Below are 65,890 nucleotides of genomic sequence, written 5' to 3' on the forward strand. Positions count from 1 at the left end.
TATAAACTGGGTCAAACTAGCAGCAATCCATTGCTTTTCTAAAGGATTCACTCTCAATATTCTTTATATTGAAAAAGCCTTTGTACCTTTAAGATGATATACAAAATCTAATTTACACAAAAGCTTTTCAAGAGTTTATATTTTGAGTCAAGCACTGTTGTATTAGTCTGTTTTCACATTACTATAAATAAATACCCGAGACTGGGTAATTTATAAAACAAAGAGGTTTAATTGACTCACAATTCCACATGGCTGGGGAGGCCTCAGGAAACTTACAATCATGGCAAAAGGCGAAAGGAAAGCAAGGATCTTCTCACATGGTGGCAGGAGAGAGAAGAGTGGGGAGTGACGGGGAAGAGCCCCTTATAAAACCATCAAATCTCATGAGAACTCATTCACTATCATGAGAACAGCATGGGGGAAACCGACCCTATGATCCAATCACCTCCCACTAGGTCTCTCCCTAGACACGTGGGGATTATGGGGATAGCAATTCAAGATGAGATTTGGGTAGGGACACGACCAAACCATATCCATAATTGTCAGTGTTGTTTTGAAATCCTTGCTTAGTAGGGCTTGAGTACAGATGTCAAAAAAGGAAAAAGAAAACCCTATATCTATAGTTTTAAAATATGGTATTTTGGCACTATAGGCATTACAAGAAAATGAGAAGTTTACCAAAATTATCGGTTTGGGAGGAACGCATTCTTATGGATTCAGGTATGGCTGCCATATTTCATTTCTGTACACATTGATATATGGACAGGCTGTCTCCTGAGCCTGAAGGTGAGTTGGAGGCTTCATACAAATATTCATCAAGTTGCAGACAAATGGAAAGAACAAAGGGAGGTGTGTCTCTTTGTCTTGTTTTCTTTTAAAGCTACCATTTTATTGGGTGCTTATTATGGGTGAATGATTTGCAAAGTGCTTTATAGATATTATCTCATTTCACCTTTGCATGAAACTTATGAACTAAAACTAATTGTGTTCATCTTGCCCATGAGAAAACTCAGGCTCTGGGAGGTGAAATCATTTGTCCAGGGTCACACAGTTAATCAGCAGTTTTTGATTCAAAACAGGCTTTTGCAGAGTCATAGCTAACATTCACTGGGCTCTTGCTGTGAACTCAGACATGGTTCTAAATACTTTACTTGTATTAAATCCATTTAATCCTTACAACAGTTCTATGTGGTAGGTTCTAACCTCCTTCTCATTCCACAGATGAGGAAATGAAGGCATCAGGAGGTTACATGACTTGCCTAAGGGCACAAAGTTAAAAAAATGAGAGACATGGGATAAAAAAACCTTGGTCCTCTGGCTCCACAATGTTCTCTCCTAACCATTGTGTCTTAGAGGCTCTCTCTAAAATTCTGCCTCACGATTTTTCCACGTCCACTGCATTGCCTAATTGTCTTTTCTACTTCATTTTTACTGTGACACTTCTCATAGCTGACATACTGGATACTTGCTTGATTATGTTTGTTTGTTTCTCCTTTTTGTTTGTCTCCTCACACTAGATTATAAGCTCCAAGAGGGCAGAGATCTCTTTCTTGTTTACTGATGTTTTCTTGGAATAGTTATACTTCCTGGCACATCTATGAACTATGGCACATCTATGATACATGTAGAATAGCGCCTGGACCACAGCAGGCAGTGAAAAGATCAATGGGAGAATGATGGAATCATGGGCATATCTGTAAGCTTATTAGAACTGACGGCTACTCAGGATCCATCCTGCTTGCAGTGGTGATTTTGAATCCAATTTAGTAGAATGGTAGCTATATAAAACAAATTGCTGTGGGTCAAGGAGCGAATGAGAAGTCAAGAAGTAATTCAGATGAGAGGAGGAAAGATATAGGATGTAGCTGGAAGAGGCATCTGTGGTGAGGAAATATATCTATGGGTGAAAAGGTTTACAGCCTAAGAGGAAGGAGCAAGTGGAGAGGAAGATCTGAGTGGAGGTGATTGATGGCTTAGCAAAGAGAGAGAGGAACTGGGCTAAGAGCTGTAGTGGAAGGGCCAACCTTGCAAAAAAGGAGAGCTGTTGTTGTTTCTGAAACAGGGCAAAGGGAGGCAATGATTGACCATTATGAAGAGAGATCTGAAGGAAAGAGAAATTGAGAGCTCCTATTGCATGCCCTTGATCATCCCAGGATGATAACAAGGTGAAGCCCTCTACAGATGATGTTGAGGAAAATTCTGCTTTAAAAAAATGATGTCAGATAAAATGATGTTTTGCTAGGACTGAAACAGGGAACAGGGGACTGAACTTCGCCTCATTTAAGACATAAATTTCTTATAGGCAATAAGTAACAATGACAGGAAATCAAGACCAGGCTGCAATTAGTGTGAAATTGCTCTCTGTGAAACTATTAGTAAAAGGAGATTGTGGATGATGAAGGGATACTGGCTTAAGCTGTTTTCATGGACTCCACTTTTACAGAAACAGAGCAATTGCTTCATGTCTTAGTGTTCCCACAGGATCAACCAAAGATTCATGCCAGTGGACAAAACAGATAGCTTTCCTCGCAAAATGATGTGATCCCTGGATTTCTCAGTCTGAGGGGACACCGTGATTCCTGGTTACTGGTGGCAGTCTGTTGCTTCACTTAGATCTCTGGCTACCTTGATCTAGTCAATGTGAGACCTGCTTTCAGCTTATTCCTTGAAACTTGCTTATGCCCCTTTCTTTCTCTTCCCAATATCCTCTAACGCATGAATCTTCTCTCTTTTTTATTTTAATGATAATTATTTTCATTCTCCAGAAATCCTCCTACTCAGGAACTCATTCTTTGTATTGGTTATCTGTTGCTGAGTAACAAAATTATCCCCAGATGCAGTGGTTTAAAACAAAAACATTATTTGTGCTGTGTCAGGAGTTTGAGAGCAGGTTTGCTGGTGCCTCTGGCTCATGGGTACTCATAATACTGCAACGGTTTTGGCTTGGGCTACCATCTCCTCTGAAGACTCTAATGGGGGAAGACCAAGTCCCAAGAGGCCTCGCCCATATGGAAGCTCACAACTTAGTAACTGGCTTCGCTTAGAGTGAGCAAGTGAAGGCGAGCGAAATGGAAGTCAGGGTATTTTTGTAACCGAATCTCGGAGTGACATCTCATCACTTTTGCCATGTTCTACTCATTTGAAGCAAGTCCTAGGCCCAGCCCACACTCAAGTGGAGGGAAAGGTATGGATGTTAGGAGGGGAAAATCTTCAGGACCACCTTGGAAACTGCCTACCATATTCACATTCATTGCTTCCCCCATCCTATGCTAGCAGTTTATTTTCCTGCAAGTAGTGAATAAAAGGAACCATGCCCAGGTACCTTCTTGAACCCAATTGCCGTAGTCATTCTGTATAGATGGGATGGACTCTCCCCTCCCTTGCTCCCAAATTTGTTTTACATGCTGAAACTGATGCCACTACACATATACCAAGAGGATAATGAGCTGGCTCCCAAGTTGGTCCAAAAACAGCTTGAGAGAGCAAGGAAAGAAGACTGGCATGGAGTTTTATGTTGGTTAAGATCTGGGGCTGAGAGGAGGGTTTCTATGTGGGGCCTGGGGCTTGCGTTCTTGCCTGTTAGAGTCAATGAAGAGCATGTATAGGCTTTCTCATCAACTTTTCCAGACCTGCGGCTAAAAGGGAAAGGGAAGTCATGGAGCCTGAAAGCTGTTAACAGTCAAACATCAAAAATGGAGTCAGACTCTACATTACATTGTTAAACTTGAAATTTGGTGGATACAATTGAGTGTTGAGATTCTGAAGTCTGACTCTGCAGTGGATCTGATGCCTGCTTATTTTGTGTGTGTACTCACCCATACATGGAAACGCATGGCTGAAAAGACTACCACACCCTCAGTGAGGACTGACTTTAAATAAATGTGGCTGATCTCACTTACATGTGGAATCTAAACAAACTGAACCTAGAGAAGCAGAGAGTAGAATGTTGGTTACCAGGGGCTGCAGAGAGAGGAGGATTGGGGAGATATTGGTCAAGGAATAAGAAATTTCAGCGAGGAGGAATAAGTTCACCTGTTGGTGAACATTATGGGATTTGTTCTAATTTAGGGCCATTGTTAATTAACCTTCTATGTGTAAGTCTATATAGGACATATGATTTATTTTTTTCTTGGGTAAATACTTAGGAGTGGAAAGACTTAGACATATGTTAAGTATCTATCTAACTTTTTAAGAAATTGCTAAACTATTTTCTAAAATGTGGTTGTACCATTTTGCATTCCCATCAATGGCGAATAGAATTTTCACTTGCTCCATAACTTTACCAACTATTAAATATGGTAAAACTTTGAATTTTAGCCATTTTACAAGTTACATGTTGTGGCATTTCATTGTGTTTTTTTTTTCATTGTGTTTTTTTTTTTTAACTTCAACTTATCTTTTAGATTGAAGAGGTACATGTTCAGGTTTGTTACACGGGTATATTGTATGATGCTGAGGTGTGGGGTATGAATGATGCCCTCACCCAGGCAGTGAGCACAGTGGCCAACACGTAGTTTTTCAGCACTTGGCCCCCTTCCCTTTCTCCCCTCCCTGGTAGTCCCCAGTGTCTATTGTTCCCATCTTCATGTCCATGCTTGCCCAGTGTTTAGCTCCCACTTAGAAGTGAGAACATGCAGTATTTGGTTTTCTTAACAGTGACTCTTGAAGAGCAAAAATTTATGATATCGATGAAGTCCTATTGTTGATATTTTTTCTTTTAGAGTACACGCTTTTGGTATTCAAGGAATCTTTGCCAAACCCAAGGTCTTTAAAACTTCTCCTTTGTTTTGTTTTCGAGTTGTACAGTTTTAGCTTGTATACTTAGATATATGACCTGTTTTAAGTTAGTTTTTGTGTATGGTGTGAGGTAATGGTTAAGATTCATTTTTTCTATATATCTAGCCAATTACTCCAGCACCATTAATTAAAAAGTGTATTCTTTCCTTCACTGAACTGTTCTGGCACCTTTGTCAAAAATCAATTGACCATTTATGTGTTGGTCTATTTCTGGACTCACTATTCTATCATCTTGATTTATTTATCTCTCCTGATGCCAAAAATGACATTGCATTGACTATTATGACCTTATAATAAACCTTGAAACCAAATAGTATAACTCCTTCAACTTTGGTATTCTTTTTCAAGTTATTTTAGTTTACAGGTTGAACATTCCTAAAATGGAGATTCAATATTCAAAATGCTCCAAAAATCTGAAAGTTTTTGGGTACCAACATGATGCCACATCAGTGCCTGAGATAGTGACACCTTTGCTTTCTGATGGTTCAATGCACACAAACTTTGTTTCATGCACAAAATTATTTAAAATATTGTATAAAATTACCTTCACACTATGTGTATAAGGTATATGTGAAGCATAAATGAATTTTGTGTTTAAGACTTGAGTGCCATCCTCATGATATTTCATTCTGTTATGCAAGTATCCCCAAATCTGAAAATATCCAAACTTCAAAACATTTCTGGACCCAAGCATTTTGAATAAGGGATATTTAACTTATACCTGGTTCTTTGCAGTTCCATAGCTTGCTGGGCTTTTGACTGGTATTCCATTAAACCTATAGATCTTCCAGCGCTTTGGGAGGCAAGGCGGGCGGATCGATTGATGTCTGGAGTTCAAGACCAGCCTAGCCAACATAGTGAAACCCTGTCTCTACTAAAAATACAAAAATTAGCTGGGCGTGGTGGCAGGTGCCTGTAATCCCAGCTACTCGTGAGGCTGAGGGAGGAGAATCGCTTGAACCGGGGAAACAGAGGTTGCAGTGAGCCGAGGGTGGGCCACTATCCTCCAGCCTGGGTGACAAAGTGAGACTGCGTCTCAAAAATAATAATAATAATAAAATAAAAAATAATAAACCTATAGATCAGCTTGGAGATACTGACATTTTAACAGTGAGGAGTTCTTTGTCTTGCAACCTTGCTAAAGCATTTAAAAATATATGTCCTAGAATTTTTTACTTAAATAGTCAATGTTGCCTCTGAATATAGCTGTAGGGTTTTTGCAGATGCCCTTTACTAGGCTGAGAAAATTTCCTTCTTAGTTTGCTGATAATTTTGATCAGAAATTGATTTTTTATTTTGTCAAATAAATGCTTTTTATGCATCTATTGAGATAATCATATGCTTTTTAGAATTTTAGTGTGTTAAAATGGTAAACGACATTGCTTAATCTTCAATATTTAAACAACCTTGAATTCCTGGGATAAACCCCACTTGGTAACGGTGTATTATACTTTTTTATATTGTTGGATTCAATTTGCTAAGATTCTGTTGAGGATTTTTGCAACTATGTTTATGAGTTATTGGTGTGTAGTTTCCTTTTTGGTTAATGTTTCCTCTATGATTTTTCTCCTGTTGATTTCACTTTTTAAAAATTTATCTTTATTATTTCCTTTCCTATGCTTACATTGGGTTTAACTGGCTCGTCTCTTCCTGGTTTCTAAAAGTGAACGTTTAGGTCATTGATCAGACATACATGCTTCAGTACTATAAATGCCATTCTATGTTCTTCTTTAGCTGAATTTCATAGATTTTAGTAATTTGCGTTTTTAGTTTTACCAGTTTAAAACAATTTATAATTTCCCTTTTCTTCTTTGATCCTTGGATTGTTTAAAAGACTGTTATTTAGAGTTGAAAGTTTTTAGCACACCTTTTTGTTAATTTTTAATTTCATTTCATTGTGATTAGAGGATATACTTCATTTGCTTTTAACCCTTTTAATTTTTTTGAATCTTGTTTTGTGGCCCAGCATATAGTCTGTCCTGTTAAATGTTTTGTGTACATTTGTAAAGAAAGTGTATTCTGTTGTTGTTGGTAGGAGAGTTTGTAAATGCCATTTAAGTCAAGTTGATTAATAGTCTTGTTCAGGTTGTTCATATCCTTACTGATTGTCCACTTTTTCTCACAATTTTTATAAAAGGGACAATGAAATATCCAACTCTAATTATAAATTTGCCTATTTCTTTTTTCTCCTTCCTTCCTTCCTTCCTTCCTTCCTTCCTTCCTTCCTTCCTTCCTTCCTTTCCTCCCTTTCTTCCTTTCCTTCCTTTCTTCCTTCCTTTCTCTCTCTCTCTTTCCTTCCTTCCTTCCTCCCTTCCTCCCTTTCTCCCTTTCTCTCTTTCTCTCTTTCTTTGTTTCTTTCTCACTCTGTCACCCAGGCTGGAACGCAGTGCTGTGATCACGGCTCACTGCAACCTCTGCCTCCCAGGTTCGAGTGATTCTCCTGCTTCAGCCTCCTCAGTAGCTGGGACTACAGGTGCCCATCACCACACCTGGTTAATTTTTGTATTTTTAGTAGAGAAGGAACTTCACCAGGTTTGTTAGGCTGGTCTTGAACTCCTGGCCTCAAGTCATCTGCCTGCCTTGGTCTCCCAACATGCTGAGATTACAGGTGTGATCCACTGCACTCGCCTGAATTTGCCTATTTCTTTTTGAGCCCTATCAGATTTACTTCTTATATTTTTAAGTTTTGTTATTAGGTGCATAAATATTTAGGATTTTATATCTTCTTGATGAATTGACCCATTTATCATTATGAAATGATCCTGGTAATGTCCCTGGTAATATTCTTTGCTCTTAAATCCACATTGTCTGCTTCTAATATCGTCACTCCAGTTTTCTTTTTTTGTAAGATGGAGTTTTGCTCTTGTTGCCCAGGCTGGAGTGCAGTGGCACAATCTCGGCTCACTGCAACCTCCACCTCCTGGGTTCAAGCGATTCTCCTGCCTTAGCATCCTGAGTAGCTGGGATTATAGGTGTGCACCACCATGCCCAGCTAATTTTGTATATTTAGTAGAGATGGTGTTTCTCCATGTTGATCAAGCTGGTCTCGAACTCCTGACCTCAGGTGATCTGCCCACCTCCGCCTACCAAAATGCTGGGATTACAGGCATGAGTCACCGCGCCCCGCCCCAGTTGTCTTTTAGTGTTTGCATGTTATGTCTCTTTCCATTCTTTTATTTTTAATCTACTTGTATCTTTACAGTAAAAATGGACTTCTGTATGTTGCAAGAAATTTGGCTTGCAGTGTTTCTTATTGGAATTCTCTTGTTATTTTTATCTTGATTTCTTTCTGCATAGTCTGTCTTTATTCTTTGGCTGCTTGTAAGATTTTTCTATCAGTGAGTAATTTTTAACAGTTTACTATGATGTACCTCAGTGCAGGATTCTTCATGTTGATTGTATTGGGGGCTTGTTAGCTTCTTTATATATTTTTGGTCAAATTTGGGGAAATTTTGGCCACTATTTTCTTAAAATTTTTTTTTTGTCTCCCTCCACATTTTTCAGGGACTCTATTTATATAGTAGGCTGCCTGAATTTTCCCCAGAGCTCATTGTGCTCTGTTCAACTTTAAAAAATGTTTTTTTCTCTGTGTGTTTCATTTTGGATCGTTTCTATAGCTATGTTTTCAAGTTCACTGATTTTTTTTGCAGGGTCTAATAGTCCGTTAATCCCATCTAGTACGTTTTAAATTTCAATTATTGTATTTTTTTTTTTATTTTCAGAAGTTCAATTTTGATCTTTTAAAAAAGATTTTATGGCCAGGTGTGGTGGCTCACGCCTGTAATCCCAGCACTTTGGGAGGCCGAGGCGGGTGGATCACGAGGTCAGGAGATCGAGACCATCCTAGCTAACATGGTGAAACCGAGTCTCTACTAAAAAAATAGAAACAATTAGCCAGGCGTGGTGGCAGGTGCCTGTAGTCCCAGCTACTCAGGAGTCTGAGGCAGGAGAATGGCGTGAACCTGGGAGGTGGAGCTTGCAGTGAGCCGAGGTCAAGCCACCGCACTCCAGCCTGGGCAACAGAGTGAGACTCCATCTCAAAAAAAAAAATAAAAAAAAAAAGATTTTACAGCATGGCTACTGAAGTAAATTAAAATTATATATATATATATATATATATATATTTATTTATTTATATACAAAGATTTTACTTGTCTTTAACTTGATTGAACTTAACATGTTCAAACTTTATCTTGTTGAACATATAGGATATAGTTATAATAACTGTTGTATTATCTTTGTCCACTAATTCTACAATCTGTGTCATTTCTGGCACATTATGTATTGCACCTTCCTCCTTTTAGGCATGTCTAGAATTTTTGTACTGGTTCACTGAGCAAAACCTATGAATTTAACCTTCTTGGATATTTTCATATTCCTGTATTGAGCTTCTTTTATGGGGTGTAGTTACATTCCTTAGAAACCATTTGCTTCCTTCAAGTCTTGCTTTTGAGCTTTGTTAGGCAGATGCAGAACAATCTTTAGTCTCAGACTAACTTTTCCCTCGGTAATGAGCTTTGTTAGGCGGATACAGAACAATCTTCAGTCTCAGACTAACTTTTCCCTACTACTGAGGCCATATCTTTTTTTTTCTTTTTTGAGATGGGGTCTTGCTCTGTCGCCCAAGCTGGAGTGCAGTGGTGTCATCTCGGCTTATTGCAATCTCCGCCTCTTGGGTTCAAGCAATTCTGCTGAGGCAATAATCTTCTGAGGACTCTACCCAATCTCCCCTGATTACAAGATTCACCACTATGGATGATGGAACACAAATTCTTCCCATGTTCGTGTGATCTCTCGGTATTGACCCCCTGTTCTCTTTGAGTGATGCTTTCCCAGTGCTCACATGCATGCACTGATTAGTATTCAGCTGAAGACTCAAGGTGGACCCTCTTCAAAAAGCTGAAGTTTTTTTTTTTTTACGCTTCTCCTCTTGAAGTTGACCCTCTGAATTCTAGTCATCTTGACCTTGTTGGACTCCCAGCTTCATCCCCTCAACTCAGGAAGACTGTCAGGCTCTGCTTTGGTTTCTCCTTTCTTCACTGCAACCTGGAAGTTGTCTCTAGGCGGTAAGCTTGGGCATCAGGGAGCTCATCTCTTTTCCTTCTCTTGGGCACTGCCGTCCTAAGCTGCCTGATGATCAATGTCTAAAACCCACTGTATCATATGTTTTGTTTGTTTTTTTAGCTTTGTGCAGGAAGATAAACCCAATCCCTAAGCTCCATATTGACTGAAAGAAGATATCTCTCAGAGATGTTTTAAAATGTGTGTTTCTCTATTATGTGTGAGATTAAGAACCCGGTATTATATTTAAGGGCTATTTTTATTTCTTTTGCCTTTCTTTATGTTCTTTGTTTTTTCCTTTTTGTCTCATTGAATTGTTGGTCATTTTCTTCTTCATTTCTAGAAGCTCGTAATATATTATAGAAATTAGTTCCCTTTTTTGGGTAAATTTTCCAGTCTCTAATTTGTGTTTTTACTTTGCTTATGTAATTTCTACTTTATGTATGTTGCTTCAATTTTTATGTAGTCAAATTTGTCGATATTTCCTTTTACTGAGCTTGGGTTTTTGTAGCAAAGGTTTTATATTTGACCTTTATTGAAATAGTACACTATTACTCTAAGTAGATTGTGATATGTTAAAGACGCATACTGTCCTCAGAGCTGTAATTCTTTGTTTGTTGAGAATATATTTGATTTTTACCAATAGACTAAAATTATTTGGAATAAAGGCTGGTGAATAAGGTGAGACAACAAATTGAGTAATAATACTTTTGAGTAAATCGTGAAGTTTTTTTTGTGGTTGAGAGACTGATTTTTATATCAAGAGCATGCATTTGTTCTGAAGTTGGTTCCAAAGTGGAATTTTATTTTATTTATTTTAATTTTTTGAGACAGGGTCTCCTTCTGTCACCCAGGATGGAGTGCAGTGGTGTGATCTTGGCTCACCACAGCCTCCGCCTCCCAGGTTGAAGTGATTCTCATGCCTCAGCCTCCTGAGTAGCTGGGATTACAGGTACTCACCACCACATCTGGCTAAATTTTTTTTTTTTTTTTGGATTTTTAGTAGAGACAAGGTTTCACCATTGGCTAGGCTGGTCTTAAACTCCTAGCCTCAAGTCATCTGCTCGCCTTGGCCTCTCAAGGTGCTGGGATTACAGGCCCAGCCTAAAGTGGAATTTTAGAAATGTGTGACTGGATAATAGGTTTAAACATTCCTTCCCTCCTGTTATTCCTCTTTTCCCTTTCCCACATTTAAGCAGGTGGTCTGTCCTATACTTAATTGCCTTGGAGGACATATGTGGCAGAGCTATCAAGGGGAGATTGAGGGCTCCGGATCGGAATGGCTGTACGGTACCTGTATGAAGAAAGGCACTAGGCAGATGTAAAGAAAAATGTCTGTGTCCCAAAGAACACAGAACCATTGCACTGAAAGTAACTCTAAGAGAAGGACAGGGGACAACACAATGGTACCCTCTATGCACAACCGGCCTGTAGGCCCTTCATGAATAATGTGTGACTAGGGAAGACTCTGAAATTCAGACAAATTCCTATAGCTGGTGGGGAAGACACCAAGAATGACCGGCATGAGGTTTTGAATTAGCTTGATTGTAGGCAGTCTTGAACTTGAAATTAAGTCAGTTTATAGAAAATAAAGACATCTTAATATTTAGATGAGATCCACCCTCTTTACAAATATTTTGACCAGTGGTTAACAAATTTGTTGCTCTCCAAAGTAAGAAATTTGAAGAGTTACATCATTGCCTCTCTGTTGGGAGAGGCAATCAACTGAATTAGTTTCTATTACTTTATAATAGGGCTTTTAATGTGAAGCCCACAGACTTCAGCCAGGTGAGGTGGCTCACACCTGTAATCTCAACATTTTGGGAAGCTGAGACAGGGGGATTGCTTGAGGCCAGGAGTTTGAGACCAGCTTGGACAACATAGTGAAGCCCTATCTCTATAAAACTTTTTTTCTTTTTTAAATTACCTGGATGTGGTGGTGTGTGCCTGTAGTCCCAGCTACTCAGGAGGTTAAGGCAAGAGGATTGCTTGAACCCAATAACTTGAAGTTACAGTGAGCTATGATCGCTCCACTGCACTCCATCCTGGGCATCAGAGCAAGACCTTGTCTCTAGGAAAAAACAAACAAATAAAACTGAAGTCCACAGAATCCTATGGGATCTTTGAGCTTGAAAGCAAAAAGATTGCATCTTTACTAACTTCAATCTGAAATGTAGCACTTCCTTCAATTATAAATGTAGACAACAAATCACAAGAGTATTAATTAATAATACCTGTGACTTTGTCAACAATAAGAAAGCATACACATTTTTGTATCACAGTATAATTACTGCAGCTATATGCAAATATCATTTATTTTAATTACTATTCATTGCTACTTCAAAATTATGGTAGCTTTTAAGCTTAGTACCAGTTATTGTTATTTAATTCATTAATAAGAAGCACTATTACAATTTTATCACAAACACATTTTTATTTTGTTTTGTTTTTTGAGACAGAGTCTTTCTTGCTCTGTCACCCAGGATGAAGTGCAGTGATGTGATCTTGGCTCACTACAACCTCTGCCTCTCTGGCTCAAGCAATTCTCCTGCCTCAGCCTCCCGAGTAGCTGGGATTACAAGCACACACGACTATGCCAGGCTAATTGTTTCTATTTTTTTGTAGAGATGGGGTTTCACCATGTTGGCCAGACTGGTCTTAAACTCCTGGCCTCAAGTGATCCACCTGCCTCAGCCTCCCAAAGTGCTGGGATTACAGGCATGAGCCACCACACCCAGCCACAAATATGTTTTTAAAATCTTTTGGCAACTGTATTTCAGTATAATGAGTTTTCTTTGTAATCAGATATTTTGTTTTGTTCATATATAAACATTATTCTGACAAGAATTGGCTTTGGGAGACAGCTAAAGGGATAAAATAGACTAGGAGCCCTTATTTTAGTTATGCTTCGTATAATTCCTAGCTGGAGTCACCTCAAAAAGAGAAGAGGTAGCAAAAAGCAGTTCCTAGCTTTTCATTTCCAGCTCCTCCCCAGCTGGAAATTTGAGGATGTAACCTAACTCCGAGAGAGTCCGAACTTCTGCACTCATTGCAGGCTCAGTACACTGTAGGAAACCAGCAGTTTATACATTGGATGTAATAGCTTCCACCAGGAGCAGGGCTCACCAGGTTGTTGGGGCTGAAACTACTCTGCAAGGCTTAGCTGATGACAGATTTGCCTCTCTTCTTTCCTTGTCTGCTGGTGCCAAGATGACTTTCCACATCAATGAAACAGCTTTAAATCTGACATTCTGAGCTTGCAGCCTCGTTTCATTTAATCAGCACCAATTTCATCCTCTGTTTTGGAATCCATTGCATTCAGGGCACAGGGCCTGTGTCATCTCACTCGCCTCTAACACTGCCTCTGCCCTCCCCATACTCCTTCTCCTCTGTCCACACTCCCTCCAGCTGTGGCAGAGATGATGCCAGGATACTGGAGGATTCCAGCATCCAAGCCTTCAGGACCCTGCTGAGACAAGCTATCAGCTTGCACTATTTGAGAAAAAGAGAGTGGAAACAAAATTGAGCCAAAAGCAAAGGCCATGTGGAGTTATGTCTCTGATCCTGTCATTCTTTGACCACAAAACTCGCTGACCCAGAACTCTCTTTTTCTAAGATTAACTCAATGACAAAACTTTTCAGTCTCTGTTACCTGAGAACATATTTACTGCACACATCTCATTTTCTGGTTTAACTGTAGTAATGAAAATGAACATTTTACAGTTTATAAAGTGCTTTCTTTTTTTGTTGTTGATCAGAGCAGTAGTTTTAATTGTAGTATTTTTGATACATTAGTGAAATATTTTATAGTAATAAAAATTTATACTTAGAAGCAAAAGAAGTATGTTGTCAATCCCAAGGTAACTCTCTTTAAATGTGGACATATAAAATTCCAACTGTATGTAGAAGAGCCTCTGGTTAAATCTAAGTTGTAAGAAGTCACACTAATTAAGAGAACAGATGTAAAAATAATGAAATCCTGCCATTTTCAGCAACATGGATGAGCCTGGAGAACATTATGTTAAAAATAAGCCAGGCACCAAAAGACAGGTATTGCATGTTCTCACTCATGTGGGAGCTAAGAAATTTGATATCATGGAGGCAGAGAGCGTAATGACAGCTACCTGAGTCTGGGAAGGATGTGTGTGTGTGGAGGGCTGGGATGGGGGATAAAGAGAGGTTGACTAATGGCTACAAACATACAGTTAGCTAGAGGGAATAAGTTCTAATGATGGATAGGACAGTAGGGTGACTATGGTTAACAACAATGTATTGTGTATTTCAAAAGGGATAGAAAAGAATATTTGGGGATATGATAGAAGTGATAAATGTTTGAGGTGGTGCATATCCTAAATACCCGGGTTTGATCATTACCCATTATATGCATGCATCCATATATCATGTGTACCCCATAAATAGGTAATGCTATTATCATATATTAATTTTTAAAAGCCACGTTGGTATGGTCTAAGAGTAGAGGATCAGTGTTGACGGAACGGTCAAAACTTATCATTGTACCATGCTTGTCACTTAGATCACCCTCCAGCCTGGCCCCTGAAATGCATACCTGAATGATAGGGAGATACGCTGAAAGAGTGTTCCATTAAAATGCCTGTCAAACTCAAGGATGGCAAATTTCTATACTTGAGGGTCTGTGGACCCTCGTGAGCATATTACCATCCAGTGGCTTCTGCAGCAACAGGAAACCATGCCTGGGCAGAGACCAGCAAGCTTCATCAGCAATGGCCATTCCTTAGAATAGGCACGGCAGGGGTACCAGCTTCACAGGAGCAGGGCCCCTTTGCAGCAGAGTCTTCACCTCAGCAAGCGGAGCTCAAGGAAAATGAGGGGTGCTGCATGGAATCCAAGAGTGCCGAGTTCATAAGTACACATGAGGTTGACTTTGGGAATCCCGTACAGAGCTGAAAGAGTTATGAGCATGATAAAGTGCTTTCTTAGTTATGATTTCATTTGATTCTTATAGCAATTGTGGACATCAAGTTTTCTTGCTCCCATTTGACAAATGAGATATGTGAGCCCAGAAGGGTTCAAGGCTAGCTCTATAAATGCACTAGAATGAGGAGCTAACCTAGGATTCCTGCCTCCAGAGGCAATGCTAGTTCCACAGCCCTGTACTTCCTGCTATAGGAAAAGGAAAATGTGCTAACACATGAGACCTCAGTTTGCTGGCTTGTCTGCTCTTTGTGCATGTTGGTTTTGTTTCTCTCAATGTTTTATAAGAATTCGTATGAGTTTCCAACATTTAAAAATTTGTAAATTTCACATCAAAATCTATAATCCTGGCTGGGAGCAGTGGCTCACGCTTGCAATCCCAGCACTTTGGTAGGCCAAGGCATGTGGATCACCTGAGGTCAGGAGTTCAAGACCAGCCTGACCAACATGGTGAAACCCCTTCTCTACTAAAAATACAAAATTAGCTGGGCGTGATGATGCATGCCTTTAATCCCAGCTACTTGGGAGGCTGAGGCAGGAGAATCGCTTGAACCCCGGAGGTGGAGGTTGCAGTGAGCCCAGATCGTTTCATTGCACTCCAGCCTGGGCAACAACAGCGAAACTCCATCTCAAAAATAGAACAAAAATATCACAAACCAAAATCTATATTCCTGATCTTTCCCCCTTCAAATGAATTAAAAGATATGGCCATACAGGACCCACATTACCCCAAGGCAACCAATAGCTTGGTCTGGGTGGTGGTGCTCCTTTTAGATGGCATGTGAATTTTCCAGATACTGTGGAGTCCACCACTAACTACTGTCCTAATATTATGACTATTGGTTATCATTTATTATTGTCTTTGTGCTGTTGTTTTTCATATAGTGGATTTAAAAGAGGAAGGAAAACAGTTCTGGAACTCACTTCCATCTCAAAAGTGGAGAAACAAAATATGAACCTAGATAACTTTTTGTTTATTTTTAGACTGAATTGCATGGGTCCATTGTAATCATTTGGGAAGCTTTGAAAAAATACAGATATCTGGGCTACACAACAGACCCATTGTATCAGAATCTGCAGGAGTGAGCCCTAGGAATCTGTAATTTTTAAAACTCCCCAGATTATTCTTATTGGGAAACCGCTGATTTAACTCTTAGGATCCCTTTTTTGGGATGTGCTCTGAAGGAAAGGAGATGTCACTTTCTCCGAGGTTCTTTTAACAACCCTGTGCTAGGAAACCCAGGTAAGCCAGAAATTGATTGTTAGCTGAAGGCAGCCAGGTAGAAACAACCCATTTGGAGTTTGTAATACATGGAACATCAGTTGATTCACTGGTTTGGCCTATAAGGTCACCAACAAAAAAGGCATCAGGAGATCATATTAGTGCTGATTCCTACCCCTTGGCTCATCACAGAACAATATCCTGATTCATGCTGAAAGGAACTGCTGTGGTTTGAATGTGTTCCCCAAAATTCATGTGTTGGAAGCAATCCTTAATGCAGCAGTGTTGGGAGGGGCCTAATGGGAGGTGTTTAGGTAATGAGGGCTCTGCTCTCATGAATGGATTAATGCCAACTATCAAAGGGCTTCTGGGAGTGAGTTTGACTCGTGCTACCCCCTGCCATGTGAGGACACAGTATATCTCCCTCCCAGAGGATGACAGCAATAAGGCTCCCTCTTAAAACCCAAGATTGAACCTTCCAGTGCCTGGAGCTTGGACTTCCCAGCCTCTGAAACTGTGAGAAATAAATTTATCATCTTTGTAAATTACCCAGTCTGTGGTATTCTGTTAGAGTAGCACCAGATGGACTAAGACAGAGACCTAAAATCATTCAGCATTTCTGAGAAGTTACTTCCCTTCCCTGTCTCCAGTTTCTAAATAGGAAAAATATTAATAAAAGTGTAAGAAGAAACAGAGACTAAATCAGGGCTTGAACGCTGGTTTCCTAAGTACTAAATATGATTCTTCCAATATGGACTTCATTTCATAGAACTGGACTTTTTCTCTGAGAATTTTTTAAAAACCAGATCAGGATGGCCTAGGTTGAAGATAAACATATATACCTCAAGGCAAAAATGAAAAATTGGGACTTTCTTGTAATTGATTTGCTACCAGTTTTCTTACACCAAAGACAAATTTGTTAGAATGCTGAATAACCTGTTGTCTGGGCCAACTATTTATGAGAATCAGAGACGTGTTTTCTTTCAGGCTTTTTAGAACAACAATGATGGTAGTAGTAGTTGTAGATACCTTTTATTGATCACTAATTCTGTAGCAAGAACTCCTCTCTTCACTTCTTATACATTATCTTATTCACTCTTTACAACAACCCTCTGCAGTATTTACTTCCATATTTTACATATGAGAAGTTGGAATTGAAGCTCTGAAAATAAAGTAACTGTTCAGTATTTATTGGGCAGCTACATGGCACAGAGTACGTAAGTGGCAAAGTTTAAAATTTGAATCTCACCTTCTGATTCTCAAACCCATGCGACGGTTGCTTCTCAGGGCTCTGTTTTGTCTTTCCTTTTGGTCCCATGCTGGCCTCCATTCTGCCTTTGGTTCTAATAACATTTCTTTTCTTTTCTATTTGTCGTCGTCGTCGTTGTTGTTGTTGTTGTTGTTTTTGTTGTTGTGGAGACAGTGTCTCATGCCATTGCCCAGGCTGCAGTGCAGTGGCATGATCTTGCCTCACTGCAACCTCCGCCTCCTGGGTTCAAACAATTCCCCTGCTTCAGCCTCCTGAGTAGCTGAGACTACAGGCATGCACCACCATGCCTGGCTAATTTTTGTATTTTTAGTAGATTTTTTACCATATTGGCCAGGCTGGTCTCAAACTCCTGACCTCAAGTGATCCTCCTGCCGCAGCCTCCCAGAGTGCTGGGATTACAGATTTTAGCCACGGTGCCTGACCCTAATAACATTTCTTAAGATTAATTTCTCTACTTTATTTGATAAATATCCTGTCCAGAACAGGTCTCCAGAGGCTGGAGCCAGTCAGTGCGTGGGTAGGGTGCACAGGGGCGGGTGGAGGGTAGAACAGGAAGGGCTAAGCTCTGGATGGTGGAGGGTAGAACAGGAAGGGCTAAGCTCTGGATGGTGGAGGGTAGAACAGGAAGGGCTAAGCTCTGGATGGTGGAGGGTAGAACAGGAAGGGCTAAGCTCTGGATGCCGGGGCACCTCCAGGAACAGCCACAGGGAGGTTGTTGCACTGAGGCAGGAGTGCTGGACACATCTCCACAATGTCAGGATTTACCTCTTGAGGAGAGGTGAGACAGGGTCATCACATCATAAATCTAGTGGGTCATGAGTCAAGCAACACTTCCCTATAACTCAGAAACAGACCATAGGCTGAGTGAATTGAGTGAAGGGATAAAGGTAGGAAATACCAAAATATAATGAAAATTATCAGCACATTTAGAAGTTAATTTTTAAAGCATTTCCACATACATGATTTCATTGGATGCCCAATTAATTCCAGTAGCATAGCAGAGATTCTGTATTTAGAGTGGGTCAGATACTGTTGACAGCTACCATGAGTCATCCTCCCTTTAGCCTCTCAGGAGCCCTTTCATCCCTAATCAAAGGACTGCAAAAAAACCCCACAGATGCTAGGCCAATTCCTGAACATAGTTCAGTGGAATACTTACATTATGTGTGCATCATTATAGAAATGGTTTCTGGGTGATAGCAAGAGTGTTGCTTTTGTAAAACCTGGGGTGGCCCTTGGTGGACGAATGTGCGGGTATTGAGATCCTGGGAGACACTGGCAAACAAATGTAAAAGTTGCAGAAAAAAAAAACCATTGAGGTGGTATGAGAAAACAAGTTAGGCAGCTGAAAAGGATTTAGTTTTACGCCAAAGGAACAGAATGTTGGAACATAATTACCCGAGCGCACACGTTACAGTATGATCCTTGGGGAAAGCTGCGTGTAATCTAGCTTCTGTATGTGAGGATAAGCCTGTATCATTTTAATGGAATTTTGATAGAATACCAAAATTTAAAAGTAACAGGGCTGTGCTTCCTTCAAGAAGTAATTCTCTTCACAACCCATTTTTCATTTCAGTGTGCAGTGGGGTGGCTCACTCATTGCTCTTTCTCTTTCTTTTTCATGATCATCCTAAGTATATATATATATATATATTTTTTTTTTTCCAAAAAACAACCACTGACAACCCCAGAGCCATTGTTCCGAGCTCTTACTTCTGTGAGTGTTTCGGGTAATACTGTTCTTGGCATTCCATGTCATCTTTCTTATCCTTTCATTTACTTTCTTGGCTGCCAAAAGTCTCCCTTTATCTGTCTCCCCTCTCTGCTGTCTGAGAGGTAATTTTTCATCCTGTCTGTTTCCTTATCCCAATGGTCCATTCATTTCCTTCAGGCTGCTTTTCCTTGCTCCTCCATGCCCTCTTCATGACAGCACTTTCTCTAGTGAAGTTTTCTTTTCTTTTTTTTTTTTTTATTATACTTTAAGTTCTAGGGTACATGTGCATAACGTGCAGGTTTGTTACATATGTATACTTGTGCCATGTTGGGGTGCTGCACCCATCAACTCGTCAGCACCCATCAACTTGTCATTTACATCAGGTATAACTCCCAATGCAATCCCTCCCCCCTCCCCCCTCCCCATGATAGGCCCCGGTGTGTGATGTTCCCCTTCCCGAGTCCAAGTGATCTCATTGTTCAGTTGAGTGAGAACATGCGGTGTTTGGTTTTCTGTTCTTGTGATAGTTTGCTAAGAATGATGGTTTCCAGCTGCGTCCATGTCCCTACAAAGGACACAAACTCATCCTTTTTTATGGCTGCATAGTATTCCATGGTTTTAAATCATTCAGGAGCTGACGGTTGAAGATGGTGATTGGGCTGGAATGAGAGGATGAGCTGATTTAATAGCTATTACAGGGTTTCAAATCAGTAAGGGCTCTTGGCTGCATGTGATGAAAACTTAGCTCAAGTTAGCTTAAGGAAAAAGGAATGTATTGGGTCACTCATCAGAAAAGGGTATTTTGGTAAAGCAGAATGGAAGAAATTACTGTAGGAACCAGGACCTCTTAAACTAGAACCAGAATTAAATGCCCCTGGGTCACTGCCTCCAATTTCTCCTCCCTGTTTTGCTGATTTGTTTCACTCTGTGGACAAGATTTCTCTATATGCTGGGAAATATGGCGGCTGACTCTTAGCTCCAGATTCATATCCTCCAGCAGACAGAGGGTTCCCTCTACCCTACCCCAACCTATCACTCCCAGGGAAAGCATCTGATTGGTTCTGCTTGGTCGTGTGTTCTCTTCCTGGACTAGCCTCTGGGGCTTAGCCAGACTCAAGTCAGGAGGTAGGATGGAAAAGACTAGGATAGGGCACTGTGACTGACAACCCCACTAGAATCACTGTGTGGAGACAAGTGGTTCTTCAAAGGAAAGGATGCTAGGGAGACAAAAACAATGCATAAACCCTGCAGAAATAAAACAATGCATTTTCAAATAATTTGTTTTCTTGCAACAGTGTACAGGGAAGAAGTATTTTTTTTTCTGGGGTTACCCTGAATTATTATAATTTTAAAAATTGCTTTGAGGAGAATTATAGTACAGAGGGCTCCCAAATAGTTTAAAACAACGACATCATGTTGGATTATTTTTTCAAATGTCCACAATAATAATCCCCTTCCCCGAATCCACACTGCTTGAGTACCACCCTCTCATGCTGAGTCTGGGCTTAGAAATTTGATTTGTGGCCGGGTGTGACTCACACCTGTAATCCTAGCACTTTGGGAGGCTCAGGTGGGCAGATCACTCGAGGTCAGGAGTTTGAGATCGGCCTGGCCAACATGGCTCTACTAAAAATATAAAAATTAGCCGAACATGGTGGTGTGCACCTGTAATCCCAGCTACTCAGGAAGCTGAGGCAGGAGAATCACTTGAACCTGGGAGGGGGAGGTTGCAGTGAGCCAAGATTGTGCCACTGCTCTCAGCCTGGGCAACAGAGTGAGACTCCATCTCAAAAAAAAAAAAAATTGATTTGCTTTGGCTATTTAGGCTATTTAGACAATAAGAAACACGATGAAAAGCTGAGCTTTGAACCATGTTTGTGCACTGGGGTTTGTCCTCACTTGCTGCTCTTAACAACCTTGTTAAGCCTGCTAGATTGTATGTGGCACCTTGTCTAGTTATTTACATCCATCAACCTTGAACACAGTCACCAAATACCAGACACGTGAGGGAGACTATGGACCACCAGCTGACCACAAATACAAGAGTGAGTGCTTGAATGTTTTCTTATAAGCATGTAGCAAGTTGTCTGCTAAATTTAAGGAAGCCGAGGGAGGGAGTATGAGCAGAAGATTTGGGGAAAGTCTTTTAAATTAATCATTAAAAGTACAGGCACTTGTGAAGGAATTCACCAGTAGTATCAATTAGTGCTGAAGGTAGAAACCAATCTATAATTGGTTAGCATAATCCTGTGTGTGTGAGACAATGAGAGGGTTTCCCTGTCATCATTGATCATGAAGTTTTACCACACATCTTAGGAAGGCATAGAGGGATAGAAGAGGAGAATCAGACTATAGGATCCCCTGCTGGTTGGAATTTGTACAAGCATCTATTTGATGCCAAAGATAAAACGATGCTACACAAGAGTGCTTGCTCACTTACCTAAACACCCATTGCCGTCTTTGCCAGATGTTGTGGTAAGGAAGAACTTAGTTCAGCTGAATAGACCCTAGGAGAAAAATGTGAGAATGAACTCCCCATAAAAGGGCAGTGCTCTCAAGAGCTTGGGAACAGGGGACTTCAAATGGAGTTGTTCTTTGAGAGTTAAATTATACAATCAGCACATAATGGACACAATGTAACTCTACAGAAGACGGAGAATGGTTCCTTAACCAAAGTAAGCTTCAACTATCACCAGGTTGATGACAACAATATGTTTGAAGAAAACAAATAGATCAGTTTTTCAGGGGAATTACTTCATTCTGAAAGATAACACCGGCAGTGGAAAATCAGTGGCCAAACAGTCTGGAATACTTTGGTCACTATGACAGGTACATCTGCATTCTAAGATGATGTCATTAAAATATTTAGCTCATCAGATACTGTCCCTGTTCAAATCCATGCTCACCAGGCAACATTCTACACACAGTTTGCTATATGTATAAGCTGTAGAATAATTATTTATCTAAAACAAATACCATATATCTTCTATGCTTTAGGGATTTTTGTTTAGGTCTTGAAGATACAGGGGTGAATTAATAAAACAAAACCTCCAATCCTCATGAAGTTTACATTTATCATTTATTCTAATGGAGATCCATGCATGTATGAGCACACACACACATGCATGCACACACACACACACATGCATACACACTACATAGTACTTTAATTGTGGGCCATGGAGAAAACTAAAGCAGAGGAGAGGTATTGGAATTGCTAGGAGTGTTTCCGTTTTTGTTATGGTGGTCAGGCAAACCCTCTTTGAGAAGGTCAATTTAAACAAAGACTTGAAGAAGGCAAGGAAATGAGCCATGTAGCCATCTGAGGGAAGACTGTTCTGGGCAAAGTAAGTAGCCAGTAGAAATAATGTTGAAGTGGGATGGATTTGGCTTGTTCTAGACGTAACAAGGAGGCTTGTTCTAGACATAACAAGGAGTGGAGTGAGCAGGGGGGAATGTGGTAGAAAATGCTATCGGAGAGATAATGGTGTGGGGTGGGGGAGAAGGAATTACTACAGGAACCAGGACCTACAGAAGTTGCATGGGACCTTTATTGTCCACTGTAATGACTGTCGTTTACTCCAAGAGAGATGGGAAGCCACTGGGAGGTTTTGAACAGAGGGGTGATGTGATCTGACAAACATAGTCACTGTGACTTCTGTGTTGAGAAGAGTTTGAGGGAGGGGAGTATGCTAGTGCAAAGGAACCCCAGTTGGGAGGTGACTGCAATGATCTAGGGAAAGAGAGGATGGTGACTTGAATTTGGATAGTAGCGATAAAAGTGGTAAAAAGTGGTTGAATTCTAGCTATTTTTTGAAGCTAGAGCAGTGGGATTTGTCGGAGGGCATGAAGTGGTGTGTGTGAGAGAAACTAATGAGTCAAGGGCTATTCCAAGGTTGTGGGTCTGAGCAACTGACAGGACAGTTCCACTAATTATTATGATGAAGAAGCAGAAGAGCTCATTTGTGGGTGACGGTCAGGAGGTCAGCTCTGGCGATGGTAAATTTGTGATGGCTGTTAGATGTCCCAGGGGAGATATCAATCAGTCAGCCAAGAGTTCAAGAGAAAAGTCACAGCTGGAAGGAGACATCAAGTGAAGAGTCATCAGCACGTAGATGGTATTTGAAGTCCTGAGAGTGGAAGAAATTGTCATGGGAATGTAAAGATGGAAAAGAGAAGTCATGGACTAAGCCTTGCAGTATTTCAGTATTAAGAGCTGGGAGATGAAGAGGAATCAACAAAGGAATTTAAGAAGGAATTTAAGAATGAGCTTCCAGTGAAGCAGGAAAAACAAACATCAAAGAGATTAAGAGTGAGATATTGCAGAAGTCAGGTCAAGAATTAGTCCCGGGGATGAACTAGTGATCAACTGCATTAACTGTGAGAACGTGCTGATTAGTCAGGTCAACAAAATCATTGTGAGCCATGTGACAACCATATTTTTTATTATAAACTAATAACTTGAATGTATTCATTTATGTTTTAGAGACAGGGTCTTGCTCTGTCTTCCAGGTCGGAGTGCAATGGCGTCATTGTGGCTCACTGAAGCCATAAACTCCCTGGCTCAAGCAATTCTCCCACCTCAGCCTTCCGAGTAGCTGGGACACAGGCGTGTGCCACCCAGCCTGGCCATTTTTTATTTTTATTTTTATTTTTTGTAGTGAAGGGAATCCCACTATGTTTCCCAGGCTGGTCTTGAACTTTTGGTCTCAAGCGATCCTCCCACCTCAGCCTCCCAAAGTGCTGTGATTTACAGGTATGAGCCATCATGCCCACCCTCAACATGTCTTAAATACTGGCAAGGATCAAAAGACAATCTACAAATGTGTCCCAGGCCACTAGACTTGGTGTTCTGCATTTTGGGACGGGCAAAGATTGAGAGCAAACAGAATCTCAAGCTGTTTCTCCCTTTCCTGGCTACTTACCTAGAAGCCCAGGTAACAGACAGACTTTCTCTTGCTTCCAGAAAGGCCCAGCCCTGGTTTTCCCCACTCTGTGGAGGGAAACAGCTCAGCAAGCTTGTCCACACCCTGAACCATCACTCATCCTGTCCCTTTAAACTAGAACTCTGCTTCCCACTCTCCTTTCCTAACTCTTGTGCATCCTTCAAGGCTCAGTATTTGTCACTTCGTCCAGAAATGTTTCCTGACTCCCCAGTCCGAGTCCCTAATACCTGCTGCATAACCCAATCCTGGCATCTATAAAATTGTTTCAATTGCATTCTTATTAATCTGTGTTCCCTATGATACTGTGATAGGGCAGGAATTGTGTCTTGGATATCACTGATCTCCAATCGGTGAGCCATCATGCCTGGTCAATAAATTGGATTTCTGATTTAAGTCTCCTATGATCTGGATACTTACTCCAAGTTGGAGCATTTAGAGCAAAGAATCTGCTTTGAGTTTCCCTATCCAATTGGGTAAGCCCCAGGCCAGGTGCTCATGCTTGTAATCTCAGCACTTTGGGCCACTGAGATGAGAGATTTGCTCGAGCCCAGGAGGTTGAGGCTACAGTGAGCTGTGATCGCACCACTGCGCTATAGCCTGGATGACAGAGCGAGACCCTGCCTGAAAAAAAAAAAAAAACAAATTGGGCAAGCCTCAGAGTCTGAACCACGGTAAATTTCTGTTACTTTGTGAGGCTGTTTGGCGACCACTGTGCTTGTACAATAGCTTTAGTGACAGTTAAGCTTTGTCACAAGGAGGGTCTACTTTGAAATTCAGTCTGCACATCTGCCTGTAACCAGCCTGCCCTGTCAGAGCTCATCGATTAGCTGCCATGAAGAGGCATCCCAAATGAGTTGGGTCTTTCATGGATTGGTTCTGAAGTCATTCCTACATACCAGAGTGGATGGTGCAATGGAAGCCGTGGCTCTTATCACAGATTCGGATTTGTGTAGTAGAAAAAAAGACTTGTCTGGGAACCAGGAAATTGTGCTTCTAGTTCCAGCATAATCACTTCACTCAATCTATAGTTACTAAATTTCTTGAGGCCTGGATACGCTAGGTTATGTAGCAATAATGAATTAACATTGACCTCTCAGTGGCTTCACACAACAAAGGCTTATCTCTTGGTCCTCATGTGTATCTATTCCAGGTCTACGAAAAGGCTCTGTTCCCTCCAGTCACTCAGGGACCCAGCCTGATGGAGGTTCCATCACCTAGTAGTTTCTGTGGCATTTCTCCCTCCTTAGCCACCAGTGGTCCAGGAAAGAGAAAGATGGAGGAGATGTGCACATGGGCTCTCACAGCCTTAATTCAGAGCTGTGCTTCACTTCTTCTCAGAGCCCATTGGCCAGAACTAGTCACAGGACCTTGCCTAACTTTAGTTGAGCTGCGAAATATGGAGGAACAAATGGAATCTTCAGTGACAATTATAGTCTAGGCCATATTGAGTTTCCGCATCTGTTGATAAAGTTATAATAATAATATGGTTTACTTCACAGAGATGTTGGGAAGATGAATGCATGTGACATGATTAACATAGTGCTGGCTCATAGAAAGTATTTCACAAATTCTAGCCATAATAAATATATTATTATTATTAAGTGGGCAATAAGTTATAGCATTATTATCACTATATAATTCTTCTAAAAGCAAAAGTGACTGTGCCTAAGCTCTTAACCATTTGTCACTTTTGGGCCATCCTGAAGGCATTCTGCTGTACACTGTGCTCACGGATCAAGAAAAGGGAGACTGACAAAAGATTCTAGGAAAGCTTATCGTTGAAGTGGCTGCCCTTCTCCATTCTACCTTTGGTCCTACCCCTTCTGCCAATCCTGGCCATGAATGCCCCTGTCAGCAACCCAGGGAAGAGTCTGAGGACATTGGAAGCCTCCAGCTCTTTCTTCTCCTACATGATTTTCCAGGGCTAAGTGTTCCCCTGCTGCTGTCAGTGTGAGACACTCCTGTGGTCTCCAGAGTCATGATGGGCCCACTCAGGTTTCCTGGCAGTAAGGCTCATATGCAAACAGAGCTGGAACCAGAAGGAATTATAAAAATGGTCCCACTCCACAAGCACACTCTTGTCTGGAAATATTTTTCAGCTTTCTATTCTGTTTGGTGGTTTGTGGAGGTGAAAAAGAAAAATAAACAAAAACGAAAACAAACCTACAGGATCTGATTAAAAGCCAAAAAGGCTGTTGTAGGAGAGGTCACACTTCTTGTAAACATACAAATGCACAGCAGACTATCTGAAGGTAAGGTGGTCTTTGAGCCTAATAATTTGTAGCAAATTTAGCCAAGCTGCTTAGCCTAAGAGTGATTTCTGTCCTCTGACTGCTACCTTGGCTTAGATTCCTTAATTTGGTCTTCCAAATCAGTGTCATGCCTTTCTACCTCCATGCCTTTGCCTGTGCTATTCTTTCTTCCTGGAACATCCTTTCTTCCTGTCCCTTGCACGCCACCTGTTGAATAAATCCCACTAATTCTTCAAGGTGTAGTTTAAATGCCACTCACTGTTTCCTTCTAATCTTTGAAGGTGTAATCACAAGGATTATGTCTTTGTATGCTGTTAGCACCTAGCATGGTGTCTGGTGTTCAGTAATGTTGAGTTGAAATCCCCCTCTTTTCTTCATTAATTTTATCCTTTAGTGTTTCAAGAAATTTGGGGAAAGCTGCTTCTGTCTCAGAGTCCCTTCAAGAAAAGCCTTAAGTGCTGAAATTCCCTGAGACGTTTAAGCTTGTAACACTTGCAGTGGTTCCCCCAAGAAATCAACCTGAACTATCTTGTATCCTTTTACCTTCCTGAAATTGACTTTCAAATGAAGGCATAACGTTATCTTCATCTCATCTGAGGACTCTTCTTCCCAAGGAAGCTACCTTGTTATTATAGCAACTACTTTTGTGGAGCTTTCCAGATTGCAAAGTATATGTGCATACATTATCTTGTTTAGCACTCATTGTGATCCTGGGGCTTGGTTGAGCAGAGGATGACATTTCATACACAACTCCTACAATCTAGGGAATCTGGCAGTCTCTGTTATTTCAGCAGAGTCAATCTAAACAAATTTTGGATGGCTTGGGGGAAAGAAACTCAGAATTTACCAGCTGCTATAACCCTCCAAGCAGCATGAAGAAAATGACACTGTTGTTTTCTGGAAACCAAGGTTTCATACCCAAGAATTATTGTAGGGATTTGGAATCCCAAATCAAGTATTCTCCTGTATTTTACCACATATTTAAACTCTGAGGTGCTCGCTTCCAAACTGGTCAATGTAGCAACTGAATCGGGGGCCATTAGCCTTTTGTTCTGACCCAACCACCTCCACTAGGTGAGCTCTGAACCAATTTCAAAAGGACACACCCCATAGGAGCCTTTTGATTGGTGAGGTAGGGGATAGCTTGGTGGCCCTGGAAGAAATGGGTAACTAATGTTCCAAGAGCAAACCTTTGACTCGTGGGAGATGGAAGGTGGCAGATAAATTATTCTCCCTTCTGTATTTTTTTTTTTTTTTTTGCGTGGGCCGGTGGTGGAGGGGGCGGACGTAGTCTAGCTCTGTCATCCCAGCTGGAGTGCAGTGGCGCGATCTCGGTTCACTGCAACCTCCACCTCCCGGGTTCAAGCGATTCCCCTGCCGCGGCTCCCCAAGCAGCTGGGATTACAGGCACGTGCCACCATGCCTGGCTAATTTTTTTGTATTTTTAGTAGAAATGGGGTTTCACTCTGTTGTCCAGGCTGATCTCGAACTCCTGACCTCAGTCAACCCGCCAGCCTTGGCCTCCCAAAGTGCTGGGATTACAGGTGTGAGCCACCGTGCCCAGCCCCTTTTTTGTTTTCTAAGCAAAATAACACACACTTACCAAAGCTTACAGGAACTGTATGTTTAGAAACTGTAAGAATTCATATTCTATTCTCAAAACCAATTTTCACAGAAATTGACTTCATAGGAGTTATTTTCATCCTTTACCATGGTCATGCTGAAGCCAATAAGACTGACTGCGCCCTAACTCAGAGTCACACACTGGATTAGGTAGTTCTAGAATTATAGACAAGTCTTCCAAAGATCCATAGTCAGCTAGTCAAGAGAAGTAGACAGGCAAAGTATGATATATCGTGAAAAGTTTTATCAGTTATGAATAAAATATCGTGGAAATAGAGGATGGGGGAATGGTTTCTCTGGGGGAATTGAAAGGTTTACTTCTTTGGAGATGTCCTTTCTTGAACTTACCAAAAACTTATCAAAACTTAACAGCAACTGTGTGTTTTGTTCCCATCAGTACACTTAGTTCTAGCATCATTCCTTGCTCAGAGTAAAGCACTCAGGAAGTATTTTGGCCTGAAAAACAGCTAACATATAGCAGCGACCACTGGCCAGGCACTATGCTAAGTGCTTTTTGCTTTCTTTGCATTGTGTTATTTAATCCTTACAGGAGCCTTACGAGCTTCCTCAGGAGAGAACCAAGGGTTAAAAAAGTTAAGATGGTCACCACAGTTTCTAGTTAGAGGCAGACCTAATACTGAACTCAACCTCTCTTGCATTCCAACCCATGTTCTCAACCACTGGACCAAACTCTCGGTCAGTTAGAGAAGCTGTGTTGCTGTTTTGATGATCATTGCTGGTGTGATTACTGGCCACCCATTGGTGCCCTTAACTCATTTTCATAGCACATAGCAGACTGTCACAGTTGGAGTAATTAGAACAGGACCTGAGAACCCCTTTCGCCAGATGCCTTCTAGAAATAACAATGTACCGGTTTGCTCAAGTTGGAGAGCTTCATTCTCTCCTTGAATTGCATGAGAATTTCCCCCTGACAGCTGTTGGCCAACTGAGAGCTAATTAGTCCTAGAGCATAAGTAACAGCTGATCATGGAGGGCACTTCCTGCCCCGAGCTGCAGCTCCAGACGCTGGCCGAGCATTTGAGATGGCAGCTCCCAGGTAAGGCTGAATTCTGGTATCTGAAAATGATCCGAGAATTGTCTGCTTGAGAACCACTGGAGTGCTTGTTAAAAATGCTGATTCCCTGGCTAAATGTCAAGCCTACAGGTTTATAATCTTCCATCTGACTCTTGAGCTAACATCTGAGAATCCCTGCATTGTTTGGCTTTGGAAGATATGAGGAAATGAGACTTTTGTCTTTAGGTTTACATTTTTCAAGTCCTGCTTTTCAGAAGATATTCCCATTAGGTTGGGAATGTTATACAACAGTTGTCACACAGTTAGCAGGGCAAACATGAAGCATAAAGTCAGGTGAGGATGCTGCCTGTGGGCCTGGAACATCAAATAGGGCCTTAAAACAATTGGAGAGCATTCTTTAAAAGGAAGCAGCCAGCCTGTGGCCTTTGAAGCGGTGACAGGAAAGAGCCCAGAAAGCCTTGCTTCTTTAAGTGGCACAACTTGCTTTCCTTGTGGTCCTCAAAGTCAGCTCAACAGAAGCCACAAACCTGAGGTTTATGAGCTGGATCTGTCTGCCAAGGTGTGTGTGGCCTTCATGGTATTCAAACAGTTTTAAATCATGTATCACATTTTAAAATCAGAAGTGAGAAGAACCTGGACCTCTGGCCTTTCCTGAGGCAATGCTCTGTCTCCTTTTCTCAACTAGCGATTAGTAACATTTGAGCAGATGCTGTACTCAGCTCAAAGGGGATCCCTGCCCCATTTCATCCAGTTCAGCACTGTTCCTCCTCACCCTCCACTGCTGTTCACCTGGCTGCTTCACTCATTTCCACGACCTGCCTGGCCACCTGAGCGTTTGCACGCATGACCTGGAGCACAGCTGGGAGGACAGCACGGTGAATACAGAAAGCCGGGCAGATGGCTCTTAGGGCACAGTCTTGAAATAAAAACCTTCCTGTCCTTTTTCAAAGTCCGTTTGCTGACTTGCCAGTTGACTCTAATGTGTTTAGAGGTAACAGTCTGAATTTTGAGTAACTGGAGCTGTTGAAGTAATCTCTGCAAGTCTTCAATAGTGTGAGCAAAGGAATGGTTATTTGAAATGTAGGAACACTGAATCACCAGGTCGAGAGGACATGGAAGGTGAAGGAGCCACTCACCAAAGATGAAGCATTAGGAAGGTCTAAAGTAGTAAAGTAGAATTAATTCAGTTTTAGAGAAATTAAAGTGTATGTGGTTCCTGCAAGTAGAGATGTTCACCTCACGACGTACTCTAGAATTAGAAGTTTACAACCTATGTGCACCTAAGCGGCATGCGCCTAAGCAGCCTGAATGAAAGCCAATGTTATCTTCATCATACAAATGTTAGTTGTTTTCCAAACTGCTTTTAATTAGCTCATACGGTTTTCACAAGTCTTGGAAATCGGTGGGACTTGACTTTCATTTTTAGACCCAGATACAGAATGAAGCATCTGAAGTTTCAGGTTCTATAATCAAATTAGGATTATAGCCTGGGGCCTAGGCCTCTGGCCCATTGCTCTTCCCACTATACCACTCTGGTAACTCCAAGTTTCAGGACAGTCATGAGACTGGATTCCACTGTCTACAACCTAGGCCTTTGAATTCCAAGTCAAACACTCATAGTTCTGCTCTAAACATCATTTCACTTTACTATGCGAAGCCATCTTTTACATTTTAGCAAAAGCTTTTTATCATCTGAGAATCTTTTCTTTCTGAACTTCCCCCAGGTACTGTGGCATGCTGTATTCTAGGCTCTCAGCACTTTCACATTAATCATAACTCTTTACTAGAGGTATCTATGGCAGTGAGCCCCAAATTCAAGCTGCTTTGGGTTTCAGGATAATTGGTGCTTAGTCAAATCTGATTTTTTTCTATTAAAAACAGCAACATATTTACACTCAAATCGGGGTTTAAACCATAAAATCTCAGTGCTTTAAAGCTCACAGTGGGGTCCGGGGGACTGGGGGGGCAGGGGCAGCAGGACTAGTCAGAGGCTAGAATCTAAAAGTGGGTACATGTCAGGTTACTGAAAGTCCTGGTTTTCAGTTAGGCTTCTGAGACTGCCCTAGGGTATTTCTAGCACCTGCCTACCCACCTAGCTTGTTTGGAGCACCAAGGATGTACACCCACAGCATGTCAGTTTGTATGTACTTAGCAGTTACAGAGATGTATTTATGTCCCAAAGCTTCCTCTGTACCAGCCATTTGCTGGTTTCATTTTTATTCTTAATACCTTCACACATAACAATTATACATTTATTAAAATTTCAGATCACATAGTTCTGTTAACAAAGAAGGTTGGAGACAAGCTAGTCTGTCTTCCATTTGTAGTCTAAGACCTCTTTTGAAAAATTCATTTGGTTTATATGGACAATTATTCTAGATAAAGCAAATAAATGAGGTGTTGGGCTATAGTAACTTTTTCAGCCAACTTTCCCCTTGGGGACCACCACCAACTGAATAACAAATACTCAAAAAAGTACAGCTTATAACACAACTTTTATTAGAAAAGTTATACATAACATAGCATCAACTATTTTCAAGAACAATATTAAACCCGATAAGCAACAAAAACCAGACTAACAAAATGTGGAACAAGAAACTAATGACCTTTCTAAAATCAAACATTCAATTATCTACAATGTCTTTTTACAAACGGGGAAAACTCCTTGGTTTACAGGCACGTCATATTGAATATAAAGCTGCAAAAGCAATTTTATACAATTACCACTCTCAAGAAACTGAATCATTAAAACAGTAATTACGAGTTCACAAATTTAAAACATTTCACATAATTTTAAATTATTGGGTATACACTGAAGTCTGAGTTTCAAAAGTGATGTTTTTGCCACAAAAGTTCCAACACTTAAGCTGTAACTTTCAGTGTTAACTTTGCCCTAAAAAGTTAAGACATATTCTGATAATCATAATAGTCACATGATTTCTGATGCTATCTGGTCTGTTAATAATAAAGTCTTTATTTGGATGTATTTTTCTTCAATTAAATTACAGGAAACTGGATATAAGATTTCGTTGCAATGCTATTAAAGGTCCAAACACAGGAGTGTGCAACACTGGAAAAGGAGATCAGTACTAAAACTTATAATAAATACCAGAGAAGCCATTAGTTTTTACAGCATTGTCTGCTTAAAAGCTAAGTTGACCAGGTGCATAATTTCCCATCAGTCTGTCCTTGTAGTAGGCAGGGCAATTTCTGTTTTCATGATCTGAACACTCAAAGATATCCAAACACCTTTTAAAAACTTTGATTTATAGCTCCTAGAAAGTTATGTTTTTTTAATAGTCACTCTAATCAGGCCTAGCTTTGCTCATTTTGGAGCCTCACTAAAGTAACAGATTTCAGGATAGCCAAGTTCATCAGAAAGACTCAAATGGAATGATTTACAAAATAGAACACTTAAACCAAGTCAGTCCTATCTTTTTGTAGCTGAAGGTTATCAGTCACAACACAATTTGACGTACACCTCTGCTCATTAGGGAATTACACTTAAAACGGATCTCAAGAGGACGACCTTTGTTGTTTCAGATACCATCCCTAAGGAGAGTGGTTAACAGGAAGATTGCCAGTGTTACTGATGGAAAGGCGTTGTTTTTTTTCTTGTCAAAGACTCACACCATAGTTTTAACTAAACTGTCAGGCATTTTCCCAGACAGGTTTTCCTTTTCAATGCAGTAATGAAGACCTAAGATAAAAATCATGACTTTTGACTGCCGCTGAACAATTACATGCACCAATATTGCACACATCTATTCTGAACTGTTAAAATCATCTTCTGAGTCCTTGGGGTGCAGTTTTCTCCATCAGAACACAAACACAACCCATCTAATCAGTTTCCCTCAAAGATGAAATTGACAAATTTAATGTACTGGAAAAAAATGAAGAAAGAAAAAGGCAAAGACTTTGTACAGACAAAAATCTAAGTTTTTCTCAAAGGGTTCTGTGTCCCCTACACATGGGGGCAATTCGTAAGCACTAGTGAATCAAACACTAGCTATAATGTTTCTAGCTCCTCATATAATGTGGAACCTTGGTCCAGGTGTTGCAACGATGTCACTGTACGGTTCTTCCTGTGTCAGCTCAATAGCTTGCTGCTTTTTAAGAACCAAGAAGCTGTAGAACTTTGCGGCCGCTTGTTTTCTGTTCGTGTTTCGACATAACTCAAGCAAACTGATAGATTCAGCTCCAGTTTTAGCAAGAGCACGCTGAAATAAAACCAAAAAAGGATAACTTAAAGTAACCTGTAATATAAAGTAGTAGTTCAGTGAGGATGCTGACAGTTTGAATATCTGTCCCCTCCAAATCTCATGCTGAAACGTGATTCCCCAGTGTTAGAGATGGAGCCCAGTGAGGTGTGTGTGTCACAGGGTGGGGGTGGGGATGGGGGTGGTGGTTGATCCCTTATGAATGGTTCCCCGCAGCAATCAGTGAATTTTTGCTCATTAGTTAACAAGAGAGCTGGCTGTTTAAAGGAGCCTTAGCCATCTCTCTCGCCATGTGACACACCTGCTCCCCCTCTGCCTTCCACCACGACTACAAGCTTTCTGAGGCCTCACCAGAAGCAGATGCTGGTGCTTTGCTTCTTGTACAGTCTGCAGAACTGTGAGCCAAGTAAACTCCATTTCTTTATAAATTACCCAGACTCAGGTATTCCTTTAGAGCAACACAAAACAGACTAACACAGATGCTAATTTTGGTTACTGGAAAAAACAAACTATATATTCTGCTCAGGACAAAGACTGCACTTTTTAAAACAGTATATGATTCTCATGTTTATCAAGAGGGTAAAAGGCCAAAGTATGTTATGGTACATCTAAAATCTAAATGAGAAAGTCCAAGAAACCAGCAAAATTGTTCTGACATGTATTATTAAAATAATCAATTTATTTAGACAGCTAATGTAATATAATAGTAAAATCTAGCACTTACAGTTTTTAAAGTAAAAAAAAAAATTAAATGTCAACTGTCCTATTTTAAGAAACCTTGAGCAACTTGCTTGGCATTCTGCAGATGTTCAAGGTATCTTGTCTGTGTCTAGGACATTAAAGCACAAGGAAAAGTGACATCTGATGTTACACAATGACCCAATAAATGTAATGATCCATCACATTAAATTTACTCAATGAAAAACAAAAAGGTGCAGGCATACAAAGGAGTTGTGTAATATGTCACCATGGTTCTGCTTTTCAGGCTTACTCTTGGCCTAACAGTTTATGTGTTTAATTAAAACATTTAAAAATAATGTAGTTTTGGGAAAAGTTTCACAAAGTATGCTTTCTGTTTCCAGCATGTAACTTTTTTGTTTTGGGGAACAATGCCAAAACCCTTTGATAAAGCATTTTCCTCTAAGACAACAGCAGCAATACCTGAAGACCATGAAGCATCTGCTGAGTCCTTTTGTTCCATCTTCTTTCTTCCTGATCTTGATCACCCCCTGATGCATCTTCATCCTGAATGAAAATGACCCCCAAAAAGCTGACAAAACAAGTCCAATGCAAAATGAAGTACTCCTGTATCTCCTAAAAGCTCCTCAATTACCTTGAGATTGTGTATTTTGAACTAACAGGAAACTGTACTTAATGCTGCTGAGCAATCACTTAGCATCTAGAGTATAAACTGAAGAGTTTTTCTTAAATTACAAGGCAAAGTCCTCTGTTTATATGCAAGCAAACATTTGGCTATAAGTATGCTTCTATACTGCACTATAAGGATGCTGTCTACACACACTATGTGGTCTGTGGACGCTGCTGATCATGGAGCTTTTGGTTACTGGCCCCTCTTCAAGAACCTAAGGATAAAAATCAACTGTACCACTAAATATAATGTCTATTTCAACTAAATATACATACACAAATATTGCAACATGATTTTCCAGATGACTTACATTCTGGCAGACTCCTAATCTCATTGTGGAGCAGTACCAAAGAGCCTGAAGACTAGCTAAGTTGAGGATTTATTATTGGTCTATATGGTGTTTTAAAATATATAATAACCCTTATTATATATTTATTATATATATATTATATATATAATAACCCTTATATTTCACTTGAGCAACATAGTTCTCAGCCACGTGCTGCCTAAATGACTTTTAAAGTCCAAGGTGGGTGCAAGGCAGCAGGTGTGATGTTCCCAGGCTATGCTGAAACTATATACAGAAACCGCAAGTATTTTAATACTTATTCACAACTAAGTCTGAGATAATGGCATACCCTCACACATAGGAATAGCTCTGAAGCTAATTTTGGTTGTAAAATAAGGTATTCATATTAAAGATATGCACTATTATTAGAATTAAGAACAGATGTTAATGAAAATTTATCCAATCCATAACCTTTTTTGGTCCTGAAGAAATTTAAACAGCTTCAATGCTACCTAAACGATACCTTATTTTAAATTAAAAGGTTTAAGTAACATATCTGACAGAATATCAAACAGAGGAATAAATTCTAAGTCTTAACAACCTCAATGATCCAGAAATAAGGAAGAAGAAAGGAGGAGGAGGAGGGAGGGAGGGAGGGAGGGAGGGAGGAAGGAAGGGAAGGGGACGGAAGGGAGGAAGGGGGGAGGGAGGGAGGAAGGAAGGAAAGGAAGAGGGAGGGAAGAAGGGAAGAAGGGAGGAAGGAGGGAGGGAGGGAGGAAGGGAGGAGGAGGAGGAGGAGGAGAAGGAGAAGGAGAAGAAGAAGGAGAAGGAGAAGGAGAAGAAGGAGAAGGAGAAGGAGGACGACCTTCAACAGCATAAACACGCTCCAGGAAAAAGAAATTGATTCCTAAAACACCTCTTACTTTGTAAAAAGAAAGTCATTCAAGCCTTCACTCAGTCTAGGTTTTTAGCAAAGTTATGCTTTACCCTGGGGTCCAACTAAAGGAAAAACAAAAAACAAAACCCAGACAAGCGCAAAATGTATGCTTATCTGATTTCCAGGCCACCACAGATACAGAAGAGGTTATAGCAGAAGGAGGCAACAGCAGTTAAGAATCGACCACTGACCACAAGATAGTAAAAGCAGCTACAAGCAGTCTAGAAGTCAGGCAAGAAATCAGCATAAGGGCAATTCCATGCCCTTCAAAAGCCCACAAGGGAGCCAATGAGTTACAGCACAGCATAAAATTGGATGTTCCTAACGATGATCGATACCACTACGAATTTGGTAAAATTTTGCTTATATCCTTTTTTTAATATAACTCTGATGCTCAACATCAATTAAGTTAGCCCCAATATGAAAAACAAAAAAGTTGGTTGGAGGTTTTTGCTAAATCTGGAATGAAAATGATTAATTAGTTTACCTCTTCCTCTTCATCATCTTCTTTTTCCTTCTCTTTCTCCTTCTCTTTTTCTGGCAGGAGTTCTAACTCTGGTATTAGCTGACAGATATTTGGAGGTTCTTCTGGGGGAAGCTCTACAGGTGGTATTTCCATCTGCTCTACCTGCTGAGGCTTAAAGCAATACAAATAAGACAATTTAAGATGTATGTTTTTAAAGTAGCTTATTTTAAATATGCAAATACACAGTCGCTGAAGTTTTCTAGTCGAAAATACTGAGATTATATCTCCATACTTCCCCACAAGCAACAATTTATTATAGTATATATTTTTTTTTGATTTTTTATAAAACTACATTGAAGTAGCTTACAAAAGAAACTGACTGTTACCTTAAACCACGTTTCATTTTCATACTTACTTTTTAGGAGTCAAATGCTTTTTAACTACTAAAGCTTCTGTAAGGTTATTATATTGTAACTTAAAAATCATAAGCTTTCACTCTGAGAGTCTTGAATGTCTCACGGCAGCAAATAATAGAAGTGAGGACAATTGCTTTTCTGGGTCCACTTCCTATATTTATTTTCTCTCAGGCTTAATATAAAGAGTTAAGAACATTAAAACCAAAGTCTTTAAGAAACCAAAGAATTACCAGAAGGAGGGTGGTTATGAAAGTCACCTACTCATTACTGTGTTCCTAGTCCTGAGCTCATACAGAAAAATGCTCTTATTGACAACTGTTACCACCAGAGGGCACAGAAAACTAGTTCTTAAAATTGGCAGAGTATTCTTGATGGAGGCTGGACAAGAAGCCTAAAGTTATCAAAAAGCCTCCCTTTGCTCAAATTCGTTTATTCTATAGACTTAAGATTGGAAAGCCCTAAATCAAACCCTACTATTTCCTCGTTCATAATTGCTTAGCTTTCCTATCCTAGCTGAACTTAATGGTAGTCAAAGTTTGAATGAAGCAGACAGATAATGCTTTACATTTTCTCAGGTATTTGACAAGTTTATTCTGATTACTTAATAAGATGACCTAAAACTGCCTAGTACTGAAGGTATGCAGGAATGTTTGCCAAATAATAAATCAGAACCAACTTCAGAGTCAAGGATGCTCACTCTGGAGCACTCTAAAGCAATACTATTCAAAAAGAGTCAGAAAGACTGCAGAGACTCCCAGAACATTCTCCCATTAGGAGTGGACTGTCTACATCCTGTTGCTCTTCTTCCTCGGGACTCATTCCTTACCATTTTCTGTCAAAACCAAGATACTTTAAAAGGCCTCCCTAAATACCACTTGCTACTGACTGTATGAATACCTTCAAATGACTTAATGGATAGATCTGCTTACTTACAGGTATCACAGGCTCTGGGTCAATTTGTCCAGCTTTTCGCTTAACTCCCTGAGGCGGTGGTGGAGGCATAGCTGACTCGTCTATGTTTGTTCTGCTGGCCTCCATCACTGACTCCTGGAGGCGGCTTGGCTCTTCTATAATGGGCTCATCTGCAATTGGTCATATGAAGAGAAAACATAGGTCATACAGTTTTGAACATTATAGAACCATTTATTTTTTAAACTAGTACACTAAGACATATGTAGTGTTTTCGTTAATGAAGAAGGCCAGATAAAATTTTAGTTCCATATAGGTTTAGTCAATTTTTAGCAATATACGTAAAGGGGATCTTAAAAGGACAAGTCCTACCCCCAGTACAATGTAGGACAATTCTTTAGCAGACTATCTCCCCTGCCAGTTCTGAACCTTAAACCTCTGGAAAGACAGGAAGCTTCATACTTAAATTAGGCAATCAGGTCCAACGCATTTCCCTGGCCAAACATTTGAGTGTATCTTTGATTCCTCATTTCTTTCAGTCTGACAGTATAAAGGTAAATGTTAAGCCAAATACTCATGTGAACTTCATCAAGGAACTATTCCAACAGAACAAACCGATAACATCACGCTGCTGATGCTGCTGTTGCTGATCCTCTCTAGGAACCTCTGGATTTTCAAATTCTTTGAGGAATTCATCCAAATTATCTGCCTCTCCTCCTTTCCTCCTTTTCCTAAGGTCTTCTGGTACAAGCGGTGTAAGACAGCGTGTAAAGAGCTATAGGAAAAAGAAAAGAAAAATTTCAAAGATAAAATAAATCTAAAGTCACCACTGATTTATATCTTCCAAAAGTATATTCTAAGTGTATAATTTAGCATAGCTTTTATCATATTCACACTTTATTCCATCTGAAAATGATTTTAAATGAGTTTTCAAATTATAACTGCAGACATTTTAGATAAACTAAAAAAATTGTATCCATTATCTCACAACCTTAAGGGATTTTCCATTTATCTGCCTGCAGTTTATTTTTATATTCATCAACTAAAACTCATCCTAACTGGTCTCATACCAAACAGCTTTAAATTGTGTTTTCTTCACTTACATGGTAACCTTATTAGCTATCATTTAAACTACTTTTTATTTTTATTTTTTGAGTCGGAGTCTCACTCTGTTGCCCAGGCTGAAGTGCAGTGGCACAATCTCAGCTCATTGCAACCTCCGCCCCCTGGGTTCAAGTGATTCTTGTGCCTCAGCCTCCTGTGTAGATGGGATTACAGTGTACCACCACACATGGCTGATTTTTATATTTTTTACTACAGATGGGATTTCACCATGTTGGCCAGGCTGGTCTCTAACTCCTGACCTGAAGTGATCCACTTGCCTCAGCCTCCCAAAGTGCTGGGATTACAGGCGTGAGCCACTGCTCCCAGTCTCATTTAAACTACTTTTAATGGTTACATATTTCATTTTGAACCATTCCTCTACTCTTAAAATGTCAGGCTTCTCTCTTTTTAAAACTGTGAACAAGAATGTAATCAACATTAACAGAGGTAGCTTTTCCATACTTTGAATTACTTCCTTAGGAAAAATTTCTAATAATGAAATTACTGAGTCAAAGAATAAACAGTTTAACGACCTTCTTAAAAATAATTATATGACAGTGCTTACAATAAAGAGCACAACTTTGTTGCTCTCAGATACTTTAAATTTAGAATATATTACTATATTCCAAATACACAGTAAAATCAATAGGTTCTGTGCATATCTCAACTTCAGACAGAATAGTAGCCTAACAGCACTGCTTCATTCACCAGATACCTGTGAATCTTATTTTGGAGTATTGTGGAATGTAAGCAGAAAAGAGCCTATAAATGGAAAAACAAACAAAAAAACCAAAATACTTCCTGAAGCCAGAATTCTTTACCATGGAAAAAGCAGAACCACTCATGTTTTATTCAGAAAACATTTCAAGAATTCAGATGTAAAACACACTAAGACGATATAACTAATAGTTTATTACAGAGAGAAGTATTATTAAACATGTCAGTGGCTTTCTAAAATAAGGAAAATTCATTTTACATCTTTTAGAAATGCAGGTGTCACTTATCCATATATTTCAAATGAAGTTATGCCCAGTACACTGTGATTTAAGGCAGAAAAAAGAAAACGTGCCATACGGTTGCAAAATACTTGATCAAAAATGATTCAAAGGTTTTAGAATCTTTTTTTTTTAGATACTCAGAATGTATATGAAGTAAAAATTCTGCAAACTGTATTACCTTCAGTAGTCTGTTATTCCACAAAGGCTGAGCAGGTAAAGAAAACAATTTTTCTACTCCTCCTGTCTCTTTCCACATCATCAATTTCTTGGTGGGCGGTGCCAGATCCAAAGTAGTAACAATATCAGAATAATCACTAAGTTGTGCTCTAATTGTTTTGCTATCCAACTCTTTGACACTGTCAACAATGAGCTTCCTCTTCCTCTTGGCTTTTGTTTCTTTAACTGGAATGATAATAAAAAATAAGATCATTTTCCTGAGAGGCCAGCATGGAACACACAGTTACAAGATCTGGACTGACTATATCCCCCTGCTTTTCTACACACAGACTCTAGCAGAAAAGTTCAACTTCATGAGTATAGAATGTTTTCACTGATGTTTTCCAACCATCATTTAGAATAGAGGCTGGAACACAATAGGCATCCAACAAAAATTTGCTGAGTAAGTATAAACTTTTAGCAGAAAATAAGTAAAATGATGTAAGGTCCAATACATTCTTGCCTATGTAGTTTTATACCGCAAACAATGAACATATCATACCCTTCAGAGTTGGGCTCATTTTCTCATTTGAAACAGGGCCCATCACTCAAACTCACAGAGTTTTCTTTAATGATTGCAAATACTATTATTTTTATTAGAAAAGTTATAATTCATATATGGCAGTTGTGGAAGCTGCTTGATACAATGAAACAAGCCCAAGCCCAGTCAGATAGACCTGTAACTCCATCCTAGACATTTTAAAAGAGTCCTTTCTAGTCCTTAAAACTTACAAGTAGGTGGTATTGTCTCACTTTTTTAAAATGCAGAAAAGCCCATGGGGTTAAATAAAATCCTCAAAATTTCACCCTGTCAGACATACCCCAAAGGTTTTTGGATCAACCTAAAAATATATATATATATACAAAAAGATGTTACACACAGTGAGAGTCTCTTCTCTAATCTCACTATCTAATAAAGTATATATTTTACTTAATTGTCCATTTTCCTCATCAATGGGAAACCCAAAAGGGTAATCTTGTTCTACTTAAAGGTAAAAACTATGTCTAAATTACACTGTAATCGATTTCAAGTATTCTATCCTACTGTCCTCATAAACCATCTAGAAACTGTTAAGTTTTATATCCCCATTATCTCAAATTGTCTGTCATTTAGAAGCAGCCCTCCTCAAATTAAATAATGTGTCTTGCAATGTTACTTAAAAAAACTACAAGAAAAAGATTACTTATTCTAGAATTTTTGACGTTTCCAGTTTTTAAATTTAAAAAGATTTTTTTCAGAACGTGTGGAAAAAGGCAAATTCTAAGAGCACATAAAATTAAAAAAAAAAAAATTTCTTTTTGAAGAGACAGGTCTTACTATATTTACTGCCCAGGCTGGTCTCAAACTCCTGGCCTCACATGGTTTTCCTGGTTGGGCCTCCCAAAGTACTGAATTACAAGTGGGAGCCACCACACTCAAAACAGCCTCCAGTTTTGTTTTGTTTTTTAAAGAATACTTTTAGTTTTTTTCCAGCTTGTAGCCGAACTGTACAGCATTTAGAATTGTAATTTATTGAAAAATGCTTTCCAATGTTTTCTAGTTGTTACACATGTGAGCTGCTAACATTTTGGGAACCCCAGGAGACTAAGATACGCATTATCAGAAAGCTTGTTCTATACTTTTATATTTCACAGCAACTTGCACAGACATTCTACAAAATACTCAAAATTATAATTGGATAGAAGAAAGACTATGACAGATGACTGTGACATAAAAGCAAGAAGCCTAGTTAACGAAAGCAACAGTAGCAGATCAGTAGATAGGCAAAAAACCAGAAAAAAGCAAGAAGTCTAGTTATCTAAAACAATAGTAGCAGATCAGTAGACAGGCAAAAACCAGAAGTAAGACCTTATGTTGTATGCTGTATAAATCTAAGGGTTCATATGCTCACCAGTTATATCAATAGGTTCCAATGCAAATGCTTCTTCCTCATTTGGAACAAGTGTTGTTTGATCAGTCATGGTTGGCATTGGTTCAACGGGATCCACTGAATCAGGACTATCAGGCCCACCCACTGTCAAAAAAAAAAAAAAAAATACAGTCACAAAAAGCTTTGGTATATTATATCCTACAAATGGTGGGAGAAAAAACTCTTCATGAAATAGAAAGAAATCCTATTATTACTAAAAAAAAATATTTTTCTAGTTAATAGGAAAGCCCCACCAGACTTGTAACTCAATTGGCCAAAAAATGGGGAGGGGCGCAAGATTAAACACAGAATCAGAACCAGTAATCAATCATAAGCAATGTACTTAAAGATATTTGTAATTCATCAAAAACTACAACTTCTAGTTTGTCATCTTCTATGGTAAGTATCTTTTTGGATGCCATACAATCATCCCTAGAATCACTAAACATGAAACGCTTACTTGATACATTATCATCCTCATCCATATCGTCATGTGCAGGTTGCTCTGGCAACATCACCCCTGCCTCAGAGAGGGCAGGGGGGTCATCAAAGATACCGCCATCATTATTACTAATAAGTTTGTCATCTGAAATAAGGAATGTAAGTTAGTTACAATTTCTAGAAGAAATGCCAAAACCACAATAGCCAATCAATGGAAAAACAAAATTACGTTAAAAGGGATAAAATTTAAACATATATTCAATTTTTATCTGTTTCTCCTCCAGGTAGCTTATAAAAGTATAAAACACTTAGTATATAAAAAAATTCTCATTTTTCATTTGTATTTTCTAGTTCATTTATCTATTTTAAAAAATATTTACTTAACACAGCTATCAAACACAAACAGAACAGTTTTAAGTACTAATAAAATTTAGCATTCTGATAAGCATATTTAAGTTTTGTTATAATATTTTAAGAGGCTAATTTTACCAAAATGTCTTACTGAACCAACTGATCACAATTCACTCATACATATCTAAAAGCTGTTCAAGACTCAGAATTAGCAACTGCTTCCAAAACTTTACAATAAAGAAATTCTGCTTATGTTCGAGTAACCATCATTTTCTCACATACCTAATATTCCACCATCATTTCCGTCTCCAAAATTATCATCCTTATATTGGTCTTCATATTCTAAATGGTTAATTTTCTCATTCAGATTGCTGGTGCTCTGTTCAGACTCTAATAGGAGGTTAGAAGTAGTAGTGCTTACTAACATGTCGTCATCCTCAAAAGCACTGCCTTCTCTCATTATCTCACGATCATCCATTCCAAAATCACCTAAACAAATTTTGTCATTAGTTTAGAAAGATTAGAAATAGCACTGTGATAAAAGAAAACAGCTAATGATTTATTATAATTATGTCACATTTGCTTACTGAAGTCTTATCTTCAAATGTTAAAATATCTAGTTTAAACTTTAAATCTTAGCATCTGAATTTTTTAAAATGACTCAATTACACACAGCTACAATACTTGGGCATGACTAACAAATTCAACCTTAGATCTAGATTTAAATGATCCTAAAATATGTTAAACTCTAAATATGTACATATGTTAAGTTACATTAACAGTCACAGCTTAAACTTTCTTGTTATAATGTGTTTCATCAAGAAAATAATCTGGTTCTGGGTACAGTGGCATGTGCCTGTAGTCCCAGCTACTTGAGGCTGAGGTGGGAGGATCACTTGAATCCAAGAGTTCGAGGCTGTAGTGTACTATAATCCTGCCTGTGAAGAGCCACTGCACTCCCGCCTGGATAACACAGCACAGACCCCATCTTTTAAAAAAGAATATGACTTGCTACTAGTTTTGAATACCTGTTTTTGAATATCAAGTATAATAGGGAAACCAGCCGTTCCAAAATGGTTGGTTTAAACATGATCACTACTTCAATACTGGGACTCCTTGCAGAAATCAATATATAGGTTCTATGATTGTATATAGGGAGAGGAGTAGGTAAACAATTACCTCTAAATATGAAAATAATGCTTAATATACTGGTAAGAAAGCCAAATTCTTTTCTTGATGAAAATGCATTACATGAAATTTTAAGTCTTTCTGTCAATGTGAATATAGTCTGATTTTCTTCTGAAATTGCTATTAGCGGCACAATATAACATTATAAACTAATGGCTAGTAATTTGTTTCTCTTTTACCAAAATCATTTTCTTGTAAAATGCTGATGTTCCCAACTTCTTCTCTCATGGTTATCTCTTCCACTCTACTCTGATTCAAGCTGAACTGCTGGGCCACATCGATGTCACTTTAAAAGAAGGTCAAATACATTTTAGTCTCAAGTCTCACTGTGTTTATAAGAAAAAAAAAATCCCAATTCTCTCTGTAAGAAAAATTAAAAAAAAAAATATATATATATATATACACACAACCCACCAAGTTTTAGAAGCCTTAATATTTAATACCTTCATACATTCCAGTGTAATCCAAGAATGCAAGTGATTTGGAAATTAACTTGTATTTAAATTTGAAAAGCATCAAAAATCAGCAAATACAACGTAATATGCAGAAGTCACTAAACCAAGTATAGAGGAAAAAATTAGAAATGATGGGCTAGAGAGGCATGGGTTTTCATTAGGACCCTGCAACTTACAGGCGTTGTAAACTCTAAAGGTCCCTGACTTCCCTGAGGCTCAGTTTCTTCTTCTAATAAAGAATCATCTCTCATATAGTTTAAAAATACTAAAAAATAAAAAGTGTACAATGCTAAACACCAATCTAAACACTATCAGCCATATCCAGAACATTAATACCTCAAAACAACTGACCAAGTCTGTACAAAAAAATAGACGGCAAGGAAAAAAAATAGGAGGGAGGCAAAGCTGTAATAGATTCTTAGGAGACCCATAAGCTATTATCAACCAGAAGCAGTTTGTAGACTTTGTTTAGCCTCAACTCAAACTGGAAAGAGGAAAAAAAAAAAAAAAAAAGCCAACATGTCAATTGGGGACAGTTGAATGCTGACTGGATATCATATAGGCATACCTTGTTTTACTGCACTTTTTTTTTACTGAATTTCGCAGATGCTGAGTTCTTAACAAACCAAAGGTTTGTGGTAACACTGCCTCGAGCAAGTCTATTGGTGCCATTTTCCAACAGCACAAGCTTACTTCATGTCTTTGTGTCATATTTGGTAATTCTCATGCTATTTAAAAACTTTTCATTATTATATCTGTTATGGTGATCTTGATTAATGATCTTTTAAATTTTTTTGCTTATTTTTTAGTAGAGATGGGGGGGCGGGATCTCACTATACTGCCCAGGCTAGTCTCAAACTCCTGGCCTCAAGCAATTCTCCCACCTTAGCCTCCCAAAGCACTGGGATCACAGGTGTGAGCCACCACACCCGGCCCAGTGATCTTTGATGCTACTATTTTAATTATTTTGGGTGCCACAAAGGATGCCCAAATAATATGGCAAACTTAAGAAATGTTCTGTGTGTTCTGACTGCTCCTGCCCTCCCGCTCAACCTGCCCCCTGCAATGTTTCTCCCTCTTCTTGGGCCTCCCTGTTCCTTGAGACACAACAAATTGAAATAAGGCCAATTAATAGCTCTACAATGGCTATCATTTGTTCAAGTAAAACGAAGAGTCACACATATCTCACTTTAAATCAAAAGCTAGAAATAACTAAGCTTGGTGAAGAAGGCATGTCTAAAGCTGATTTAGGCTAATAGCTAGGCCTCTTGCATCAAACAGCCAAGTTGTGAATGCAAAGGAAAAGTATTTGAAGGAAATTAAAAATACTACTCGAGTGAACATGAATAAGAAAACAAAACTACCTTATTGTTCATACAGAGAAAGTTTCAGTGGAATAGACAGAAAGTTTGGAAGAAATTAATTTTAACCCTGATGCATGACTTTGAGGGGTTCAAGACTTCAGTGGAGGCAGTAACTACAGATACGGTGGAAAAAGCAAGAGAACTAGACTTAGAAGTGGAGCCTGGGCCACACGCGGTGGCTCAAGCCTGTAATCCCAGCACTTTGGGAGGCTGAGACGGGCGGATCACGAGGTCCGGAGATGGAGACCATCCTGGCTAACGCGGTGAAACCCCGTTTCTACTAAAAAATACAAAAAACTAGCCGGGCGAGGTGGCAGGTGCCTGTAGTCCCAGCTACTCAGGAGGCTGAGGCAGGAGAATGGCGTAAACCCGGGAGGCGGAGCTTGCAGTGAGCCGAGATCCAGCCACTGCACTCCAGCCTGGGCGACAGAGTGAGACTCCGTCTCAAAAAAAAAAAGAAGTGGAGCCTGAAGGTGTAACTAAATTGATGCAATAATCTTGGAATAAAACTTTAACAAACGAGGAGTTAATTCTTATGGATGAGCAAAGAAAGTGGTTTGAGATGGATTCTACTCTTAGTGAAGATACTGTGAATATTGCTGAAACAACTACAAAGGGTTTAGAATATTTCATAAACTTGGTTGATAAAGCAGTGAGTGGTAGGGTTTCAGATGATTGGCTCCAATTTTGAAAGAAGTTCTAATGGGGTAAAATGTTATCGAGTAGCATTATATGCTACAAAGAAATCTCCCATGAAAGGGTCAATCGATGCAGCACACTTCACTGTTGTCTTATTTTAAGAAATTGCCGCAGTTACCTCAAACTTCAGCAACCACCACCCATTTCAGTCAGCAGCCATCAACATGGAGGCAAATCCTCCACCAGCAAAAGAACTGCAACTTGCTGAAGGCTGAGATGATCACTAGCATTTTTTTTTGCAGTGAAGTATTTTTAAGATGTGCCCACTGCTTTTTTAAACATAATGCTATTACTGCACACTTAATAGACTAACTTTTACAGGCACCGTGAAACCCCAAAACTTGTGTAACTTGCTTTACTGCAGCGGAACCAAACCTACAGTATCTCCAAGGTATGTCTATAATAAGGAATTACTGATAATTTTTTTAAAGGTGTGATGTGTTATGGAGGCTTTAAAAATTCTTTTACCTCTAAGAGACAAATATCGAACTATTTACAGATGAAATAAGATGATCTGTTACTTAATTTAAAATAATCTAGTGGGGGCTGTGAGGTAAGCTGGGGGAAAAATAGATGTGATAAGACTGGCAATATACTTGTAATTTAAAAAGCTGAATAACTGACATATATGGTTCATAATCCTAATTTATCTAGTTATTAGTTATGTTTAAAAATTTCCACAATAAAAAATTTTCAAATACAATGTCAAAAGGAGAGAAAAAAGTTAAACAGCTAGATAGAGCCTAGAACTAATCAATACACATGCAATAATAAAATAGGTCATGAACTTACTCTAATTAGAAGCCACAGATCATTTCAAAAAGCAGAGAAATTTGTAATGGTGTAGAGTGGCTTGGTTGTCAGTTATGCTACTAAGTCCCTTGGAAAGCTATAGTCACGTTCCAACATCACGGCATGATAGCTGGATGGTAAGGGCTTGAGAAAAGGGAAACATACTACAGTACTCTGCTATAACGGCCATTTCTGTGTAACTCTCTCCTCTCAAATGTGTGTCGTGACAATGACCCTTTGTTGCTCTTCATAAAAAGTTATCTCGCATGTTCATTTAAAACAAAACAAAACAAAAAAACCAGAACAGAATTATGGCTCTGAGTATAGCCTGGCCAAGCAGATAACAAGTAGCCGACTTTAACATATAATTCTGAAAAACATCATGAAGCAACAGTTTACAATCCCTGCTATCATTATGTAACAAGCATACCTGACTGTTTCAGTTTACATAAGCTTTGGCCTAAGCGCCTCAAAACTCTCACATCTTAGCTGTGTTAAAGCTGATATCCACGATTTTCTTACAGAAGAACAACTTTCTAGGTTTTATGTTCCATATTTATATACTATCCTAAATAAACATATATATGCATTTTAGCTACCTGTTAATGTAAAACATTCCAAGGAAAACTATACATTTGGAAGCTAATACTACTGCTTTTTGTAGACCAAGTCAACAATTTTTTTTAAAACAAGACACATACTCTAAGTCAGGCAGTGGCTGATCAAAGTCATGAAATTCTTCAGGTAAAGTAATGGCATTATAAGCTGCTTCCCGATTTTCCTCAGGCAGGTCAACAACACCTAGAAAAGAAATGCTAAGCTTGAATATCCAGCTACCCATAAATTATCTAGGGATTAGAGAGAGATAAGTAGGTATAATTTCCTAAGTTTATATTCTAATAGGTTGATAACATATGCAAAATACCTTGAAGCACAAGTATTTCTCTTTTACCATGCTCATAAATCGTATTCCTTGCTTTAGGAAAAAGTCAAAGCACTAATTATGCATTAAGCTCATAAATGTTTAAACAGACATATCAACAAATAACCAGTAATAGTTTCCTAATTAAACATGATATTTATGAGGGCGGAAAAAGAATGACTGCAAAAGAGTACCTTAAATGTTAAAAGAAGCTGGTTATTATAGAGAAAGAATTACACAATTTTAATTTTCTTTATATTTTTCCTATATTTTTCAAGTTGTCTATAATAAATATGCCTTACTTTGAAAGACAAAAAGCATGTTATTTAGATAAAATGTGCTTATTGGTCACATATTAAGTATTGTAGTCTTTTCCTAAATATTTTACTTTTAAATAAAATCTTACATCTCAAACATTTTACTGTTCAAATATTGACATAAACTGAAGTACTAGAATGTATCCTCAGTAGAAACTGTTTAAGGTGTTTCTACTATACACATTATTTTCATTAGAATAAAAATTTCATCAATGCTTTTTAAAAATTATAGAAAGATATGTGAATTTAAATATTAATTATCTACTTAGATGGTGGTGTGGTTGGCAGACTCCAGTTTTATAACCGATCATTACCTAAAACAAAACAACAAAAAACTACAAAGACTATTTACTTAGGAAAAAAAGTTTAAAATCCTAAAATTGTCTTTTCTGAGCTATATTTTAAAAAATCATTACATAACAATTAGTTTTCAACATTTCAACCTCTTGATGACTCAGTCATGTAAGCTGCTGAAAAAAGTATTAAAAAGGCAGCTCCAAAGGAAGAACAAAAGAGGGGGTGAGCTCACAGGGAGAAGAGATGCAAGTAGGTTTCCTCCCTTGAAGCACTGCCTCCCCAAGCCTTGCACTATCTTTGAAGGGTTCCTTGTATTGCAATTATAATAAAGCAAGTAGATTTAGAATATGTGTTTAGCTAAGTAACACAAAAAAAACAAAAGAAACTCCAAAGTAAAAAAAAAAATAAAAAAAACAAGTTCAACAATACCTGGCCGAAAAGCCATCTTTATCTTAATGAATGCTTCATTACAGTCTGCAAGAAGGTATTTGGCTTTCCTGTGATAGATTCGAACTACTCCCAGTAAGAGATGTCCTGATGTCCGTAATGCCATTTTCACCTATGAATAAAACATTAATCATATTTCAAAACCTGCATTTCGTGCTATTTATAGTCTTTATTTTTTTATCTTTTTCCTTTAAAGTTGCCTTATAATCACGTACATTTCTCACTGTCCTTATCTATAAATTCCCTGAAAACTGAATATCCTGAAAAGACACAGTGAGTGGTAATTCATGAATTAACACAAATATGAAGGAAGCTAGGAAGCAAGCACTAAACCATTCCATGAATTGTTGTCATTAGCACATTAAGGAGCACGTAACATTTTTGGTTGCCAGACCAGAGCCATTGTTTCTTGCTGGCTAAGTCAATTCTGATTTTGTTTGAGAAGCAAACGTTCCCTACATTGACAGATGTCTCATTCCTCTCTACTAATACCTGTTCATGAGTGGGCATGAAACAGTCAATTGAGTAATAGGTGAAGTATGCCAGAGAGTTTCCGAGAAAGATTTTCCCCCAAAAAGAATGTCTCTCTCCCGTCCCTCTTTCCTGCTTTGTGAATAGGTAGGGCTTGGTTGGTGCTTCATGCAGTCACCCTGTAAACCACAATGCTAAAGTATGAAGACAAGAAGCTAACACTGTAAGGATGGAGAATCCTTGGATGACATAATCAAGCTGCTGAACCAATCTCAGATCTCCCTATTTCCAAAATTTTAGTTAATTAAGTCTGTTATTTCCCTTATTGTTTAAGTTACTTTTTACTAAGTTTCCATTAATTGGAAAGCATACTGATTTAAAAACAAAGTTTGGAAAGCATACTAATTGATAAAGAACAATAGCAGCCATAGCCTTTCACCAGAAAATATACTCCCAACCTTTTTTCAAGGCAGATCTTGATCAACATTAATATGGGATATAGTAGGTGGAAAAGAAGTAGTTGATAAAATAATGAGACAAGACTCCATCTAAACACAAGTATTCAAAATTACTCTAGCCGTAAAGAAAATTTACTGAAAGAACAAGGCAATATGAACTCAAACATCCCCAGATACTTTCCCAAACCATGCCATAAAAAGCAACAAGTTCTAAGGTAACAAAAAAAGCTTTTAAACATTTGCTTAATGTTTCAGTTATGCTTAGTTTATTGTTATTTGTAAAAGAAAATATTGTATTTAAAATTTTATGTGTATTCTCTATAGCACTCTAGGACCCTGCTTATGACACTCAGGCTCTGTACTTCTGAGCATTTTATGTGACTTACAGCATAAAGGATGATGTCTATGGCCATACATTTTTAGACATCTGAAATTATACCAAATTTGTGATCAGATTCAGAATGTATCAGATGATGAATCCCTAATTTAAAAAAAAATTCAAATTAAAATGTTGCTCCTAATGGAAAAACAGAATCTGTTATGTGGTGCTATAAAATTTAAAATTAATATTGACTGAACCTTCACCTAGGAACGGAGGAGGGAAAAAAACCTCTGCTAACTATTATCTTATCTAGCACTAGCAACTTTCAAAAAGTGGTGTTTGGGCAAAAGCTTTCTTTCTGGATTAGTTTGGTTCAGAGTTTAGCCTAGCAGTAGGTAAAATGAGGTATGACATATGTTTTTCAGCCAGTGTGTGTTAAAGTGTAAACATAAATATAATAAAGATTTCAGGCTACATATTCTGGGAAGGCTCTGCAAAGGGGGCCAGTGGCTCTTCCAATGGGGGAGTGGAAGAGAGAAGAGAAAAAGAGTATGAAAGCTCGCAGTTGCAAATAAGCCACATGTGACACTTATGCTAAACAACTAAACCAACATTTTCATAACACGAACTGCACACCAAAGCAAACATTAGAAATTTCAGGCCAGTTCACTCTGTGGAAATATCTTTACATCTTGTTACCAAATAGATAAAAGCTCAATCAGAAATGGTTTAAAAAATTCGAAGTAAGAGAAATCACTTTCTCTCATAAACACATTACAATCTTTTACATTATTCTTGAACTGTCTGCTTTCCTTTGTGGCTGTTCGTGTATATGTTCATTATCAGATTGTCTCATACTCTTTTGTAGTGTCCCCCACCCTAAAGGGGCACAAAGTACTCGGTACATATCATGAAAAAATCTGTTATCCTTTTAAGCTGAACACTCGATACTTGCTTACGGATGTTAAAGATTAGCCACACATATACTTTCCAGAAAAGAGTACGATTTCTACCTTTTCCATTAACTTATCCCAGTAAGCATATCTATTTTAAAAAAATGGAAAATACCAATGTTCTCATACAATTTGACCAGCACTGCAAACTGGTACAATCTCACCAGAACAAACTGTTAGTATGTATCAGAAATCTCAAAAACATGTACATCACTTGGCCTATCAATTATAATGCTAAAAATAAATCTTAAGAAACACTTAAGTGTGTGAACAAACATTTAACAAGAAATGTTTACTAAATGGCTAGTCTTTAAAAAGAAAACAAAACAACCTGTAATCCTACCACCTAGGAAATCTGTCATAATCTTTTGATATGCCTTCTAGGCTTTCCTGTGTACATGTATGTACACAAGTTTTCTTTGTGTATATACATAAAAACTAACATAGCGATTGTTAGAAGGCTGCATCCAGGAAATAGAGCAAAACTTAGGAAAAGGCACAGATTTCTCATAAACACTCCCTTCCTCACACACAGATAATCTTACCCACAATTGACACCTCTCATCAGTGTTGCATTTATTAAAATTGATAAACTTATAACACATCATTACCAAAAGTCCGTAGTTCACAACAGGGTTCACACTTAGTGTTATACATTCTACGAGTTTGGACAAATGTAAATGACATTTGTTAACTATTATACTATCAAGTAAAACAGTTTTACTGCTCTAAAAATAACTGTCTGTGCTCTGCCTACTCAACCCTCCATTCTCTCCCCAACCTCCCATCTTTTTACTGTCTCATTTGTATAGTTTTGGCTTTTCCAGAATGTCCTACGGCTGCAATCACATAATATACAGCCTTTTTAGATTGGCTTATTTTACTAAGTAATATGCATTTACAGCACTTCTACCTCTTTTTTTTTTTTTTTTTTTTTTTTTGATACGGGGTCAAAAAAAAAAGATCCTCTAAGGAACAGATCAGTAAACAATATTTGGGCACTGCCCTGACTGATGCTTATTTGCCATTAAAAATAGGCAAATCAAAATATCAGTGCATATAGAGATTGTTTTAAAGAAAAAGAGAATCATACCGTAATCATATCAAATTTATCTAGAGGTGATAAGGACTTCACATAATAAAAACTTCAAAAGATTTTCCTTGCCCTCCAATGCACCTACCTAAAAAACTGTTTTAGAAGTTCTATTTTCACATATCAATAAAAAATCAACAAAGTGAATAAAAATGTCAACATCAAACATACCTTTGGTGAGATGATACTCTCCACGCTGCTCTCTAAATTACACTCAAACACATGGGCTTTGGTTAGCTTCTTATCCCAATGGGCCGCTAGCCAAATTTTGGCCAGCGGCCCTCTTTTACTGAGAACAAAATGTGCGTAGAACATTGTTCTGGTTGGCTATGAAAATAGAAGAAAACCTAAGGGAAAAAACAGTTAATGTAAATATCATCTGACAATTGAAATACTTATTAAGACATAAGAAATCTAAAATTTTTCTTCACTAATATAAAAACTATAAAAGGCTTGAGTAAATGTTTAATATGTATTTTAAAAACAACAGATTTAAAACAAATCTATTGTTTTAATTTTGAGAGAAGAAAAAAAAAAATAGACCCCAAAATACTAAGAGCTGAAAGTAAAAGGGCCAAGAGTCAAATTGCTTTCATGCCTTGTTTCATTTCTATCATGACTGACAGTAGAAATAGTCTGTTTACTGGCCAGAAGTTAGAGAATATATTTTTCATAGCAAGAAAAGAAAATCTATGAAGAAAGATACTCAGATACAGGTATCAATCTGTGGAAATTTCTATTTTTAGAATCCCATTAAAAATCGTGATTCCGGGATAAATTATCTCTAAAATTGCTACTACACAAAAAGTACTGTACTAAGCATTTCACATTCCACCAAGCAAAGCTAAGCAGGTGGGCTGGCCCCATTTTACAGGTGGGTAGTTTAGAAAAATCGAGGTTCAAAAAAGGTAAAGAATTATATACATAGTTTTCTTAACTCAAGAACTTACAAAGCATTTGTCTACTTATAATTTAAATATGAAATCAGGGACAATGGTACAGCAGAAGATTTATCTTATGACTGAAAGTCTTGGAATCACAAATATGTTACTGACATTTTACTTTCCTTCAGCACTCTAATGTATTAAGAAAGGCAGCCTGAAAAGCCCAGTTCAGAAGAGTATATCAGCTACATGAATTTCCAGATTTATAACAAATCTATTGTTTTAATTTTTTTCTAAAATGTCCACAACTAGAAAACGAGATATGCCTTGCTTTACAGAAACAAAAATCAAGTACATGTACAATACATAAAAAGTACTTTAAAATTTTAATTTGAAATAGTCACAGGGAGTTATACAGATAGTAGGCCCCGTGTACTTTACCTAGTTTCTCCCAATGGTGACATCTTAAATAACCACAATATAGTATCAAAACCAGGGCACTGACATTGGTTCAATATGTCTACAGACTTTTATAACAGTTTATCACATGTGCAGATTTGTATAATCACTACTGCAAAAAGATACATAGTTATTCCATCACTATAAAACTCTTCACATTCATCCCTCTCTTCCTGTCATTCCTAAGTCTTGACAAGCACCGTTTCTAATTTCTAATTCTACGTTTCTAATTTTGTCACTGTTTTTCTTTTAAGAGATGGGGTCACATTTTGTCTGCCAGGATGGAGTGCAGTGATGTGATCATAGCTCACTGCAGCCTTGAACTCCTAGGCTCAAGCAATCCTCCTGCCTTAGCCTCTCAAGTAGTTGGAACTACAGGTATAAGTCACCACACTGGACTTAATTTTGTTGTTTTGAGAAAGTTATATAAATGAATCATATACTATGTGACTTTTTGAAATGGCTTTTTGGATCCAGCACAATGCTTCTGTGATCCAAGCTATTATATTTATCAATAGTATATTCCCTTTAACTGTTGGGCAGCATGAGATGCATATACCACCATATGCTTGGACAGTCACCTACTGAAGGATATTTAGTTGTTTCCCAGTTTTTGGCTATTACAAATAAAGCTGCTATAAATATTCATGTACATATTTTTGGTGAACGTTAAGTTTTCATTTCTCTAGGACAACTGTCCCGAAGTGTGACTACTGACAAGTATCATGTGTGTTTAGTTTTTAAAGAAATTTTAATACAGTTCTCAAAATAAGTGAGTTTTTTTTACATTTATAGACAAGATCATCAAATTTATATGGAAAAGAAAAGAAACTAAAAAAACCAAAACTATTTTTTTAAAAAGTGAGAAAAATTAGTCTATTTGATGTCAAGACTTATTGCATAGCTATAATACTCAAGATTGGTATTGGCAGAGGAAACACATAGTCAATGGAACAGAACTGAGAACCCAGAAATAGCCCGCACAACTAAGTTCAACTGATTTTTTTTTTTTTTACGAAGATGCAAAAGCTATCTAATGGAGAAATGATAGATTTTTCAACAAACGGTGCTGGACTGATTAAATACGATCTGAAGGCCAGAAAACATGCACGCATGTACGCACGCACGCACACACACGCACGTACCCCCAACAAAACAAAAACCCTCCACCTAAATCTCACACATTATATAAAAATTCAAAACAGACAAAACTTTTAAAAAATGGCAGGGGGAACCTTCAGTATCTAAAGCTTGGTAAAAATTTTGACACAACACCAAAAACACAACCCATGAAAGAAAAGTTCTTGCTCAATAAACTCGCCTTTATCAAATTACACTTCTGCTCTACGAGAGAAATGCAAAGACAAACTATAGACTAGGGAAAATATTTGCAAACCACACATCTGACTAGAACTCGGATACAGAATATGTAAAGAATTCTCAAAACTTCAGGGGTAAAAAGAAAAAAAATCCAATTAGAAAGTTAGCAAAGAGGCCAGGCATGCTGGCTCATGCCTGTAATCCCAGCACTTTGGCAGGCCAAGACCGGCAGATCACTTGAGGCCAGGAGTTCAAGACCAGTCAGGGCAATCTAATCTGGCAAAACCCTGTCTCTACTAAAAAACACAGAAATTAGCCACGTGTGGTGGCATGCACCCATAATCCCAGCTACTCAGGTGGCTGAAGCAGGAGAATTGCTTGAACTCAGGCTGCTGAGGTTGCAGTGAGCTGAGAAAGCGACACTGCATTCCAGCCTGGGTGACACAGCAAGACTGTCTAAAAACAAAAAAAAAAGTGAGCCAAAGAAGAGAAATTTCACAGAAAAAGTTTACTGATGACAAATAAGAACATAAGACATTCACTTATCCTAGGCATTTGAGAAATACCAATTAAGGCCAAAAATGTTATCACCACACACTTAATATAAGAGCTAAATTAAAAAATAGCGGCAACATCAAATGCTGGCAAAGACAGAAGCTGGATCTCTTACACCGCAGGTGGGACTAAAATCTCTTTTGAATTAGCTTTTTTCTAAAAGACACAGAGTAACTGTTTTTCATGTTTTCAGAGTCTGTAAATCTTAAAACGAGAATTTTGCTTACTGTACTTCAATTAAAAATGTGGCAATTCTTTCCAATGATGTAGAGAAAATATATTTTAGTTAAGCATATCACAGGCAACAGATTTCTAATATGTCAAAAATATTTGGGAGGGTGGGGGGCTGTGGTGCAAGACTAATGCAGTCAGGTTTGCTTCATCTCCATTTCCATCACTTAACAGTAAAGAGCCTTGAAATTCTCATTCTCTCAATCTAATGTTCCCAAAGGATTATCAATTCATACCAAAAAAAATTTTCTCTCAAAAGAAAAACAAACAGGCTTTGTCAACTGTCTAATGTTGTAAACTCTTCCTCCTAAATTTGGAGTTAAGGAAGGAAGAAATTCGCTAGGCGTGGTGGCTCCCATCTGTCATCCTAGCACTTTGGGAGGCCAAGGTAAGAGGATTGCTTGTGGGCAGGAGTGCCAGAACACCCTGGTCAATATAGCAAGACTCTGTTTTTATTGAAAAAAAAAAAAGAAAAGAAAAGAAAGAAGAAATACTATGTTCTATACTAAGAACTCAGACAAAATATTCTTAATGTACGAGCATTAACTAATAACACCTAAAAGGTGCTTTATTTGTCATTTAGTATTTTACAGATTAAAACACGCTTCCCATACTGGAAGAGAGCCTCCTATGTTTCAAATCAGCGCCTACTTCAAGTCTTTAAATGTTCTAACAAAACTTAAGCTGCTCCTACTGTGTTATAAAATCTAGAGAACTTCATAGAAATCCAACATGGCAGCGTTTTTTGAGAAATATAATCGCTGTTGTACAGGACAAGCCCCAAGTTCCACTACAGAAGCAAGCAACTGTATCCTAAACAAAAAAACTCCCTAATACTAAGCTTCTAGAATACTGTTGCACGACAATTACTAAATATGTGCTTAATGAATAAGTAAATAAGATCCACCAAGTGATCTCATAATTGACATATGTAAAAAATTTTAGACGGTTTAAAAATTAAAACTACTGGCATTTTTCAACAGGTGTCAGTAGCTCATGGCCAACACTTCAGCTGCTGGTCAGAGCACCGTGCCTAAAATATCCCAGCTATGCAGAGGCAGAGATTCCTAAATAGATGTCTGTTTGGCATAGGATGGGGCTAAGGAAGGCAGAGCGATGCTAAAATTAATGTGGGAAACCATTAGCAAAGAGGAAATCACTCTAATAGCTAAAGGAAGCCAAAGGAGCAGTGGTGGATCGACTCCTGGTGTGAATCTGAATAAGGAGAAAGTGTAATTATAATTGCCTTTTAAGCCAATTTTTTTTCCTTGATAATACCAAACTTTATCCAATCTTTTAAAAAGTCGATTAATCTCTTCACGTTTTGAAGATTCATATTCTGCTAAATCCTTTATGAAAACCCTGTGCAGAAAATCTGCATTTGATACCAGAGCACAACTTAGCATTTCATGATTTGAGAATCATTTTTTTCTAAAGCGGCAAGCATTTTTTTTCAATTGATCCTAAAAAATTAAAGTCTGATGTGAAACAGCAGAAAGACTGCTATTTTAGAACATATTCAAGAATGCAAAAAATGGCAATTTAAGACTGTTTCAAAGAATCAGTCAAACTGAGGCTCATGCTTCTAGGATAGTATGTCATTACCAAAATTTCACTCATTAGAAAGCATGGCAGGACAGTGGTTGTGTAAATTGGTACTGTCCTCTCTGAAGGACAGTATGACAACATTTTATAAAAATTTCACTTACACTTTCTAGCCAAAAATTGCACTTTCAGTAACCAATACAAAAGATATACTTGGAGATGCATATTACTAAAGACCAAACCAAAAATTCAAACACCAAAAAACCCCAAAAAAACTTACTAAAGCACTACGTGTTTTATGTATCCAACCTCTTCATGACTGTCCTACAGAAGTAAATACTGGCCCATTTTACAAATGGAGAAAACAGATGAAGATAAGTAAATGTCACTAGTATTTAATGGAAGTGGAACTTGAACTTCCGAATCCACACTTCTAAGTACAACACTATGCTGCCTTGCCAGAGCAGAATAGAACATTCGAAATAACCTACTTGGCCATCAATAAATGACATGAAAAATTAATATACCCAAACAACGGAATACAGTCCGTCCTCCTTATCCATGGCTTCTGCATCCATGGACTAAACCAACCCAGGATCAAAAATTGTTGGCGGGGGGGAGGAGACAAAAAATAATGCAAATAAAAAACTATAACAACTATATTAACTATTAACATAGCATTTACACTGTAATATTATAAGTAGAGATGATTTGAAGTATATGGGATGTGAGTAGGTTATACGCAAATACTACACTATTTCATATAAGGGACTTGGGCATTTGTGGTTTTGGTCCTGGAACCAATTCCCCTTTAATATCCAGGGACGATTGTACAGTACAGCTTTAAACAAGAATACAACATTTGGGCTAACATGGAAAATCTCCAGGTTAAGTGCAGAAAAGTTGGAGTTTTAAAAAAGAATGCTCTTTCTCTATTTACGAGTTCTTGAATAAGCTTAAAATATCTGTGATGTACACATGAAACTGGTGATACTGGTTACCTCTGGAAAGTAGGTATGCTGGGCAAGCGAGGCCTACCTTTTTGTACTGTTTGATACATATATATATACACACACACACACACATATATATGTGCACACACACATATATTTTAATTTGGGACATACATGTACACCACCTATTCAAAGTAAAAACTATTTCAGAAGTAAAGACATAATCCTGCTATTGTCATTAACTAGCAGGTTAAGCTGCCTAACCTTTATGCAGTTCAGTTTCCCTACTATAAAAACCTGAAAGGATGAAATCTGGTGATTTACCTAATCTTTGAAAACATCAATACCTAACTCAGATCAGAATGGAGCTACCTCTGCAGGGGAGTGGTGGGAAGGATCTCAGAAGGCATTTCTAACCCTGCACACTAGAACTCCATTTTGGTTCTAACATCCTTTGACTAATGGTTTTACAATCAGACAGCCGTAGGTTCAAATTCAGCTCCCTCTTTGCTTACTTGTTCTGTAACGGTGAATAAGTTATTTCTCAACTATAAAGTGGGATAATACTCACCAAAAAAGATCATGAAAATTAAATACAAGGGCACACCTAACATAGTGCCACTGCTGATGCAAAGAGTAACTCTGAAGACAATCTTGCAGCAAAACATTAAGCAGCTAGTATAATCATGCCTAACAACTCTGGTATGACATTTAAACTAAAAGCACAACTTTTATTCCTCAAGAATTAGAAAATTTCCATTCTGTACCAAACGTAAAAGACAGAGTTTCTCAGAATTTGTATGTTTCACAAAATAATAATTCACCAGAAATTCTCTTTTGTAATCCCGACTTGTGTATAAAAAGCACTATATCTATTAGTTATGCACTGCTGTCACCTGAACTATACAAACTGTTAACTTATTTGAAGATTAGATATGGCGTGTGTCTTCATCAACGCCTTTCGAAAAATAATTGGTTGCCTCCGACATTAACAAAGGTATTTAATGACTTCAATTTCAGAAACCTTCTCCTGCCTGTCTCCAAAATCCTACAGACTCGCACAGCCCGCTGGCATTTACACCCCATTTAAGAAAATAGAAATTTTTGCCTGAAAACCAATTACTCTTCTAACCAGTATAATGACAGCAAAGATTAACTTTCCCTTGCAAAAAGAAGCCGATAAACACAAGCCTTTCCCAGAAACCCTTCACACAAACTTTTTTTTTCCCGCTGAAGACACTGACAAATCAGAGTGACCAAGTAAATCACCCAACGTTTGCCTCTTACAAATTTGAAGAAGGCCGCTAAGTCTGGCAGCACAATCCGACAGTGTCACCCCACACTATCAGAGCGGATCATTCGCAAAAAGCCTTTTTGAGCGACGAAAAGGGCATCAAGCATTTATCAGAAACACACACTTCCCCAGAGAGTCTCTACAACACCCGATATCCTTAATCACTTTAAAGAATGATTGGAAAAGTTGAAGGGAAAACCAATTATGCAAATATCCTTGGAATAAGAAGCAACTTCCCTCCGTCGCTTTTTCCACGGGTCGGGGCAATATTTAGCATTCCCAACGTAAAAATTATCTTTTTAAAAAAGGAGGGCAGCAGCAGTCACTGGCTGAGGGGCACCCACCGACCTCCCTCCCCCCGCCCGCCCCACCAGGTCCGCACGTTCTTGAGCCCCGCAACCGAGTTTGGCGGAAGGTTGCTGCTCCCGGGGCTGGCACGGCGGGCGCCGGCCCGCCACCGCCTCCTCCCAGACAGCCATTTTTACCCGCGGAGTAGGCGGCCCGGTCCCCAGAGCGGGCTCGTTCAAACCTCCTCCCCTCCCTCCGCAGCCCAGGGTTTCCCCGGGCTCCTGGGGGACGTGAGATGGACCCGCAGAGTAACAGCCTTTGTAGATCTCATAATGGATCAGAACCATTTGTTACCGAACAAGTGATGATGCGGGCCCAAGCTGCATGGGTCCGGGCCGAGGGCGGGCCCGGGGCGAAGGGGGCTGGGCGGGTGGCGCCGCCGCTTGGGCGCCGGGAGGGTGGCAGCTAGCGGGGGCGCGGCGAGGGCCGCCTTCTCCCTCGCCCTCCCGCCCCCAGGAGTCCGGCTCCCCGACGGCAGCGCGGCGGGGAAAGGGTGGGGGGAGGGAGCTGGAGGAAAAGAAGGGGTCGGCCGAGTCTCTTACCTTGCTCTCCGCTGGGAGTTGGGCGGGCTGGGTGGCCCGGGGAGGGGAAAAGGGTCGGGGGAGGGGGCGGGGAAAGGGGGAAGCCCTAGCGAGGTGTAGCTTCGGAGCAGCTCCCGCCGCCGCCACAGCCGGCGCCTCCTTTCCGATTCACTCAAACAAACAAGATGGCTGCCGTTACGCCGCGGCTCTTCCTGCCGCCCAAATCCTCGGTTCAAATCGGCAGGATGTTTACGGTCAAAATGGTACCTGTGCGCCTGCGCAGCCAGCCTAAGCCCCAGAAGGAGCGGCGCAGGCGCAATGACTATTTCCTTTTCTTTGGAACCCGCCCTGTTTGTGGAGTCCGCAACTGAGCAAGCGCAAAGGTGATTCTCTTGTGACAGCGTCTTTGAGAGCTGCAGTGTTAGCCAATAGCGCGGGATAGCGCACGGCGAGTGCTTTCCAGTGCGGCGAATATTTGCGTTTAGCTTTATTCTTGTGCTTGTTTTAAAGAAAAAAGCTGTCGTGGTGCAATTTTGTGTGCCCCCACCAAAAAATTCATTTTATGGCTCTGTAGGGATGAGGTAACATAAAAACCTCAAACTAACTCCGTAAAATATAGAGGTTCATTTATTCAGTCGACCTGTATTATAGAGGGTCTTCTGTTTGCTATGCTTTGGGCTCTGGATGTAGTGATTAATATAACAGAGATAATACCTGCTCTTTGGAAATTTTCAGTATAGCTTGGGAGGAATCTTAAAATTTCTTATCTTAAAAGACTTACTTGTAAGAAATTTACTTTTGTTTTTATTGTAGAGATCTTTCCAGTGATGAAAGAAATTGAAGAGGACACACAAAAAGTGGAAATATATTCCATGTTCATGGATTGGAAGAATCAATATTGTTACAATTTCCATACTACCCAGAGCAATCTACAGATTTAATGTAATCCCTACCAAAATATCAATGACATTCTTCACAGAAAGAGGAAAAAAACCCTAAAATTTATATGGAACCACAATAAGACCCAGAATAGCCAAAGCAATCCTAAGCAAAAGAATAAAGCTGAAGGCATCACATTACCGGACTTCAAATTATACTACAAAGTTATAGTAAACAAAACAGCATGGTGCTGTTTGTTACTATACATAGTATAGTATTACTATACTATACTATACTACATTAGTATACATAGAATAATGGAACAGAATAGAGGACCTATAAATAAATCAATACATATACAGTCAACTAATTTCTGACAAAGCTGCCAAGAACATACATTGGGAAAAGGACGGTCTCTTCCAAAAATTGTTCTGGAAAAACTATATAATTATATGTAGAAGAATGAAGCTAGATCACTATCTTTTGCCGTATTACAAAAAAAACCAAAATGACTTAAAGACTGGAATCTAAGATTTGAAACTACTAGAAGAAAACGTTAGGGAAATGCTTCAGAACCAAGTATTTCTTACTAAGACCTTAAAAGCATAGGCAAGCAAAGCAAAAATTGGCAAATGGTATCATGCCAAGTTAAGAACCTTCTGCAAAGCAAAGGAAACAACGAAGTGAAGAGACAACCCATCATGTGGGAGAAAATACTTGCAAACTACTCATCTATCACAGAATTAATAGCCAGAATATATAAAGAGCTCAAACAATATAGGAAAATAATCCAATTAAAAAATGAGCAAAAGACCTGAATGGGTAGTTCTCAAAAAAGATACACACATGGCCAACAGGTATGTGAAAAAAATGCTTAACATCACTAATCATCAGAGAAATGCAAATCAAAACTGGGATGAAGTATAATCTCATCCTAGTTGAAATGGCTTTTATCCAAAAGATAGGCAATAATGAATGCTGATAAAGATGTGGAGAAAGAGGAACACTTGTACACTGTTGGTAGGAATGTACAGCACTGTGAAGAACAGTATGGAGATTCCTCAAAAACCTAAATATAGAGCCACCATGTGAGCCAGCAATCCCACTCCTGCGTAAATACAAAAAAAAAAAAAAAAAAGGAAATCAGTATATCAGAGTGGTAGCTGCCCTCTCACATTTATTGTAGCAAGATTCACAATTGTCAAGATACAGAATCAATATAAGTGTCCATCAGTGGATAGATGGGTAAAGAAAATGTGGTACATATACATAAGATAATATTTTTCAGCCATAAAAAAGAAAAAAAGTCCTTTCATTTGCTGCCACATGGATAGAACTGGAAGACATTAAGTGAAATAAACCAGGCACAGAAAGACATTAGTGTGAATGTTCGCACTAATGTGTGGTAGCTTAAAAAAAAAAAAAAAAGAACTCATGGAGATAGAAGGTAGAATGATGGTTACCAGAGCCTGGGAAGGGTAGTGGGGAGGGGGCAGATCAGTACAAAATCTGCCCCCTCAGATTTGGTACAAAAATACAATTAGAAGGAATAAAGTCTAGTGTTTGGTAGCACAATAGGGAAACTATAGTTAATAACTTACTGTGTATTTCAAAATAACTAAAAGAGTGGAATTGGAATGTTTCTAACACAAAGAAATGATAAATACTTGAGGTGTTGGATACCCCAATTGTCATGACTTGTTACACATTGTATGCTTGTATTGAAATATCAGATGAACCTTATAATTATGTACAACTATTATGACTCTGTAATAATAAAAACGTTTTTTAAAAAGAAAATTGTGTCCAGTTTCTGAATGTATTTTCATTTTAAAGTAAAACACACAGGAAAAACAAACATTTAAGTCTATATATTCCTCACTGTCAGCAACCACTACTTCTGGATTGATCTGTCACACATTGTATGCTTGTATTGAAATGTTAGATATACCTTATAATTGTGTACACCTGTTATGAATCCATAATAATAAAAACGTTTTTTAAAAAGAAATTTTATGTCCAGTTTCTGAATGTATTTTCATTTTAAAGTAAAACACAGGAAAAGCAGACATTTAAGTCCATATACTCCTCATTGTCAGCAACCACTACTTTTGGATACTTCCAGGGTTTTAATGACACACAGAACAACTCACTTTTACCCTTGTTATGCTGCTATAGGGGATGGATAAGAAAGTGGAAAGTCTTGTGCTCCACTCACAGTGGGTGAACTGTTTTGGGGTTGGGGCAAGGTTAGTCTCACTGGCTGGAGTCCATTAGCTAAGTGGCCATACTGGCCAGAGCTCAAAGCTTCATCAAGTGGATTCCTGTTTTAGTTAGCCAAATATGTTAGGTTCTTTTGGTGTGTTTTCTAATGGAGACTTTAAGAAGTTGGCATTTTAGCATGAAGGGCTGTTGAATTTTGTCAAAAGCCTTTTCTGCATCTATTGAGATAATCATGTGGTTCTTGTCTTTGGTTCTGTTGATATGCTGGATTACGTTGATTGATTTGCGAATGTTGAACCAGCCTTGCATCCCAGGGATGAAGCCCACTTGATCATGGTGGATAAGCTTTTTGATGTGCTGCTGAATCCGGTTTGCCAGTATTTTATTGAGGATTTTTGCATCGATGTTCATCAGGGAGATTGGTCTAAAATTCTCTTTTTTTGTTGTGTCTCTGCCAGGCTTTGGTATCAGGATGATGTTGGCCTCATAAAATGAGTTAGGGAGGATTCCCTCTTTTTCTATTGATTGGAATAGTTTCAGAAGGAATGGTACCAGCTCCTCCTTGTACTTCTGGTAGAATTCAGCTGTGAATCCATCTGGTCCTGGGCTTTTTTTGGTGGGTAGGCTATTAATTGTTGCCTCAATTTCAGAGGCTGCTATTGGTCTATTCAGGGATTCAACTTCTTCCTGGTTTAGTCTTGGAAGAGTGTACGTGTCCAGGAAATTATCCATTTCTTCTAGATTTTCTAGTTGATTTGCGTAGAGGTGTTTATAGTATTCTCTGATGGTAGTTTGTATTTCTGTGGGGTCGGTGGTGATATCCCCTTTATCATTTTTTATTGCGTCTATTTGATTCCTCTCTCTTTTCTTCTTTATTAGCCTTGCTAGCGGTCTGTCAATTTTGTTGATCTTTTCAAAAAACCAACTCCTGGATTCATTGATTTTTTGGAGGGTTTTTTGTGTCTCTATCTCCTTCAGTTCTGCTCTGATCTTAGTTATTTCTTGCTTTCTGCTAGCTTTTGAATGTGTTTGCTCTTGCCTCTCTAGTTCTTTTAATTGTGATGTTAGAGTGTCAATTTTAGATCTTTCCTGCTTTCTCTTGTGGGCACTTAGTGCTATAAATTTCCCTCTACACACTGCTTTAAATGTGTCCCAGAGATTCTGGTATGTTGTATCTTTGTTCTCATTGGATTCAAAGAACATCTTTATTTCTGCTTTCATTTCGTTATGTACCCAGTAGTCATTCAGGAGCAGGTTGTTCAGTTTCCATGTAGTTGAGCGGTTTTGATTGAGTTTCTTAGTCCTGAGTTCTAGTTTGATTGCACTGTGGTCAGAGAGACAGTTTGTTATAATTTCTGTTCTTTTACATTTGCTGAGGAGTGCTTTACTTCCAATTATGTGGTCAATTTTGGAATAAGTGTGATGTGGTGCTGAGAAGAATGTATATTCTGTTGACTTGGGGTGGAGAGCTCTATAGATGTCTATTAGGTCCGCTTGGTGCAGAGATGAGTTCAATTCCTGGATATACTTGTTAACTTTCTGTCTCGTTGATCTGTCTAATGTTGACAGTGGAGTGTTGAAGTCTCCCATTATTATTGTATGGGAGTCTAAGTCTCTTTGTAAGTCTCTAAGGACTTGCTTTATGAATCTGGGTGCTCCTGTATTAGGTGCATATATATTTAGGATAGTTAGCTCTTCCTGTTGGATTGATCCCTTTACCATTATGTAATGGCCTTCTTTGTCTCTTTTGATCTTTGATGGTTTAAAGTCTGTTTTATCAGAGACTAGGATTGCAACCCCTGCTTTTTTTTGTTCTCCATTTGCTTGGTAGATCTTCCTCCATCCCTTTATTTTGAGCCTATGTATGTCTCTGCATGTGAGATGGGTCTCCTGAAGACAGCAGACTGATGGGTCTTGACTCTTTATCCAGTTTGCCAGTCTGTGTCTTTTAATTGGAGCATTTAGTCCATTTACATTTAAGGTTAATATTGTTATGTGTGAACTTGATCCTGCCATTATGATATTAACTGGTTATTTTGCTCATTAGTTGATGCAGTTTCTTCCTAGGCTCGATGGTCTTTACATTTTGGCATGTTTTTGCAATGGCTGGTACCGGTTGTTCCTTTCCATGTTTAGGGCTTCCTTCTGGGTCTCTTGGAAGGCAGGTCTGGTGGTGACAAAATCTCTAAGCATTTGCTTATCTGTAAAGAATTTTATTTCTCCTTCACTTATGAAACTTAGTTTGGCTGGATATGAAATTCTGGGTTTAAAATTCTTTTCTTTAAGAACGTTGAATATTGGCCCCCACTCTCTTCTGGCTTGTAGAGTTTCTGCCGAGAGATCTGCTGTCAGTCTTCTTGATAAACTTTACATCAGAGTACCAGCTCTGCCACTCAGCCT

At 38.7% G+C, this 65,890-nt stretch overlaps 1 protein-coding gene across 1 annotated transcript; it reads right to left on the minus strand.

Moving 5' to 3' along the window:
• Positions 1 to 31,350: 31,350 nt before the first annotated feature.
• On the minus strand, positions 31,351 to 60,669 carry RAD21 (RAD21 cohesin complex component). Its single transcript, XM_023224836.1, has 14 exons — positions 60,410 to 60,669; positions 52,450 to 52,625; positions 48,964 to 49,093; positions 47,700 to 47,799; positions 43,868 to 43,974; positions 42,783 to 42,989; positions 42,169 to 42,294; positions 41,691 to 41,813; positions 39,761 to 39,984; positions 38,096 to 38,255; positions 37,505 to 37,653; positions 36,177 to 36,326; positions 34,256 to 34,339; positions 31,351 to 33,094 (listed from the first exon to the last, which is right to left on the minus strand). The coding sequence occupies exons 2-14, from the start codon at positions 52,591 to 52,593 to the stop codon at positions 32,903 to 32,905; spliced, it is 1,896 nt and encodes a 631-aa protein (XP_023080604.1). The 5' UTR covers positions 52,594 to 52,625; positions 60,410 to 60,669; the 3' UTR covers positions 31,351 to 32,902.
• Positions 60,670 to 65,890: the final 5,221 nt, after the last annotated feature.

This window comes from Piliocolobus tephrosceles, chromosome 7, assembly GCF_002776525.5.
Source record: "Piliocolobus tephrosceles isolate RC106 chromosome 7, ASM277652v3, whole genome shotgun sequence".
NCBI lineage: Eukaryota > Metazoa > Chordata > Mammalia > Primates > Cercopithecidae > Piliocolobus > Piliocolobus tephrosceles.

Coding starts and splice junctions, on each gene's coding strand:
- RAD21 (XM_023224836.1), bottom strand. CDS start 52,593: ATGTTCTACGCACATTTTGTTCTCAGTAAAAGAGGGCCGCTGGCCAAA. Junction 47,800..48,963: donor AAAGATGGCTTTTCGGCCAG/GTATTGTTGAAC, acceptor TTTCTTTTCTAG/GTGTTGTTGACCTGCCTGAG. Junction 39,985..41,690: donor GGAACCTATTGATATAACTG/GTGAGCATATGA, acceptor TTATCATTCCAG/TTAAAGAAACAAAAGCCAAG.